This window comes from Neoarius graeffei, chromosome 1 (assembly GCF_027579695.1).
Source record: "Neoarius graeffei isolate fNeoGra1 chromosome 1, fNeoGra1.pri, whole genome shotgun sequence".
Taxonomy (NCBI): Eukaryota; Metazoa; Chordata; class Actinopteri; order Siluriformes; family Ariidae; genus Neoarius; species Neoarius graeffei.
In genome coordinates, this window is record NC_083569.1 from 42,081,000 (window position 1) to 42,153,088 (window position 72,089).

Consider the following 72,089-nt stretch of genomic DNA (forward strand, 5'->3'; position numbering starts at 1 on the left):
TTTACTCCTCTTTCTAGCCACCGGTCTTCTCTGACTAGAATGCATACATTGCAGTCCTGAAACGGGCGTCCTTTGTTATTGAGATGAAGATGCACTGCAGAGTCCTGGCCTGAGGAACTGGCTCTCCTGTGTTGAGTCATGTGCTTCTGAAGCGGTTGGTTCATTTCCCCAATGTACAGGTCTGCGCATTCCTTACTGCATTGAATTGCGTACACTGTTGTCCTGTTTGTGTCTGGGTATCCTGTCCTTAGGGTGGACCAGTTTCTGCCTCAGTGTGTTACTGGGTCTGAAGTGTACAGGGATGCTGTGTTTCGTAGAAGATCCTCCTGAGTTTCTCAGAAATGTAGGGAATGACGATGACCAGAATGTAGGAGGAGGACTGAAAGGGTCAACGACCCATACGACCTCAACAACTGCTTTTGGTCCACTAGAGGATAAATACTTGGAACCCCCCACTAGTCAGACAGAACTGAAGAAGCCTTTTGGATTAGAGGTGAAACGTCTTCAAGAATTTCAAGCGAGTCCAGTTGCTTTCTTTAGCACCTACGGATTCCATGTTATTGTTTCTATAGTAACAACTCGCACAAGGACTGGTGCCACATAAATTGATTTTAAAAAATAAAAAAAGCATATTATTGTTGATCTGGTAAGATTTTCAGTGAGGAGACATTTATTTAACATTTCTGGAAGGAGTTTCCAGAGGTAAAGTTGTAGCTACATTTTCTGAGATGGGAGTATCTTTGCAGTCTCTTGGTAACATGACAAGCTGCATTATTTTCTTCAGGAGAGAGAGGGGGGTGGAAAAAAAAAAAGACACTGGTGAGGAAAAGACTGTTATACGTGGAGTGTTAACAGGATCTAACGTGTTTGGTAGACATTGCATAACATTAATGGTAATGAGAAATTGTTGAATGCATGGCATTTTCATTAATAAATAAAAATTGCAATCTTTGGTTAATTTCTGTGGTATAAAAGGAATAAAACACTTTGGTAGGTGCTGTCTTCAGGACAGTAATAACATCATGGCACCTAGTCATTTATTATTGCCCTGTAACACACCCTGTTTTATTCATTATACATAGCAAAATGAAGGCATTTATAATACTGCTTAATAATTTGTAATAAAATGATTGTATACAATCGGGTCAGTAGATTAAAGTCGCTCATGATAAACCACCATTTTATATTAAATGGTGAAATGCAAGTAGATACATTAGGCAATGAAAATATGTGGAGTATGAGTAAATATCTCTGTGCACTGCTTTCCATGGTACAACCATTCCCCCCCGTAGTTTCTTAAGTTAAAGCCAAAGCCAAGCAGTGATTTCCTTGCAGTGTTGTCTGGCTCGCCACAGGCTGCCATGTAATTGTTGAGAGCTGCACAGTCAGGCAGTCCTCTGCAGGGTGTCGTTTTTTTTTTTTTGCTGGATGTTATCTGTGAACCTGAGTGGAGTAGAGGAAGACACCACTAAAAGTGGAGAGAATCTCTTTGGCCTCGGAGATGGCAAGCGTGCCAGCTGTGCGCACTAATGCAACTCGATCTCCTGCGTGCAGTGAGAGGACGAGGCTGAATGAGACAGAACTTCCACACTGACAAGGCCTTGATGCGAGCTGCCCGTTGTTTCCTTCATAACCTGCTGAATCTAGCTTCTGCACACTGCGCTCCGAGACGGAGAGTACAGCTTCGAGACGCTCGTGCCGAGGAGCTGTCAGCACGGCTGAGATTAAATAACGACCGTTCACAGGCACAGTGAAGATTCCTGCAGAGTAAGCAAGGAGAGATTACTTTCTTGCCAACTAGGACATGTACTGGCTGCTTTGTCCTTTGTCTTAAGTGTGTCATCTTTACTAATTGGGTAAAACATGGCTTTTAAATTACAGCTATGGATAGACTTTATAGAAAAAGTGGCGTCATGGAAAAAGCAGATTTTTTTTATTTTTACCTGTTTGGGGATTGTAGTGTCCTCCATCATTAACTAGCACTTTATTAAAATGAATGATGCCAAAGTCTCCCAAAAATGCCTGATGCGTGAGACCAGCTGAAAACGAGAGAGGCTCTGCAAACACGTTTCTCTCAGAGGACACTGTGAGGGGGGGGGAGAAAGGGTGGTAATATTTTCATATGCTGCTTTTTTAAAAATGCAAATAATGAGGGATTTGCATATATTCCATTTCTACTAAATTTACCTGGTGTTGCAATAACCCGTTGTGCAGGATTCCATAACACTTGGGAAGCTAAAGAAAATTGCACAAAACAAAATCATCATACTGATTGATGACAAAGTAAACAGTGAAAGTAGAGGCTAATATTTAGTGCGCATACAGAGACCAAAGCTTTTTACCTGCAATCGGATGGGGTTTATATGCCACTGGATTTACTGGAGGATGGCCTGAAGTAGAGGTGCAGGACAAGGGTGTAAGTATTTTTAGGTTAAACATAGAACATGGAGCAGAAACTGATAACCTGTGTGGTCTCTGACCTGGTGCACCTGCGAATCCATTAATGGATTTGCCTAACTCCTGGGATCCACGCTCCTGTCGAGTAGGGACTCTCTGTGCGTATCCAGGTGGTCCAGCCACTCCAGTCAACACAACTGGTTGATTAGGCTGTTGGTATGACCTTGAAGGCTTCAGAGGGGCATAAGGCTGGCGCGGGTTTGAGGGCTTGGCATACGGCGGGCGTACAAATGGACGGGAAGTAACAGGCACTGTCCTATGGGGTATCAGCACAGGAATGTGGATCTGGGGAATGTATGTCCTTAGTGGGAATAAAGTCCTAGAATCAGGGAAAGTACTGGGTTTCTCCTGCTTCACTGGCATGCCTGAGAAAGAGAAGATTGAGAGAGATGACTCATCTTGTGCGGTGGGGGCTGGCAAATAAAACACTGGCACAGAATGTATGAAATTTCAAATGGATAAATCAGTCATCACAAATTACAAATATAAAAGGAGTGGACTAGATGACTAATCTCATAAGGATATGCATTAGGGATGTAACACAATATGAACACGTAATTTGGATTGAACAGATAATGTGTACCAAGCAGATGCAAATACAGAAAATGATAGGAATTTTTTTTTTTAAACTAAGGTTCATGGAGCATCTGGTTAAAACAAGGGGTGTACTTCAGGATTAGGGTCCCAGAGGATGCAACAAAGATGTTTTCACTTTCGTGCAGGTGTGAGAAAGCAATCAGATTTGAAGCTCATGGGGGGCAACAGCAAAAAACAGACTATATAGTGGTGCTTGAAAGTTTGTGAACCTTTTAGAATTTTCTATATTTCTGCATAAATATGACCTAAAACATCAGATTTTCACACAAGTCCTAAAAGTAGATAAAGAGAACCCAGTTAAACAAACGAGACAAAAATATTATGCTTGGTAATTTATTTATTGAGGAAAATGATCCAATAATTACATATGTGAGTGGCAGAAGTATGTGAACCTCTAGGATTAGCAGTTAATTTGAAGGTGAAATTAGAGTCAGGTGTTTTCAATCAACGGGATGACGATCAGGTGTGAGTGGGCACCCTGTTTTATTTAAAGAACAGGGATCTATCAAAGTCTGATCTTCACAACACACGTTTGTGGAAGTGTATCATGGCACTAACAAAGGAGATTTCTGAGGAGCTCAGAAAAAGCATTGTTGATGCTCATCAGGCTGGAAAAGGTTATAAAACCATCTCTAAAGAGTCTGGACTCCACCAATCCACAGTCAGACAGATTGTGTACAAATGGAGGAAATTCAAGACCATTGTTACCCTCCCCAGGAGTGGTAGACCAACAAAGATCACTCCAAGAGCAAGGCGTGTAATAGTCGGCGAGGTCACAAAGGACCCCAGGGTAACTTCTAAGCAACTGAAGGCCTCTCTCACATTGGCTAATGTTCATGAGTCCACCATCAGGAGAACACTGAATAACAATGGTGTGCATGGCAGGGTTGCAAGGAGAAAGCCACTGCTCTCCAAAAAGAATATTAGCAAACTGCAGACAAACAGCAAAGATCACATGGACAAGCCAGAAGGGTGTTGGAAAAATGTTTTGTGGACAGATAAGACCAAAATAGAACTTTTTGGTTTAAATGAGAAGCGTTATGTTTGGAGAAAGGAAAACACTGCATTCCAGCATAAGAATCTTATCCCATCTGTGAAACGTGGTGGTAGCATCATGGTTTGGGTCTGTTTTGCTGCATCTGGGCTAGGACGGCTTGCCATCATTGATGGAACAATGAATTCTGAATTATACCAGTGAATTCTAAAGGAAAACGTCAGGACATCTGTCCATGAACTGGATCTCAAGGGAAGGTGGGTCATGCAGCAAGACAACGACCCTAAGCACACAAGTCATTCTACCAAATAATGGTTAAAGAAGAATAAAGTTAATGTTTTGGAATGGCCAAGTCAAAGTCCTGACCTTAATCCAATGGAAATGTTGTGGAAGGACCTGAAGTGAGCAGTTCATGTGAGGAAACCCACCAACATCCCAGAGTTGAAGCTGTTCTGTATGGAGGAACGGGCTAAAATTCCTCCAAGCCGGTGTGCAGGACTGATCAACAGTTACCGCAAATGTTTAGTTGCAGTTATTGCTGCACAAGGGGGTCACACCAGATACTGAAAGCAAAGGTTCACATACTTTTACCACTCACCGATATGTAATATTGGATCATTTTCCTCAATAAATAAATACAGTGGTGCTTGAAAGTTTGTGAACCCTTTAGAATTTTCTATATTTCTGCATAAATATGACCTAAAACAACAACAGATTTTCACCCAAGTCCTAAAAGTAGATAAAGAGAACCCAGTTAAACAAATGAGACAAAAATATTATACTTGGTCATTTATTTCTTGAGGAAAATGATCCAATATTATATATCTGTGAGTGGCAAAAGTATGTGAACCTTTGCTTTCAGTATCTGGTGTGACCCCCTTGTGCAGCAATAACTGCAACTAAACATTTCCAGTAACTGTTGTTCAGTCCTGCACACCGGCTTGGAGGAATTTTAGCCCGTTCCTCCGTACAGAACTGCTTCAACTCTGGGATGTTGGTGGGTTGCCTCACATGAACTGCTCGCTTCAGGTCCTTCCACAACATTTTGATTGGATTAAGGTCAGGACTTTGACTTGGCCATGCAAGAACATTAACTTTATTCTTCTTTAACCATTCTTTGGTAGAACGACTTGTGTGCTTAGGGTCGTTGTCTTGCTGCATGACCCACCTTCTCTTGAGATTCAGTTCATGGACAGATGTCCTGACATTTTCCTTTAGAATTCGCTGGTATAATTCAGAATTCATTGTTCCATCAATGATGGCAAGCCATCCTGGCCCAGATGCAGCGAAACAGGCCCAAACCATGATACTACCACCACCATGTTTCACAGATGGGATAAGGTTCTTATGCTGGAATGCAGTGTTTTCCTTTCTCCAAACATAACGCTTCTCATTTAAAGCAAAAAGTTCTATTTTGGTCTCATCTGTCCACAAAACATTTTTCCAATAGCCTTCTGGCTTATCCATATGATCTTTAGTAAACTGCAGATGAGCAGCAGTGTTGTTTTTGGAGAGCAGTGGCTTCCTCCTTGCAACCCTGCCATGCACACCATTGTTGTTCAGTGTTCTCCTGATAGTGGACTCATGACCATTAACATTAGCCAATGTGAGGGAGGCCTTCAGTTGCTTAGAAGTTACCCTGGGGTCCTTTGTGACCTTGCCAACTATTACACGCCTTGCTCTTGGAATGATCTTTGTTGGTCGACCACTCCTGGGAGGGTAATAATGGTCTTGAATTTCCTCCATTTGTACACAATCTGTCTGACTGTGGATTGGTGGAGTCCAAAGTCTTTAGAGATGGTTTTGTAACCTTTTCCAGCCTGATGAGCATCAACAACGCTGATGGTCACAATTTTTGAGGTCCTCAGAAATCTCCTTTGTTGATGCCATGATGCACTTCCACAAACATGTGTTGTGAAGATCAGACTTTGATAGATCCCTGTTCTTTAAATAAAGCAGGGTGCCCACTCACACCTGATTGTCATCCCATTGATTGAGAACACTTGACTCTAATTTCACCTTCAAATTAACTGCTAATCCTAGAGGTTCACATACTTTTGCCACTCACAGATATGTAATATTGGATAATTTCCCTCAATAAATAAATGACCAAGTATAATATTTTTGTCTCATTTGTTTAACTGGGTTCTCTTTAACTACTTTTAGGACTTGTGTGAAAATCTGATGTTGTTTTAGGTCATATTTATGCAGAAATATAGAAAATTCTAAAGGGTTCACAAACTTTCCAGCACCACTGTAAATGGCCAAGTATAATATTTTTGTCTCATTTGTTTAACTGGGTTCTCTTTATCTACAGTGGGGCAAAAAAGTATTTAGTCAGCCACCAATTGTGCAAGTTCTCTCACTTAAAAAGATGAGAGAGGCCTGTAATTTTCATCATAGGTACACTTCAACTATGAGAGACAAAATGAGGAAAAAAAAAAAAAATCCAGAAAATCACATTGTCTGATTTTTAAAGAATTTATTTGCAAATTATGGTGGAAAATAAGTATTTGGTCAATAACAAAAGTTCATCTCAATACTTTGTTATATACCCTTTGTTGGCAATGACAGAGGTCAAACGTTTTCTGTAAGTCTTCACAAGGTTTTCACACACTGTTGCTGGTATTTTGGCCCATTCCTCCATGCAGATCTCCTCTAGAGCAGTGATGTTTTGGGGCTGTCACTGGGCAACACGGACTTTCAATTCCCTCCAAAGATTTTCTATGGGGTTGAGATCCGGAGACTGGCGAGGCCACTCCAGGACCTTGAAATGCTTCTTACGAAGCCACTCCTTCGTTGCCCAGGCGGTGTGTTTGGGATCATTATCATGCTGAAAGACCCAGCCATGTTTCATCTTCAATGCCCTTGCTGATGGAAGGAGGTTTTCACTCAAAATCTCACGATACATGGCCCCATTCATTCTTTCCTTTACACGGATCAGTCGTCTTGGTCCCTTTGCAGAAAAACAGCCCCAAAGCATGATGTTTCCACCCCCATGCTTCACAGTAGGTATGGTGTTCTTTGGATGCAACTCAGCATTCTTTCTCCTCCAAACACGACAAGTTGAGTTTTTACCAAAAAGTTCTATTTTGGTTTCATCTGAGCATATGACATTCTCCCAATCCTCTTCTGGATCATCCAAATGCTCTCTAGCAAACTTCAGACGGGCCTGGACATGTACTGGCTTAAGCAGGGGGACACGTCTGGCACTGCAGGATTTGAGTCCCTGGTGGCGTAGTGTGTTACTGATGGTAGCCTTTGTTACTTTGGTCCCAGCTCTCTGCAGGTCATTCACTAGGTCCCCCGTGTGGTTCTGGGATTTTTGCTCACCGTTCTTGTGATCATTTTGACCCCACGGGGTGAGATCTTGCATGGAGCCCCAGATCGAGGGAGATTATCAGTGGTCTTGTATGTCTTCCATTTTCTAATAATTGCTCCCACAGTTGATTTCTTCACACCAAGCTGCTTACCTATTGCAGATTCAGTCTTCCCAGCCTGGTGCAGGTCTACAATTTTGTTTCTGATGTCCTTTGACAGCTCTTTGGTCTTGGCCATAGTGGAGTTTGGAGTGTGACTGTTTGAGGTTGTGGACAGGTGTCTTTTATACTGATGAGTTCAAACAGGTGCCATTAATACAGGTAACGAGTGGAGGACAGAGGAGCCTCTTAAAGAAGTTGTTACAGGTCTGTGAGAGCCAGAAATCTTGCTTGTTTGTAGGTGATCAAATACTTATTTTACCGAGGAATTTACCAATTAATTCATTAAAAATCCTACAGTGTGATTTCCTGGATTCTTTCCCCCCATTCTGTCTCTCATAGTTGAGGTATACCTATGATGAAAATTGCAGGCCTCTCTCATCTTTTTAAGTAGGAGAACTTGCACAATTGGTGGCTGACGAAATACTTTTTTGTCCCACTGTACTTTTAGGACTTGTGTGAAAATCCGATGATGTTTTAAGTCATATTTATGCAGAAATAGAGAAACTTTTAAAGGGTTCACAAACTTTCAAGCACCACTGTAGGTAGTGGTAAATGCATTGCATTACACTCCTTCATTCTGAAATGTATGGCCATGGCTGTACTGTTATAAACTACCAACCAATCTAATTTAAATTTTGGGATGTACAGTAGAACTCAAATATTACACACGGGTATAAACTATGTACATCTCAATTATGCACTGGATTCATGTAGCTGAGGTTGAGGAACTGTTAAGACCAGAATTCATGCACCATGCTGACACTTCTTTTTCAGTCTGTCTGGGAACAGAGTGATGGGGTTCATCATAATAATTATACAAACCCCCTCCTCCATTTTTGGAGGGTATCCAAGTATGTGGTTTCATGATAAACTCACAATAAGTGGGAACCCTCCTAATAGAAGAGCCTTATGGCTTCATTCTCCTAGATTCTTCTATTAGGAGTTTTACCATGTACTCTGACTTAACTTATCCAGGTTTGTCACTAAACCACGTACTTGGAATACCCCTAAAAGGTAGTGACGAACCTTATTTAGGTACAACCCCAATTCTAAAAAAGTTGGGACACTGTGTAAACTGTAAATAAAAACAATGATAATTTGCAAATCATGGAAACCCTATATTTCATTGAAAATAATACAGACATCATGTTCAAATGGAGAAATTTGTTTTTTGAAAAATATATGCTTATTTTTAATTTGATGTCCACAAAATGTTCCAGAAGAGTTTGTACAGGGGCAACAAAAGATTGAAAAATTTGTCTAATGTTAAAACAAAAACCAATTAACCTAAATTGGCAACAGATTAGTAACGTGATTGGGTATAAAAAGAGCATCCCAGAGAGGCAGAGTCTCTCAGAGGTAAAGATGGGGAGGGGTTCACTGCTCTGTGAAAGACTGCGTGGGCAAACGGTGCAACAATTTTTCAGAATAACGTTCTTTCAATATAAAATTGCAAAGAATTTGGGGATCACGTCATCATTTATCATTTAAATATTCAAGAGAATCTGGAGAGATCTCTGTATGTGAGGGATAAGGCCAAAAACCAACATTAGATGCCTGTGATCTTCAGGCGCTCAGGCGACACTGCATTAAAAGCAGACACGTGTCTGTAGTGGAAATCACTGGATGGGCTCAGTAACACTTCACAAAACCATCGTCTGTGAAAACAGTTCATTACTGCATCCACAAATGCAAGTTAAAACCAGATATAAACAATAACCAGAAACACCGCAACTACCTCTGGGCCCAAGCTCTTTTACAATGGACTGAGGCAAAGTGGAAAATTGTCCTGTGGTCTGATGACTCAAAAGTAGAAATTATTTTTAGAAAATCATGGACACCACGTCCTCCAGACTAAAGAGGAGAAGGACCATCTGGCTTATCAGTGCACAGCTCCAAAGCCAGCATTTGTGATGGTATGAGGGTGCATTAGTGCACATGACATGGGTAGCTTGTACATCTGGGAAGGCATCATTAATGCTGAATGATATATACACGTTCCAGAGCAATATGCTGCTATCCAGACAAAATCCTTTTCAGGGAAGGCCTTCCTTCTTTCAGCAAGATAATACCAAACTGCTTTCTGCACACATTAAAACTGCATGGTTCCGTAGTAAGAGAGTCCGGGTGCTAAACTGGCCTGCCTGCAGTCCAGACCTGTCTCCCATTTAAAACATTTGGTGCATTATGAAGTGCAAAATACAACAAAGGAGACCCCGAACTGTTGAGCAACTGAAACTGTATATCAGGCAAGAATGGGACAACATTTTTCTTTCAAAACTAGAGCAACTGGTGTCCTCAGTTGCTGGACGTTTACAGGGTGTTGTTAAAAGTTGAGCTGATGCAACACCATGGTAAACATGCCTCGTCCCGTCTTTTCTGAAATGTGTTACGGACATCAAATTCAAAATGAGCATATATTTTTCAAAAAAACAAAATTTCTCAGTTTCAACATTTGATATGTTGTCTTTGTGCTATTTTCAATGAAATAGTGGGTTTCCATGATTTGAAAATTATCGCATTGTTTGTTTATACAGTGTCCCAATTTTTTTTGGAATTGGGGTCATATTTAGTACAACCTTATAATTCTCTTGATGCTATTGAGATTTTTTTTGTTGTTGTACAGTAATACCTTGGTGTGGGGACACTAAAAATGAAGAACTACTATGATGTCCATTATAAAGGGCAAAAATCCTTTGCCTGAGTATTTTGCCAAAAGCAAACAATTTCCATTAGTGGCTAAATTTTAACTACTGTCAGCAGCCCCACACTGTGATGTTTCCTCAACCTAGCATGTGTTGTTCATCACACAAGGGTTTAGTCAACACTATAATTGCATCTTTTTCTTCCTGCTTATAACCAGCATGAGTAAAACAAAGCAACAGCTAAAATCCCATGAGTGCTCTTCAAGCAGGTTACACCCAACCGCTTTCCTGCGTCATCACCATTTGTAACACCAGGTATCTCAGAAACACACGCGTAAAGCTCATTTCCCATGAGATAATTGCGATCTAACTGTTTCCCGTGGGGTCTGCTTGGGACGCAGAGGAAATCACAGGCTACTTTGTGCAATGGCTTAATATGCTACACACAGATGTGGCAGTTCAACCATCGGTGACTCACTAAGATACCTATAAGCCAAAATCAGTCCTGTTTCTGGAAATCTATCTTCCTGGCTGATTCAGGTTTGCTAATCCAACACATCCTGTTGAAGATGATCCGCTGTACTGGATTATGAACTGAGTTCTCTAGAAAGGTCTCTGGGAATAGGGTTGGTGATCGGTGCTGTAAAAGTATGCTTTAGACAATAGTGTTGACTCAGATATCATGCTTGTTTATGGAGAAGGAACTTGGGGTTTGCATCTGCTTGGTCTAGAGAGGCTATGTTTATAAATTACCAAGATGGGAAGACCAGATTGAAATGGGATAATTGAAATTACCCGAAAATGCTGGGTCCCATTTCATCCATTAGTTTGGAAGGCACGAGCAGTTTGTTTTTCTCTCTCTCTCTCTCTCTCTCTCACACACACACACACACACACACGCACGCACAGAGGGTTATTAATGTCCACAGTTCTGCCCTAATGGCCCGACCCCAGTGAAGTAATCTCACTCTTGGCCTGATCCAATCTGAAAACATCCAGATGGGTCTCTGAACCCCAACTCAGAACTTTGACCCAGCTCTTATTCTCCATTTATTGATTTCTCCACAGAAGAATCAGTTATAGTAACACTAAAAATAGCCACACATCCTAAAGCTGGACAGTTCACCTTTGTAGAATGCGCACACAGTGGGAGAAAGGGAGACATGGTCCGGCATTCTATCCTAGTAAGATATCAATCAGCAGGAAGAGAAAGAGGGTAGATAAGCTGAAATATGCAGTATGGCTGACAAATTTGGGCTATATTTTCAAGGCCGTCTATTCCAGAATTCAGTAAATGGTTGCCTCTGGTATGAGCCATGAGCCGATGAGTCTGTCACACTGGCTGATGAACAGAATCTTCTGTTGTGGTGAGAGTTATTAATTCATGAAAAAAACAACTCGTGATTCATTTCCCTAAAAACACTGTAGAAATAATTGAAGATCATTGGATTTGAGAAATCAAACTTCCCAGCAGATTGTGTTGTCACGGACAGAGCAACTGTATGAATCGGTTCCAGAATTGCACAATGGTGTACCCCAGCCCCAGACTGCTTGCCAGAAGGAATGAGTAATGCTTAAGACTTTGCAACAGCAAGCTGAGTTGTCTTGTTGGCTACGGTACTTCATTCTTTCCACCTTTTTGGGCCCTTTTAGAACTACAAAATGGCTGGAGTGTTCTCTTTCCCACTCTGTTGGAATAAAAGATATTAAAACTATTTTGTCTGCAAAACCCAAATAGTTGAAACTTCAGTGTGGGATAATAACTCTCCATCTTATCTTATTAGTGCACGTCTGATTTTTTTAATTATACTACTGCAAAAAAAAAAAAAAGCAAGAATGTTAAATTCTGGGATACAGAAGTTATAGAATTCATCATGTTCTTCAGTCTAATTCTTTGGGGGGTGGGGGGGATTGGCCCATTGCTGGTGACTCCAAAATGGTCACTGTACAGTCCTATACAAGCTTCGAGTTTATATAACCCCGATTCCAAAAAAGTTGGGACAAAGTACAAATTGTAAATAAAAACGGAATGCAGTAATTTACAAATCTCAAAAACTGATATTGTATTCACAATAGAACATAGACAACATATCAAATGCCGAAAGTGAGACATTTTGAAATTTCATGCCAAATATTGGCTCATTTGAAATTTCATGACAGCAACACATCTCAAAAAAGTTGGGACAGGGGCAATAAGAGGCTGGAAAAGTTAAAGATACAAAAAAGGAACAGCTGGAGGACCAAATTGCAACTCATTAGGTCAATTGGCAATAGGTCATTAACATGACTGGGTATAAAAAGAGCATCTTGGAGTGGCAGTGGCTCTCAGAAGTAAAGATGGGAAGAGGATCACCAATCCCCCTAATTCTGCGCCGACAAATAGTGGAGCAATATCAGAAAGGAGTTCGACAGTGTAAAATTGCAAAGAGTTTGAACATATCATCATCTACAGTGCATAATATCATCAAAAGATTCAGAGAATCTGGAAGAATCTCTGTGCGTAAGGGTCAAGGCCGGAAAACCATACTGGGTGCCCGTGATCTTCGGGCCCTTAGACGGCACTGCATCACATACAGGCATGCTTCTGTATTGGAAATCACAAAATAGGCTCAGGAATATTTCCAGAGAACATTATCTGTGAGCACGATTCACCGTGCCATCCGCCATTGCCAGCTAAAACTCTATAGTTCAAAGAAGAAGCCGTATCTAAACATGATCCAGAAGCGCAGACGTCTTCTCTGAGCCAAGGCTCATTTAAAATGGACTGTGGCAAAGCGGAAAACTGTTCTGTGGTCAGACGAATCAAAATTCGAAGTTCTTTATGGAAATCAGGGACGCCGTGTCATTCGGACTAAAGAGGAGAAGGACGACCCAAGTTGTTATCGGCGCTCAGTTCAGAAGCCTGCATCTGTGATGGTATGGGGTTGCATTAGTGCGTGTGGCATGGGCAGCTTACACATCTGGAAAGACACCATCAATGCTGAAAGGTATATCCAGGTTCTAGAGCAACATATGCTCCCATCCAGATGACGTCTCTTTCAGGGAAGACCTTGCATTTTCCAACATGACAATGCCAAACCACATACTGCATCAATTACAGCATCATGGCTGCGTAGAAGAAGGGTCCGGGTACTGAACTGGCCAGCCTGCAGTCCAGATCTTTCACCCATAGAAAACATTTGGCGCATCATAAAACGGAAGATACGACAAAAAAAAGACCTAAGACAGTTGAGCAACTAGAATCCTACATTAGACAAGAATGGGTTAACATTCCTATCCCTAAACTTGAGCAACTTGTCTCCTCAGTCCCCAGATGTTTACAGACTGTTGTAAAGAGAAAAGGGGATGTCTCACAGTGGTAAACATGGCCTTGTCCCAACTTTTTTGAGATGTGTTGTTGTCATGAAATTTAAAATCACCTAATTTTTCTCTTTAAATGATACATTTTCTCAGTTTAAACATTTGATATGTCATCTATGTTCTATTCTGAATAAAATATGGAATTTTGAAACTTCCACATCATTGCATTCCGTTTTTATTTACAATTTGTACTTTGTCCCAACTTTTTTGGAATCGGGGTTGTATAATAGAAATATACTAGTATATTACTTAGGCATGTTGCAGAGTTAATTTTTTTTTATTTTATTTTTGTGGCTACTGCCTCATAGAGGCAAAGTGAGGCAACAGCCACTATGTCATTGTATTGTAAGAATGAATATAACAATAGCGCACTGCACATAAGCATTACAATCACCAGAACGACGACTTGTGATCTCACGATACGAACAGTTGATCTCGCGTTATCAAAGGTACACAAGAGCGAGTGACGAAGCCATTATGTCATCGTGTTGTAAGACTGTATTATGACGTGACATGGTCGTCAATTCAGACAGAGACACCAGAAATGAAATAAGGGAAACCTCATTATAACTTCGTAGCATCGGAAGATAATCAGCAGATAAAAAGATAAATGAAATTCACCTCGTGGTTCACCAAGGCTACTGATTCAATGTCAAGTAAGTGGTGTTTACTTTAAGATTATCACAGCTTTTGTTTGGTCCTTCTGAAAGGTCAAATGAAAGGTTTTGTAAGGTTTTTTTTTTTTAGCTTTTTGGCAGATATATTGAGAAGCCGATATTAAACTTCTGCTATTTGCTTTAATTTAATTTTTTTATTTTAGAGTCTTTACACTGCACTTGTGAAACAAAATGTGCTCATTAGTACTAAATGATACTTCAAAGACTATTCATGAACAAGTGCTTTCCTACTATTTTGAAAATAGATATAATTCATAGCACTGTATTTTGAACAAAACACAGTAAACAAAATTGGTAACCAAAATACTACGAGCCCTGATGCTGCTCACAGCTTGGTGATGCTTGCAAGAGATGAGGCGAGTAGAATTGATATGTATATATGCTATATTTACTGTATGGACATGGTATCAGAAAACAATTTTATTTATAAGCAGTAGCCACATGTACCCATAGGCAGATGTGGACAGTAACGAAGTACATTTACTTGAGTCCTGTACTTAAGTACACTTTTTGAGTATCTGTACTTTACTTGAGTTTTTTTTTTTTGAAAACTTATGACTTTCACTTCACTACATTTGAAAGACAAACATTGTACTTTTCACTCCACTACATTTCTATCAAGGTCCTTGTTACTATGAAGCAAGGAGACAGCCTATCAGTAATCACTAGGGTCACGTCACATCCATAGACTGTATAAAATCAAGTTCAATGATTTCTCCACAGTGTTATTTAACACGATCAGTTGATGGCAGAATGGAAGGAGGCGGTTCTTCTGGGGAATGCTCTGGGGAAAGGAATAAAGATTCATTTCGTTTTAAATGTTTGCTTTGTTTGCCTAAAATGAACCACATTATGGCCTCCAAAAACTCACCGTCCGACCTGCAGAAGCATATGTAAACATTTTATTCCAAAAGAAAGCTTGTAGTGAAGTTGTCTGTGCTTTTAGAGCTAGTGATAACGTTGCAATAGAGATGCAGTCTGGTTAGTCAAATTACTTTCTATGGATTTCCCGCCAAGTTGCCGTCGCCTTGTCCACGGCTAACGTTAACACATAGCTTGTTAACTTGCACATTGTTAGTTAGCATGTAAAATCGGAATTACACTAACATGAATAACGTTAACTTATCTGAAGTCCTTTCAGAAATATCTCATCTCATTATCTGTAGCCGCTTTATCCTGTTCTACAGGGTCGCAGGCAAGCTGGAGCCTATCCCAGCTGACTACGGGCGAAAGGCGGGGTACACCCTGGACAAGTCGCCAGGTCATCACAGGGCTGACACATAGACAACCATTCACACTCACATTCACACCTACGGTCAGTTTAGAGTCACCAGTTAACCGAACCTGCATGTCTTTGGACTGTGGGGGAAACCCACACAGACACGGGGAGAACATGCAAACTCCACACAGAAAGGCCCTCGCCGGCCACGGGGCTCGAACCCAGACCTTCTTGCTGTGAGGCGACAGCGCTAACCACTACACCACCATGCCGCCCCCCATTTCAGAAATGTGTTTTAGCATAATCTTGCCAAATAAACAATGTAGAAATCTTTCTTTACTAGTAACATTAGCTACCCAGTATGATTTTGAGTTTGCAAAGAGTTTGCTAGCATGTCAGGTGGAGCTTCACTGACTAGCTAGCTTAACGTTAAACCACCATGATGGCACAGCATGCGTTCATTTTGTGAATTCACATTTCTGTCTTTGGTAACGTTAAGATTGTAGCTTTTGTGACCTTGCATTATTAATATAGCTACTACGTATTTTTTACCAGTAGCCAAAGAGAAAAACTAGCTAGCATCGTATTGATGATTCTGCTTGGTTGTAAGTTGTGTTTCATTTTGTAACATTCTACCAGGTGTTTATTCTACAGGTTCTACAAGTTAGTCAGTAAATCCATTTGGTTTTAGAGGCATTAGGTTTTGTAAGCGTTGTGGCAGTAATACCACAATGCGTTGACAGAAAATGTACTTTTAATACTTAAGTATTTTTAAAAGCAAATACTTCAGTACTTTAACTCAGGGCTTTTCAAAGTGTGGGGCGCGCCAGAGTTCTTCAGGGGGGCGCAATGTGAGAGACAAAATGGATCGATTTTTAGTACCTAAAGCTACAGTGAGTGAGGAGACGGCCAAGCAAAAAAAACAGAGCCTCCAGGATGTTGCGATTTGCAACTTCAGCGCAAATTCAACCAATCCCCGCGAATTCAGGGCGGTGCTGCAATTATATCCAATCACCGCAACTTTCCCGCAAATTTGACCAATCGTTGGCGTCGTCTTGAGGTGACATCGACAAACTACCTTCCGCCTTACTTCCGGATGTCTATGTTCAAGAGAAGCAGCATGCGCGCAGTGTTGCCAGATTGGAGGTTTCAAGTGCATTTTGGCGGGTTTTGAACATATTTTGGACTGGAAAACGTCAGCAGTATCTGGCAACATTGCATGATGTGCGAGTCAGTGTTTCTGTAGGCTTAAATTCTGTTACTGAAAGTGTGTTATGTTTACAGTGAAGGACTGTGTGCACTTTATTTTTTTCCTTAATACAAGAAATTAATGGATGCCAACATTTTTGCCAAAATGGTATTTTATTTTCCATTGTTTAGGCAGCTTCAGCATCATACTGTGAGATTCTGTTCAAATTGTTTTTTTTTTCCTTCTATGAAGCCTGAGCCATTTATTTTATTAGTTTATAATTATTGTTTAATTTAGTCTTCAGGAGCGACTGCCTGCACACGGTACTAGTATTAATAGTTTTTTTTTTCTTACATGAAAGCTGAGGCATTTATATTATATTTTAAGGTAACTTCATGTTGTGCTGTGAGGTTCTCTGCACTTTAACTTTTGAACCAACAGGAGCATTTGGATAAGTAAAGCCATTTTTTCTGCATTTTTGTAGTCCTGGTAATCTTTTATATTAGTAAAGTTGTTTATAGGACCATTTCTCAGTGTCTTTGTTTTTTAATCAATAGTTTTTCAGTAATAACTTAATATTTAACATATCACTCAATTTTAATCACAAAAAGAGAAAATCGCAACAATTTCTCGCAACTTTCACTTCCTCCCGCAATGTAATCGCAACAAAAACCTAAACACCGCAACTTTCATCGCAATTTTTTTGGAAACCCCCGCAACAGCAGACATTTTAGCCCGCAACAATCACAAAAAAGGCCCGCGGAATCCTGGGGGACTGGAAAAAGAAGGAAGTATGACCACAATTATTTAAAGTTTGGATTTTCATGGACTGGATCTGAAGATGCTCCACTGCTACAGTGTGTTGTCTGCCAAGAGGTGCTAGCTAACTATGCTATAAGATGTTTAAAATGTGTAAAACAAGATGTTTTAAAAAGCACAGATGTTTAAAATGTGAAAAAGAAAAAAATAATGTGTAAAACAACCTTTTTTTTTAAAATACGAATGGAACATTAAGTATAGCAACAACAAAAATTGTAGGGGGGGGGGGGCGCTGTTGTTTATTTGCTCTCCGAGGGGGGGGCTGACTCTCCCACACTTTGAAAACCCCTGGTTTAACTAAAGTAAAAAATTTGACTGGACAACTTTCACTTGTATCGGAGAAACATTTGACCAGTGGGATCTGTACTTTGACTTAAGTAATGAAGTTGGGTACTTTGTCCACTTCTGCCCATAGGGTACCTATTTTTTTAGTTTCAGGGTATCTGATTAAGATGTAAGGTACTGGGATCCCATGAAACACAATAAACAAGTTGTGACACACAAAAGTACTGCACACTACGTCTATAGCCTCCTTAGGGTTGCAGTGGTTTAAATTAGCCTACTAGTTTGGTAACTGTGTGGGTGGGATTTTAAAAAAACTAGACCATTCATAGACCAGTTATTACTTACAAAGAGCATGGTGGCAGTGCATTTCTACTTCTGAGGTTTTTTTTTTTCCAGTGTTTTGCAATGTTTCCTGAGAAACAGTGATAGGGTTCATGTTTAAACAACGCCACCACATTCTGGTTTAGGCCAATCCTACTTCAGGTTTAAATCTGAAGACAGATACAGATAGTATAATTGCACTATACTAATCCTAATATCATCATTTGTCTGTAAGTAAACTGGATTTGTACCTGAACATAACCTTCATGCATATTTAGAAATTAAGAGTACTTTATGTCCACCCTGGAATGATGACACGAAACTTTACAGGGAGGCTCCCAGGAATCAGCATGAAGGCGTTACATCACAGACGGCTCATAGCCCAACATCTGCACTAGGGTGGGGTAGTGAGCCTGGTTTACAGCACTGCACATCCAGAGGCCCAGTCCCAGGCTCTGCTAGTTAATGAAGACCAGACCCACACAAAGCATACACATACTGAACTCCCTACTCATTCTGTGCAGGAAAAAAAATAGGGCATGACCAGCAAAGGACAGTTGGAGGACTATACAACTCATGCACTCAAGGCTCAGGAAAGGAAGGGGAGGATAGTCACTCATTCATCATCCTACAGAGATTAGTTCTGCAATATGTGTCAGGGAGCTTAAATACTAAAATAGGAAAAAAATTAAGTTATAGCCGATTAAACCCTACACTATGACTTATGGGTTTAACAAGTCTGTCCATTTCCATTACAGTGCTGATGCTACACTGTAAGATTGTTTTCTATAAACATTACATTAAAGCTAAATCTTTTAGGCTAATAACCAAAACATAACATAGTTAGCATCGTAATATCACATGGCTATTATCCACCACTTGTTTATGAGAAAGGCTTGATTGCATTTGGCTCCATGCCAATGCTCATAACTCTCATTTTGTCATATGTAGGAGGCTCCTTGTCTTTCTCCAGCCCCTGTATCTCATAGCTCATGCACCATCAACACTATGACCTTATTTACCTTGAGAATTAACTTCAGGATACAAAACAAAAAACATGTGGATGGATATGAGTCATACAGATAAGTCCCTAGAACTGAAAAGGGAACCATTATTTTTGTGTGGCTGCAATCCAGTTTCCATTGAGAGGCTTTTCCAAGCCAGACAAGTCATGCAGGATTTTTCAGTCCATATCTCAACTTTTGAACTGTATAAAATAGTTTCACATCAAGTGGTGTTGTAACATACATGGAGAAGTGGAACATTTTATCTCCTCTCATCTCATTATCTGTAGCTGCTTTATCCTGTCCTACAGGGTCGCAGGCAAGCTGGAGCCTATCCCAGCTGACTACGGGCGAAAGGCGGGGTACACCCTGGACAAGTCGCCAGGTCATCACAGGGCTGACACATAGACACAGACAACCATTCACATTCACACCTACGGTCAATTTAGAGTCACCAGTTAACCTAACCTGCATGTCTTTGGACTGTGGGGGAAACCGGAGCACCCGGAGGAAACCCACGCGGACACGGGGAGAACATGCAAACTCCACACAGAAAGGCCCTCGCCGGCCACGGGGCTCGAACCTGGACCTTCTTGCTGTGAGGCGACAGCGCTAACCACTACACCACCGTGCCGCCCAGAATCTCATCTCATCTCATTATCTCTAGCCGCTTTATCCTTCTACAGGGTCGCAGGCAAGCTGGAGCCTATCCCAGCTGACTACGGGCGAAAGGCGGGGTACACCCTGGACAAATCGCCAGGTCATCACAGGGCTGACACATAGACACAGACAACCATTCACATTCACACCTACGGTCAATTTAGAGTCACCAGTTAACCTAACCTGCATGTCTTTGGACCGTGGGGGAAACCGGAGCACCCGGAGGAAACCCACGCGGACACGGGGAGAACATGCAAACTCCGCACAGAAAGGCCCTCGCCGGCCACGGGGCTCGAACCTGGACCTTCTTGCTGTGAGGCGACAGTGCTAACCACTACACCACCGTGCCGCCCGCCGCCCAGAATATATAATATAAAAATATATTTTCCATGAAATCATGTTGTACATGAGCTGATAACCGACGAGGTGCATAGCGATGAATCGGCTATAAGCCATGCACGATGAGATTGAGTAGAATAACTTTTATTCTATCCACATTCACTGGATTTTGAGAAACAGCATTTTTATTTTTTGCAAATTCGCTAAATAAAAACTGTATAGAAAATCTCATCTCATCTCATAATCTCTAGCTGCTTTATCCTGTTCTACAGGGTCGCAGAAAATGTCCAAAATAATTTCCGCTTAGAATGTAAACAAACCAGCGAAATGACAGTAGCAATTTGTGAAAAAATGCTACAATAATAATTCTTGAAAAATAAACAAAAAGATACGTTCTTACCATCAAATACTTTTATTCCATATTTTATTTTTTGGGGTTTTGTTTGCGTGTAGAGTTTTTATTACATCCTCGGTTGGCTCAGCAACACGCTCTGCCATTTTGCTTTTCTCTACTCACAGTATATGAGCTGTGATAGCCTAGTCATAGAGTAGCCAATCAGAGCATACGATTGCTCATATCCAGTGAATGTGGATGGAATATTTTATATCTGTGTGTGTGTGTATTACACACACATTAGTGCAAAACATTATACCTGGTGGAGGAAGGAATAGTACACAGAAGTAAATCCTGACATATTTAATATAAGGCCTATATCTGAGGTGTATTCTCTTTCCACAAAATGAAAATGTCGATTCCATGAGTAGATTGGCATTGAAGAGCAACTGAAAATACTCCATTTAGTATCACAAAAGTTATGGTGATTGCAACACAGAGAATTATTATTATTATTATTTATTATTTTTTTGCTTATGGTTTTTGCATCACTTACCTTGCTGTTTTGTGGTCTGAACATTTTGCAGGGTTGTCTGAAGATTGCTGATCCCCCTGGAGTGTTTCTGTAGTGTGGAGTTCATTTGAGCCAAGTTTCTCTCCAGACCCTCTTTCATAGCCTGAACTTGATTTCTCTCATCATTTACCTTCCCACACAACTCTTCTAGTGTAGTGATCCTGCTGCCTACTGCAGAGACGCCTTCAGCAATACCTGCTGCCCTCTCCTTACAAAGGGTCAACTCTGCAGTCACCTGGGATCTCAGATTATCTAGTCTGTTGCTGAGCTCCTCCACCTGACTGTGGCTTGGTTTGCTTGCCTCATGGGACAGAGGTGGTACTGTTGATGGTATATGAATCTGTTCTATCTGCGCTTTTCGGCAACAACTAGAGTTCAGGGTCTGAAGATCTTGGCTAAACTTGCTCATGACATCTCCTAACCCTGTCACAGCTCCAGTCAGACCGCTCACATTATCCATTAGAGGCTTCAGCTTGTCATGAACATCCTGCGTGCTAAGACGGTTCAGCTGATTCTCAAGCTGCAGACGATCAACTACGTTCCCTAATTCTACAAGCTTCACAGCATTGTTTTCAGCATTGGTGCTCAGGACATCCAGTTGATTTCTACAGTGCCTCATGTCCTTTGTAATACTCTCCAGACTGCCTAGGTGCTGAGAATCAGTGGATGGGCTTGACTTGCATTCAGTGGCACATATGCGCTCAATAGCATTCAATTTGTCTTCCAGTCCCTGAATTGCATAATTGTTTGCATTAACCTGAATTTGCAGAGCATCAACAGACTCGCTGAACATCCCTGGGAAGGAGGCGTTACTCATCTCAATCAGCATGGTTGTAAACTGGTCCTCCATAGAATTCAGTCTGTTATCCAAGAGCTCCCTCATCTTTGCTATCTGTTTGTCTAGAGCCTTGGTTAACTTGTCATCCACATAGAAGCAGTAGGTTTCTGCATTCTTCTCGGTCACATTCATCCTGGCTTCAAGCTCATCCATGCGAGGGCCAAATACATCTTCCAGCTGTAGCATGGACAGATGTCCCAGTTCGTTGTCCATACGGGCATTTAAGACATTATGAGCATCCACCAGACGCTGAAGAGTATTTCGTAGATCACGGTCATCCTCTTGAAATGGAGCTGTTTGCCTGTGAGTGCGCACCAGCCCATCAGACATAGCCATATCCAGACGTAGTTCACGTATCTCCTTCCTGAGCTCAGCCTCTTGGCTGTCCAGTAGATTTGTCAGGTTGTCATAACTTCTCTTCCATCCTTCTTTATAGGTCTTCTGAAAAGATAATATCCTATCATCACATGCACTCTTCAGTTTTGCTATCTCATCCTTCATGTCCACAACCAGCTCCTTCTTTAATTTCTCAAACTTCGTATCGATGTAGGACTGAAGGATATCGATGTCCGAGGAGGCACCAGCAGTAACTGTTGGTCCCTGAGAAGCATCCATTAGCATTCTGATCTGGCCACTGTGTTCAGTCACAGCTTCCCGCAGCTCCTCAATTGCCTCATCCTTGCTTTTCAGAGCATCTGTCACATCATTAAGCCTGGCCAGCACTTTTTCCATGCCCCTCTCCTCCAGTCCCCTTGTGGCCTGGTGTCCATCCAGATGCACCAAGCTTTCCTCTGTGCCTCCTGTTTTTGCGCTGTCTTGCACATGCATGTTGCTGAGGAGAGTAATGAGCATTTTGCTGGTGTCCTCTTGTAAATCAGTACGTAGGTTTGCACTCATGCTAGTCATAGCTGCCTGGAGGTCCAACACAGTCTGAGAGAGACGCTGCACTTCTTCCTCCAGTTGACGAGTTTTCTCAACCTCATAGCTGTTGTACTGCACTGTCTCCAGTCTCTCTGGCCCTATCACAGGAGAAAAGATAACAAATGGATCCTTCTAAAAGGAACATACTGTATGTATGTACTGTATAATAAACTGTATATCAGATATTGGATAATAGATACACTTGCTGTTCAAATGTGGCAAGGATTATTAAACATAATTATTAATTATCAATTTTGTAACCAAGAAAGAAAACAGAAGTTCTTGACTATCTTACTTCGTGAATTTTGCGTGTATCCAGTATAGGACTGAGGATGTGGCTTTGGTTGAGGTTTAAGTAATGTCTGTCGATTTAGGGAGCCTTTTAGTTCTTTGCAGTCTGGACCTTGATACCCTGGACAGCACCTCCACTCCAGTTCAGTAATGGTCTTATAGGAAATCCTGTAACTGGGTTGAAAATGCGTCTGATACCTGGAAAACAAAATTTAATGCACACAAATTGAAACCTACCTAAATACGTAAGGAATAACCCATGACCGTACTGTTATACAAAAATAAATAAATAAATAAAATTAAAAAAGCATACCGGGGGTTTGCCAACAATCACAATGTTTATTAATGAACATGTTGCACATTTGAGTGGTTTAAAGTTAGATTGAAAGTCATTGTTGTTGGCTACCATCGCTAGTGATGATTGCTTCATTAGGATGCGCAGAAACCTAGATGGGCTGTGAGGCCCGCAACAGAGCGACAGAGTCTCCCGTAGCGGCGGCCTGAATGGCCCAGGCCAAGCCGCCATGGGATTTCTGGTCTTGTGAGCTCTTGCATACTATTCTCCTCTCCTAACAAAGCGCCTTGCACAGTAAGGTAAGTCAAACGATGTCGTGCCCCCATTGTGTTGTCTCTCTGGACCTCCAGACCTGATGCCGAGTGGTCCACTAAAGTGGCACAGACCTGACGGGTATGGAAGTTGCCCCACAGTGACAACTGACTTGCCGAGTGATGCCATCCATTGGCCATTTGAGTGGCTCTTTCACATGCCATCTGGTGATGTGCCATTGACCCTGTTGCCACATTGCACCAAAAAGCGCCCTGCTGCCAGAACCTTATTGGTGATGTACTATTTAACCCATAACTGGAACCCAGGCAGGTTACCACTCTGGGTCAGAGCGGACCTGGGAGCAATGGTGATTAAGGGGTAACGCCACTTTCCCAAATACTCAAGTCCTCCCGGATCTGAGACTCTCCACCAGTTGCAGTTTAAAGCCATACCCAGGACTAAAAGAATGGAACAATCTAGAGACAAGTGACTTCCTGTGCTCACCTATGTTATATGAATTGATGTATAAGTCTTGTTAACAGCCTATTTAAAGTGTGTTTGGTTGTCAACTTCTCCTGGCTGAAAAGCAGGAGAAAGCAGTCATGTACCTCACTGCACAGGCGTAGTTCCTGGCATAAATATATGAAACCGGAGCACTCTTCCAGGCATTCAGAATGTAATTAATTAATGCAATTTGCAATTAAGCTAATTTTCTACAATGGAACCACGTGAACCATGTTAAAGTAAAAAACAAGCCAATGGCCCTTCAACGAGTCTAAAAACAAAGTATTTCCCTAAAACCAATTGACTGAACGCTTTCAGAAAAAAAAAAAGATGATTTCCTCCAGCTCTGTAAAAAAGATTCTTTGCTTTCTACCTCTGAGAGACAACTGTTATAGATTCTGTGGAGAGAACTCTACAACTCCCTTTCCAAAAAGTTCCAAGTAGACCCTGCTTAGGCTGCTAGAACCATTAACAATCCTTTGATATGTGTTTAGTAATTATTTGAAACCTGATGTTACTTTTGGAAATCTGCATAAATGCAGTTGGTTCTCCACATACACAATTAACTGGAGAGTAACACAAAACACCAGCGACACAGTAGATGCCTATCAGCAATAACAAAAAGAGGCGGAATGACATCATTTCCTGTGAAGAGGATGGGATTGGGTCAGTTTTCACATCTGTGAGTGCAATTATGGATGAAAATAATGCACATTTCCACAAAAATCTCCTCGATAACAAGCCATGTTCTCTTCCTGGTAGCTTTTCGTGGCAACACATTTTTAAGAAACTGGGGAAGAAACCTCATTATGAAATCTGATTTGGAACGCTCAGACCTGCATGAACCTTTGTGGTATTGCTCCTCCTTTGTAAGGGAAAACAAACTAATGCATCTTTACAATTCTTCCAAAACATGCCCTGTCAATCAAAATAACACGATACATTTTAGTGTTTCTGTTTAAATGAACTCACTTTAAATACCCTAAAATATGAAAATCTAACCAAGCAATACAGTGGTGCTTCAAAGTTTGTGAACCCTTTAGAATTTTCTATATTTCTGCATAAATATGACCTAAAACGTCATCAGATTTTCACACAAGTCTTAAAAGTAGATAAAGAGAACCCAGTAAAACAAATTAAACCAAATATAATATTTTTGTCATATATTTATTGAGGAAAATGATCCATTATTACATATCTGTGAGTGGCAAAAGTATGTGAACCTCTAGGATAAGCAGTTAATTTGAAGGTGAAATGAGAGTCAGGTGTTTTCAATCAATGGGATGACAATCAGGTGTGAGTGGGCACCCTGTTTTATTTAAAGAACAGGGATCTATCAAAGTCTGATCTTCACAACACATGTTTGTGGAAGTGTATCATGGCACAAACAAAGGAGATTTCTGAGAACCTAAGAAAAAGCGTTGTTGATGCTCATCAGGCTGGAAAAGGTTACAAAACCATCTCTAAAGAGTTTGGACTCCACCAATCCACAGTCAGACAGATTGTGTACAAATGGAGGAAATTCAAGACCATTGTTTCTCTCCCCAGGAGTGGTCGACCAACAAAGATCACTCCAAGAGCAAGGCGTGTAATAGTCGGCAAGGTCACACAGGACCCCAGGGTAACTTCTAAGCAACTGAAGGCCTCTCTCACATTGGCTAATGTTAATGTTCATGAGTCCACCATCAGGAGAACTCTGAACAACAATGGTGTGCGTGGCAGGGTTGCAAGGAGAAAGCCACTGCTCTCCAAAAAGAACATTGCTGCTCGTCTGCAGTTTGCTAAATATCATGTGGACAAGCCAGAAGACTATTGGAAAAATGTTTTGTGGATGGATGAGACCAAAATAGAACTTTTTGGTTTAAATGAGAAGCGTTACGTTTGGAGAAAGGAAAACACTGCATTCCAGCATAAGAACCTTATCCCATCTGTGAAACATGGTGGTGGTAGTATCATGGTTTGGGCCTGTTTTGCTGCATCTGGGCCAGGACTGCTTGCCATCATTAATGGAACAATGAATTCTGAAATATACCAGTGAATTCTAAAGGAAAATGTCAGGACATCTGTCCATGAACTGAGGCTATATCCACACGACAACGGCAACGAGATTTTATTTTAAAAAATATTGCGTCCACATGGGCAACGGATCAGTAAAATATCAGGTACATATGGCAACGCAACGCTTGCTGAAAACGATGCAATTCATATGCCACACCTCTACGTGCGCTGTAAGACGGTCCCATCGGAGACACCAGAACAATAGAAGAAGTAGGACGCATGCGCATAAACCCCTTCCTCTACCCGGCGTGAAGCACTCACAGGAACAAACACACAACAACAAGAAGATGGCTGCGACTACGCAAGGAAATCGTGCCTTCTGTGTCTACAAATTAGTTTTATTAGTGTGCATAGTTTTATATAACTTAATTTTCTTATTGTGTGTGAACATTTTGAAAAGCAGTCTTATCCAATAAAAAAAAGAAATTCAAAAAATGGTTCAGTTACTTGTTTATTTAAAAGAAAAGCTGTATGCAAAAGTGAATGCAATGCAGTGGTTCATACAAAACAGCGAGAGTGCTGCTTGTTCTAGTCATGTGGTTGTGATGTCATCGTAAACAAATCCGTTCTACTCATCCAGACGACTTCGCAACGGCGCCATTGCCAGATTTTTCCACTCTGGAACCCGTTCTCAAAAAATATCGTTTTGGGGCACCCAAAACGCCAGTGCCGTGTGGATGCCAGGCTGAAACGATAAACAATTTTATCAGATTCACCTGAATTCGTTGCCGTGTGGACAGCCTCTCAGCAGGTCACAAGCCTAAACTGCCAGCAAGTGCCACTTACAAGCACATCATTCACTAGACATACCACAGTGGCAATGGATCACACTGAAGAAAATTTTGGGGTATAAATTTTCTACTTTTCAGAAAGAAATGCTGCTTTCATGCCAATTGCTTTTCATTCTTGTCTCAATATAGATGATGGCTATACACACTGAAAATGAGATGCCATGACTTACAAGGTTATATGCTTCTTAGCCCCATTCAAAATGATTCAATAGCTTGAATACTGATGTACACCTACAGATGGGACCTGTTAGCTTGTTCAGTTTGGAAGATTGTGCAGTCGTGCAAGAAAAGCAATCAGCGATTCAATGCTTAAACAGAGAGAAGGCGGCATTGTACTTGTTGATTAAGAGAAAGAGAAAAAAAGTGTTCCCAGGGCAACGCAGAGGAAACAATGAATTCTGAATTATACCAGCGAATTCTAAAGGAAAATGTCAGGACACCTGTCCATGAACTGAATCTCAAGAGAAGGTGGGCCATGCAGCAAGACAACGACCCTAAGCACACAAGTCGTTCTACCAAAGAATGGTTAAAGAAGAATAAAGTTAATGTTTTGGAATGGCCAAGTCAAAGTCCTGACCTTAATCCAATGGAAATGTTGTGGAAGGACCTGAAGTGAGCAGTTCATGTGAGGAAACCCACCAACATCCCAGAGTTGAAGCTGTTCTGTATGGAGGAATGGGCTAAAATTCCTCCAAGCCGGTGTGCAGGACTGATCAACAGTTACCGCAAACGTTTAGTTGCAGTTATTGCTGCACAAGGAGCTCACACCAGATACTGAAAGCAAAGGGTCACATACTTTTGCCACTCACAGATATTTAATATTAGATCATTTTCCTCAATAAATAGATGATCGAGTATAATATTTTTGTCTCATTTGTTTAACTGGGTTCTCTTTATCTATTTTTAGGACTTGTGTGAAAATCTGATGATGTTTTAGGTCATATTTATGCAGAAATATAGAAAATTCTAAAGGGTTCACAAACTTTCAAGCACCACTGTACAGTAGCTTGATAATGCAGTACAAGAATAAAGGTAACAGTTCTATAATTTGAATAGTACACAGAGTTTCTTCAAGCACATTGGTGTGTAAAATAACTCAGATGGACAAATTATTATTTCCTTCTGCAGTTCTGGCAGGTACTAGGAATTCTCTTAGAAACAGAGATAAACACAGCAACTGATGTAACTAGGGTGCGTCACAAATACTAATATATTAGGTATGTTAGCCGTATCAGTTATTGCATCAGAGCAAGCAGGTTATGTCTGCACAACACTGAAAACATATCTGCCATTTCATTCTGTAAAAAATGCAGCTGCCTCACGGGCCTTTAAATTATGAGTCTTGTGAATTGTAAAAGCAATGTCTTTAGGCTGAGATGATACGAATGTTAGTGTGAACTAACCAAGAACACCTAAAATGTGATTGGTTTAAGAGATTAACCTTGCAGACAGTGACAATAATTCAGATTTAGGGCCGACACAGGTGTGTAATTTTCCTTTCCATAATAAAGCAGAAGCAGCCCAGGGAAGCCATAATCAGCTAATGCTTGATTTGGGTGAAATGAGTGCTGTTCAGTGCTCTTAAGACTGGATATTGGTATTCCTTCTCTGATGTCTTCGAGCTGTTTTCAAGTTGAGGACATTGGTGCAATTAAAGCTGCAACGAATGTCTAATTAGCCTACACTCCACCACCATCCTTGAAAACACACACACACACACACACACTATTACTAAACCGTGCTCTAAATAACCATAAAATAAATGCTACAGGTGGCACGGTGGTGTAGTGGTTAGCGCTGTCGCCTCACAGCAAGAAGGTTCTAGGTTCGATCCCAGCGGCTGGCGAGGGCCTTTCTGTGTGGAGTTTGCATGTTCTCCCTGTGTCTGCGTGGGTTTCCTCTGGGTGCTCCGGTTTCCCCCACAGTCCAAAGACATGCAGGTTAGATGGCTCTAAATTGACTGTGAGTGTGAATGGTTGTCTGTGTCTATGTATCAGCCCTGCGATGACCTGACGACTTGTCCAGGGTGTACCCCACCTCTGGCCCATAGTCAGCTGGGATAGGCTCCAGCTTGCCTGTGACCCTGTAGCAGACGTGCAGCTTGTGAACAGGCAAGGCAGGGGCCCGAGGGCTTATTTATTTTGTTTTTTATTGTTTTTATTGTTCTTTACCATTGTATTCCCTGGTGAAAAATAAATGTGCTAAGTGTGCTAAAATTTAGCATACTTTTGTGTACTTGAAGCCACACTAATCAATCATCAATATACTTCAAGTGTGTTTATGATTAGTTAACTTGAGGCATGCTATTTTGGAACAACTAATTTTGTACTAAATATATTTTAATTGTAATTAAATTGTAGAAAAGTGCAACTTGAAGTGTATCTAGTGTACTTTTATGTGCTAAAGTGGAACAACTTAAATTATATTTTGTATACTTTAAGTATATGACTTTATATGTAGGGTGGCACGGTGGTGTAGTGGTTAGCGCTGTCGCCTCACAGCAAGAAGGTCCGGGTTCGAGCCCCGTGGCCGGCAAGGGCCTTTCTGTGTGGAGTTTGCATGTTCTCCCCGTGTCCGCGTGGGTTTCCTCCGGGTGCTCCGGTTTCCCCCACAATCCAAAGACATGCAGGTTAGGTTAACTGGTGACTCTAAATTGACCGTAGGTGTGAATGTGAATGGTTGTCTGTGTCTATGTGTCAGCCCTGTGATGACCTGGCGACTTGTCCAGGGTGTACCCCGCCTTTCGCCCATAGTCAGCTGGGATAGGCCCCAGCTTGCCTGCGACCCTGTAGAACAGGATAAAGCGGCTAGAGATAATGAGATGAGATGAGACTTTATATGTACTAATATATGCTTACAGTAATTAGTACTTTGTTTGTGTTATAAGTGCCTTAAAAATTAGTACACTTTAGAAATTACACATAACTTTCACTTAAAGTATATTTTAGTATAATACATTTCTATAAAGTGTAATATAGTATAATTATTTTAAAGTGTGTTAAAAGTGTTAGCGTGAAAGCGTGATGTTGGTATCCTTTTTATATATTTACAAAAAGTACAATTTGTGTAAGTACATTTTCAATATTTCTCATCTCATTATCTGTAGCCGCTTTATCCTGTTCTACAGGGTCGCAGGCAAGCTGGAGCCTATCCCAGCTGACTACGGGCGAAAGGCGCGGTACACCCTGGACAAGTCGCCAGGTCATCACAGGGCTGACACATAGACACAGACAACCATTCACACTCACATTCACACCTACGGTCAATTTAGAGTCACCAGTTAACCTAACCTGCATGCCTTTGGACTGTGGGGGAAACCGGAGCACCCGGAGGAAACCCACGCGGACACGGGGAGAACATGCAAACTCCACACAGAAAGGCCCTCGCCGGCCACGGGGCTCGAACCCGGACCTTCCTGCTGTGAGGCGACAGCGCTAACCACTACACCACCGTGCTGCTGCCTACATTTTCAATATACTATTGAAAATATGAATATACTTTAAATACAATAAAGTACTTTTTTTTTCGCCAGGGTTTTCACATTTGGAATTTAAAAAACTTTGGTTTCATACATTTTTCGTTGGTGTCAGATTATTTATAACATATTGGTGATGACCACTGGTCAGAAGGGCCCCCTGGAAATTTTTGCTTGGGGCCACAACAGACTCTAGAATCGCCTCTGCCCTGTAGGACAGGATAAGCGGCTACAGATAATGGATGGATGGATGGATGGATGGATGGATAAATGCTACAGACATGGATGTCCAGCTGCCTTTTTGGTTGGCCATTCAGCTAAGCCACACCCTCTCCCTATAGTATAAGCGTCATTCATAGCTGTGCGTAAGGATCAGGCCATGCCCCGCCCCATGCTCCGCCCATATGCCCGCCCCTTGCGGCGGTGGTACTCACATCACTGCTGGCTCACAGTCGGGTTGGTGTGGAGGGCAGGGCGCAGCTTCAGCTTGAACCACTGCAGGAATGTCCGCGCGCACTGCGCAGCTCACGTTCTTTTGCACGATAAATGCACACCAGTTTCTGCCAAACCGAAAAACAATGGCGATTTAATTCATCCAACAGAGCATACTGTTCTGTATGAAATTCATCCAGTCTGAATAGTAATCTGAAATCAGAGAACCCAAAGCGAGCAAACTTATGCAATGATTGTAGCCAATTAAAGTGTGACGTCATAGCGTGCAAACACATCTGGCACATCTGGTCTCATACCAATGAATGTAACCAAGACTGTAAGGTTTTATTGCTTTTTTTTTGTTACTTTGAGAAAAAATATGAAAAAGGGAGACTTTTCTGGCAAAAAATAATTTTGTAATGATTAACTGTTTTACCAAGGCACTTTATCATTCTGTATCCACATGCCAGCATTGGAGTTTTGGAGTTTTATATATATATATATATATATATATATATATATATATATATATATAAGTCCAACATGAACATTTTCTCATATAAATGATTAAAATATCAGCACACACAACCTCAGATCTCTTGAAATCTACAAGTTAAGCAAACTGGTAAGGAAGAAACAAGCCATTTATCCTTTTCAAAGCATCATGTGAATGATAAATCCCGTGCAATTTTCACTTTCACCCCTCCAGTATCTGGAAGTTGATACTCACTTGTTTCTGAGCCTGTGCGCGTTGTACTGGAGACTCAAAGACATGCTTCCCAAAAGCAGCCCAGCCAACCACAAACTACTCAGAGGAGACTTAATAACACTCATTGTAAGTCCTGACAATTAAAAGAGTGACTAGGGTCTGGCTGAATCTAGCCTTCCCAAAGCCTACAGACAGAAAGAAGGAGAGTCCAAGCAACTTCACAAGTTTGAGAGGAAAAGTTCTTCTTAACTCTACAGGGGTCCGAAAACAAGGTTGCCAGATTGAACCGAGAGTCGCTTGCGTTTAAAATTCATTCTCAAGACTATTTATTGGACACCACCAAATTGCTAGCTGCTACATTATCAAAAATAATGTTAGACCACGTCAAAAACTAAAGAACCCCAAACATAATTAACAGACTACATCTCATACTCCAACAACCCTGACTCTATTTGGATCCACACTGATTTATTTTTACCAATCTGGCAACATTCTACACAAGAATTAGTATGGGCGGGACAAGTGGCCAAAAACACAACAGGGTCGGCAACTTAAATGCCCTTTTAAACGAACACCATAAACTAGATGTGGCTTGGGCTATGTGTGTGTGTTTAGATTTCTGTGCTATACTGTTTCACAGTTATGTCCATTATTTGTGGCTGGGTTGCTATCACTGTTATTCTCCTAATAGGTCGAGCTTAAACACATCACCAAACTGGCAAATTAGACTAAACACCTTCATATTTTTTTTCTCAAATAATGGTATAAACATTCGGATTTGATCTGATATTCAATTTTACACATACAGGTTGTAGGCAGCATAAGGTCAGTTAAAGGTAGTCAGGTAAAGAGTGTGTAGTGACCCCAGGCCTGTTCTCTCCCTCTCTTTCCCTCACACACACATATACAGGGGGCTGCAAAAGTAGGGATACAGTTATTCCAATATTCATCTCATCTCATCTCATTATCTCTAGCCGCTTTATCCTGTTCTACAGGGTCGCAGGCAAGCTGGAGCCTATCCCAGCTGACTACGGGCGAAAGGCGGGGTACACCCTGGACAAGTCGCCAGGTCATCACAGGGCTGACACACAGACACAGACAACCATTCACACTCACATTCACACCTACGGTCAATTTAGGCCCTGTCCACACGGCAACGGATTCAGGTGAATCCGATACAATTGTTTATCGTTTCGGCCTGGCATCCACACGGCACCGGCGTTTTGGGTGCCCCAAAACGCAATCTTTTGAGAACGGGTTCCAGAGTGGAAAGATCTGGCAATGTTGCCGTTGCGAAGTCATCTGGATGAGTAGAACGGATTTGTTTATGATGACGTCACAACCACATGACTGTGAGTGCTTCACGCCGGGTAGAAGTGTAACGAACTCAATGCGAGTTGTCAACAAATCCTATAACTTGGTTCATGAAACGCGCTTACAAAATATTTTCACTGTGAATATTTATTGTGTAATGGTGCAAAGTGAGAGAGAGAGAGAGAGAGAGAGAGAGAGAGAGTCAATCCTGCCAGCAAAAATAGGGAAAAAAAGGAGCGATCTCACCTCTTCAGATGTTGGTTTAAGTCCTACAATACATTCCTCAAAAAGGGCATAGAAGAACAAATTAATCCATCAACGTGTAGCATTCAATTTATTCCAGACCATTAAAGACGCCGCCTTCCGCGTAGAATCATACGTCATCCTCGCCGCCATATTGGATGGGTCAAAGCGTAGAATAAAGATGCCTCATTCATGTGCTGCGTTTAACTGTACCAACAGGTTTACCGTCCAAATGAGATCACATGGGATTACCTTTCACAGGTGAGACTGGAAAAATACTTTTCATTGTATTTGGTCATTATAATGTAATTTTACGAACAGATTTTTCTGACTTTGTGGCTAATATGAAGTCTCGCGCATAATAGTTTATGCGCATGCGTCCTTATTTCTTCTATTGTTCTGGTGTCTCCGAAGGGACCGTCTTACAGCGCCCCTAGAGGTGTGGCATGTGTATTGCATCGTTTTCAGCAAGCGTTGCGTTGCCATATGGACCTGATATTTTACTGATCGTTGCCCATATGGACACGATATTTTTTTAAATAACATCTCGTTGCCGTTGTCGTGTGGATGTAGCCTTAGAGTCACCAGTTAACCTAACCTGCATGTCTTTGGACTGTGGGGGAAACCGGAGCACCCGAAGGAAACCCACGGGGAGAACATGCAAACTCCGCACAGAAAGGCCCTCGCCGGCCACGGGGCTCGAACCCGGACCTTCTTGCTGTGAGGCGACAGTGCTAACCACTACACCACCGTGCCGCCCATTTATTATTGATATGTTTGTATAATCAATAAAATAACGTTTTGTGTGAACGTTTTGTTTTTCATTACTGCATACCTACTTTTGCAGCCCCCTGTATATGTTTGCCTTACTATCATTTCGAGAGCCATCTTGTGATTCGACATAATCATTAATGCAGCTAATCCTAATCAACCACAGAAACAAAATTATTGTTATTATTATCCATCCATTATCTGTAGCCACTATCCCAGCTGACTATGGGTGAGAGGCGGGGTACACCCTAGAGAAGTCGCCAGGTTATCGCAGGGCTGACACATCGAGACAAACACCCATTCACACTCTCATTCACTGTCAATTTAGAGCCACCAGTTAACCTAACCTGCATGTCTTTGGACTGTAAACTTTGACAGTCACATGAAAGCAATCACTAAAACGGCATTTTATCACCTAAAAAACATTTCCAAACTAAGAGGACTTATGTCAAAAAATGATCTGGAAAAACTAATACATGCCTTCATCTCTAGTAGGGTTGATTACTGCAATGGCCTTTTCACAGGCCTGCCAAAAAAGACCATCAAACGACTTCAGCTGGTTCAAAATGCAGCGGCTAGGGTTCTCACACGAACAAAAAGAACAGAGCACATTACTCCAATTCTAAGGCTACATCCACACGGCAACGGCAACGAGATGTTATTTAAAAATATATCGCGTCCAAATGGGCAACGATCAGTAAAATATCAGGTCCATATGGCAACGCAACGCTTGCTGAAAGCGATGCAATACACATGCCACACCTCTAGGGGCGCTGTAAGACGGTCCCTTCGGAGACACCAGAACAATAGAAGAAGTAAGGACGCATGCGCATAAACTATTATGCGCGAGACTTCATATTAGCCACAAAGTCAGGAAAATCTGTTCGTAAAATTACATTATAATGACCAAATACAACGAAAAGTATTTTTCCAGTCTCACCTGTGAAAGGTAATCCCATGTGATCTCGTTTGTACGGCAAACCTGTTGGTACAGTTAAACGCAGCTAATCTTTATTCTCCGCTTTGACCTATCCAATATGGCGGCAAGGATAACGTATGATTCTATGCGGAAGGCGGCGTCTTTAATGGTCCGGAATAAATTGAATGCTACACGTTGATGGATTAATTTGTTGTTTCTCACCTGTGAAAGGTAATCCCATGTGATCTCATTTGGACGGTAAACCTGTTGGTACAGTTAAACGCAGCACATGAATATTTATTCTCCGCTTTGACCTATCCAATATGGCGGCGAGGATGACGTATGATTCTACGCGGAAGGCGGCGTCTTTAATGGTCCGGAATAAATTGAATGCTACACGTTGATGGATTAATTTGCTCTTCTACGCCCTTTTTGAGGAATGTATTGTAGGACTTAAACCATCATCTGAAGAGGTGAGATCACTCCTTTTTTTCCCTATTTTTGCTGGCGGGATTGACTCTGCCCTAAGGGCAGAGTCTCTCTCTCTCTCTCTCTCTCTCTCTCTCTCACTTTGCACCATTACACAATAAATATTCACAGTGAAAATATTTTGTAAGCGCGTTTCATGAACCAAGTTATAGGATTTGTTGACAACTCGCATCGAGTTCGTTACACTTCTACCCGGCGTGAAGCACTCACAGTCATGTGGTTGTGACATCATCGTAAACAAATCCACTCTACTCATCCAGACGACTTCACAACGGCAATGTTGCCAGATCTTTCCACTCTGGAACCCGTTCTCAAAAAGATTGCGTTTTGGGCACCCAAAACGCCGGTGCCGTGTGGACGCCAGGCCTAAACGAAAAGCAATTGTATCGGAGTCACCTGAATCCGTTGCCGTGTGGACAGGGCCTAAGGTCCCTTCACTGGCTTCCAGTAAGCTACAGAATTGACTTTAAAGTATTGCTGCTGGTATACAAATCTCTAAATGGTACAGGGCCCAATTACCTCTCTGATATGTTGCAGCGGCCTAACCCAATCAGATCTACCAGATCAAAACAGAAAAATTTACTATTAAAACCAGTTGTTAAAACAAAGTATGGTGAAGCAGCTTTTAGCTACTATGCAGTACAGCTATGGAACCAACTGCCAGAGGACATTAAAAATGCTCCTGCTGTTGGCAGCTTCAAATCTAGGTTAAAGACCAAGCTGTTTTCAGATGCTTTCTGTTAAATAATTAATATTGTCTTCTTTACATTTTTTATAATCTTTACTTTCTCTACATGTTTTAAATTTACTTTAACTTTAACTTTATTCTATTTTATTCTTTATTCTATTCTGCTGGTTTCTTTTTTCTCCTCCTATTTGAACTACTACTTCATTTTATTATTTTATTTCTACTATTGTTTAATTCTTATTATTTTCTTTTAATTCTTTTAATTCTTTTAATTAATTGTTTTAGAATAAAAATAAAATTATTTTATGTAATTTTATTTCTCTATTGTTTACTGTTTTTGTTTTTACTTCTGTAAAGCACATTGAACTGCCATTGTGTATGAAATGTGCTATATAAATAAACTTGCCTTGTAGGGGAAACCGGAGCACCTGGAGGAAACCCATGCAGACACGGGGAGAACATGCAAACTCCACACAGAAAGGCCCTCACCAGCTGCAGGGCTTGAACCCAGGACCTTCTTGCTGTGAGGCGACAGTGCTAACCACTGCACCACCATGCCACCCCAGAAACAAAATTATTATTATTATTATTATTGCACATTCACTTGCAATTTTTGTGAAAAAGATGAGCCAAATGTTCCCTTAAGGCCCAATCTATCAGGTATTCCTATCCTTGTGGGATCCCACCACCTCCACCCCCAACACACACAGTTGCATTTTAGATGACACATTGGCTTTTATGACTGTGGTAAAAGCACAGACAACATTGTGATACATGGTTTTTCTGTGGTTCTTTAAGGGATAATTAAGAGTTCTGGATATTATACAGGTTCCTCAACACATTCAGAACCCTTAATGGTTTTATATTTTCTAAGTGCATAAAGGAAACAGTAGATTATAGCTTAATGGTAGACACAGGTCTAATATTTTAAAACTAGAATGTGATAGTAGCATTCATTCATTCATTCATTCATTCGTCCATTCGTTCATTCAATGGTTCATTATCTACACTGATTATCCATTGTGGGAGAGACAGACAGGCATTCACAATCACATTCACACCTATGGGCAATTTAGAGTGGAGTGCTGATCTAATCTGCATGCGTTTGATCTGTGGGAGGAAACCCACACAGGCACAAGGAGAACATGCTAACTCCACACAGAAAGGCCCAAACCCAGAACCTGTACACCAAGACTAGAAATTACTAGTGAGCCTTTTGAAGAGAGAAAATGAAAATCTATGGTGCATCATGAAGCACAAAATATGACACTGGAGACTTTGTACTGTTCAGCAACTCAAGTCATATCTCAAGCCAGACTGGGAAAGAATTTCACATTCAAAACTTCAACAGGCGGCATGGTGGTGTAGTGGTTAGCGCTGTCGCCTCACAGCAAGAAGGTCCGGGTTTGAGCCCCGTGGCCGGCGAAGGCCTTTCTGTGTGGAGTTTGCATGTTCTCCCTGTGGGTTTCCTCTGGGTGCTCCGGTTTCCCCCACAGTCCAAACACATGCAGGTTAGGTTAACTGGTGACTTTAAATTGACCGTAGGTGTGAATGTGAGCGACTTGTCCAGGGTGTACCCCGCCTTTCGCCCATAGTCAGCTGGGATAGGCTCCAGCTTGCCTGCGACCCTGTAGAACAGGATAAAGCGGCTAGAGATAATGAGATGAGATGAGGAAACTTCAACAATTAGCGTCCTCGGTTCTTAAATGCTTAGTGAGTGTTGTTAAAAGAAAAAGTAATGTAACACTTAAAGGGTAAACATGCCCCTGTCCCAACTTTTTTGGAAAGTGTTGCAGACACTAAATTCAGAATGAGTGTATATTTACAAAAACAACAACAATATTTTATATTTTATCAGTTTGAACATTAAATATGTTGTCTTTGCATTGTATTCAATAGGTCGAAATCCATCTATCCATTATCCGTAGACGCTTATCCTGTTCGACAGGGTCGCAGGCAAGCTGGAGCCTATCCCAGCTGACTATGGGCGAAAGGCGGGGTACACCCTGGACAAGTCGCCAGGTCATCACAGGGCTGACACATAGACACAGACAACCATTCACATTCATACCTATGGTCAATTTAGAGTCACCAGTTAACCTAACCTGCATGTCTTTGGACTGTGTGGGTGTGTGCGTGTGTTCACTGTGCTTGAAGTGTGTATGTGACGAATAAACGTTTCTTAAATTGACCATAGGTGTGAATCTCATCTCATTATCTGTAGCCACTTTATCCTTCTACAGGGTCGCAGGCAAACTGGAGCCTATCCCAGCTGACTACAGGCGAAAGGCGGGGTACACCCTGGACAAGTTTCCAGGTCATCACAGGGCTGACACATAGACACAAATAACCATTCACACTCACATTCACACCTATGGGCGGCACGGTGGTGTAGTGGTTAGCGCTGTTGCCTCACAGCAAGAAGGTCCGGGTTCGAGCCCCGTGGCCGATGAGGGCCTTTCTGTGTGGAGTTTGCATGTTCTCCCCGTGTCCGCGTGGGTTTCCTCTGGGTGCTCCGGTTTCCCCCACAGTCCTCCAAAGACATGCAGGTTAGGTTAACTGGTGACTCTAAATTGACCGTAGGTGTGAATGTGAGTGTGAATGGTTGTCTGTGTCTATGTGTCGGCCCTGTGATGACCTGGCGACTTGTCCAGGGTGTACCCCGCCTTTCGCCTGTAGTCAGCTGGGATAGGCTCCAGCTTGCCTGCGACCCTGTAGAACAGGATAAAGCGGCTAGAGATAATGAGATGAGATTCACACCTATGGTCAATTTAAGAAACTTTTATTCGTCACATGCACACTTCAAGCACAGTGAACACACGCACACACCCAGAGCAGTGGGCAGCCACACCAGAGCACCCGGGGAGCAGTCAGGGGGTCGGTACCTTGCCCAAGGCTGCCCCACGTCAACCTAACTGCATGTCTTTGGATTGTGGGGGAAACCGGAGTACCCAGAGGAAACCCACACAGACACGGGGAGAACATGCAAACTCCACACAGAAAGGCCCTCGCCGGCCACTGGGTTCGAACCCGGAACCTTCTTGCTGTGAGGTGACCGTGCTAACCACTACACCACCGTGCCGCCCTAGAGTCATTTAGAGTCACCAGTTAGCCTAACCTGCATGTCTTTGGACTGCGGGAGAAACCGGAGCACCCGGAGGAAACCCACGCTGAGAACATGCAAACTCCACACAGAAAGGCCATCGTTGGCCACTGGGCTTGAACCCAGGACTTTCTTGCTGTAAGGTGACAGTGCTAACCACTACACCACCTATAGGTTGAAAAGGATTTGCAAATCATTGCTTTATGTTTTACACAAAATAACATTGCTATTTTGGGGGACGGGGACTTCAGTGGAAACCCGGCTAATTTTACCTCACTAGTAACTGGTTAAAGTTGTGGAAATAGACCTTTGAGACTACATGCAAAGATGTTCTAAGATCAATAGCCTATTTATTTCATGAGAAAACGAAGAATAGAATGCAGAACAGTTTAATCTTTCCATCTATAAAGTATATAACTCTCGCCACAGAATTCAGCTCATATGGCTCCTGAGTGAGTAACACTTGAAGCGTCGTGAGAGTTGCCTACGTGCGAGCGACGTGACGTCACAATCACAGACACGCCCCCGCGCGGCTGTCAATCATAATCACTTGTCATGCGCGTGAATTTTTTTTTTTAATTTTACTATTTATTTATTTATTGCTCTGAAAATGACTCAAGACTGCAAAGCCAATCTGTTGACATCTGTATGGCTCCAGAAATGTCCCCATCCCATGGTTAATTGATGGGGATCTGCCTTCTCTCCCTGTCTACACCTTAGTTCCAGTTCTTTAAGCAACAGGTCATCACTACTATTTTCTTTTCATAATAACTTTCATTCTTTTACCCGTCCTTGCATACAGTGCCTCAAAAAGTTTCAAAGTGAGTAAAATGCATTTTAATCGCAAGGATATTTGCAATTCCAGTGACCCATGATGAGGAAGGCATAAATCAGTCTTCATGCAACTCTATTTATGGACTGTCAATAGCGCCATTCCGCCAGCAGAGGGCAGTGATGTTGCACAAATCACAGCATGCAGATTCGCTAATTGCTTCATTATTGAAGCTTCGTACGGTAAGTGCAACTTACACAGATACTACTGAAGGTTCTGTTTCCACTGTGTAAAACTGGCAAGTGAGACAGATGGGGACAGATGCTCTACCACTACGTATTCGTTTGGCTTTCTTGATCATAATTACGTTATAATTTTGTGTAATTCCACAAAGTGTAGTTAATTGCAATTTACAGCAGAGCATTTTTTAAGGATTTTCCAGTAGGAGACCAACTGGTCTGGGCAATACAATCACAGACCCCAGAGTCCATGCGGCTGCACCGCTGCGGCATATTCTGTGATGCAAATTGCCGCATTACGAATCCTCGTTTCAGCCAGCATAATATCAACATAGTTAATGCAGTGCCAAGTTTTCCTTGTTAAATGTATACTTACATGGTACTTGGTTAATTAATTGCAACTGATTGAACCAAATGATAAGACATAACTTGGTTTAAAATTTGGTCTCCCAGTGAAGCTGGTTTGGCATTGACTAGGAGACCAAATCTGGCCACTGGGAGACCATTTAATCTCCCAGTAACTATGTTAAAAAATGCTCTGAGAAAAATATGCTATGTGAAATTTACTTGAGGCTTATAGATACACATGCTGTCACCAAAGGCAGCACGTAATTGTACTTTATTTCATAATAAGTCCTTCACTGGAAGAATTCCTAGGGATTTTTCCCTCTGAAATGGTCCTATTACTTTGTTGTCATTCCCCACCCACATTGTGTTTGTGTTCATTTATATGGACATATTGACGGAACCAAACTACTGTTTGTACTGTCTAAGAAAGCAACAGATCATGAAAGTAATGAGAAAATGTATCACACGGTCTTAACCTCTGACCTAATGAAGAAACAAGGTTTGTTGCCTAAACAACAGTCTACATTTGGCTGATGATCATGGCCCTGGATGACACAGGCTCTATAGACCTTGTTCACATGCACAAGATATTCTAGTTTTTGCCCTTATGCTGAAAAAGCTGTTTATATGGCCCACTCACTTCTTCCAGCTTGTCCCACTTATGCATGTGAGGTCGCTGCCATGTGGACCCTATTGATCCACATGTCATATTAATTGGAACATAGTTTTATGCCAGATGCCCTTCCTGCCACAATCGTCCCATTTCCAGGCTTGGGAAACAAGCATTCACACACATTCACACCTATGGATCATTTAGAGTAGCCAGTTAACCTATCTGTGCGTCTTTGGACTGTGGGGGAAACTGGAGCACCCAGAGGAAACCCACACAGACATGGGGAGAACATGCAAACTCCACACAGAAAGGCCCCCATCAACCACTGGGCTCAAACCCAGAACCTTCTTGCTGTGAGGTAGCAGTGTTAACCACTGCACCACTGTACCGCCTAAACTGTTTACATGGCTAATGAAAAGAAATATTCCACTCATATTCCTGTTTACATGCAGCCATGTATACTCTGATTAATGTAAAATGCCCCCATGTTAGTTTGTGTACAACCATAAACAGGAAAGAAGCCGTGTCTTGCAAACTGCTGTGAAAACCCCAACTGAGACGCATATTTAAAATGCGCTGTATACATGTCCAAAGAATACTTCTAAAAACCTGAATAATATCAGCATATCCTACATCTTATGGATAATCCATCCATTATCTGTAGCTGCTTATCCTGTGCAGCGTCGCGGGCAAGCTGGAGCCTATCCTAGCTGACTATAGGTGAGAGGCGGGGTACACCCTCTCGCCAGGTCATCACAGGGCTAACACATAGAGACAAACAACTATTCACACTCACACCTACGGTCAATTTAGAGCCACCAATTATCCTAACCTGCATGTCTTTGGACTGTGGGGGAAACCAGAGCACCCGGAGGAAACCCATGCAGACATGGGGAGAACATGCAAACTCCACACAGAAAGGCCCTCGCCGGCCGCTGGGCTCGAACCCAGGACCTTCTTGCTGTGAGGCGACAGTGCCACTACACTACCGTGCTGCCCCGAAAATCCTAAATTAGGAATGAGGCCAAATTTGGAATGTTCAAATAGAATATGCTGTTTACATGTCAAAAAGTCAAAGTACCTCTTGTGCCAGAATCTGGTCTTCCCAGGCAGTCTCCTGTTCCAGTACTAACCAGGCCTTTAAGGTGCTGTTTACATGACCTGTATCAAATTCCAGTTATTGTCATATCTGGAATAAGAGTAGAATATTAGTGTGCATGTAAATGTACTAATTGGGATGCACAGCTGAGACTAATGAAGAGAAAAGGGACTTTTGTTTGTCTCGTGCATAGGTTCCTAACCCTGGTCCTGGTGCGTCCACTGTCCTGTACACTGTGATGTGAGTCCCATCACATCCTACGCGACTAATTAGCTATTAAACAGTTCTTCATGATTTGAAGTGGGTACAAGGGAAAACAATAAAATATACATAGCAAGGAATCTCCAGGTCCATGGCTGGGAATCTGTTGCCTATTCTTGAAAATGATGGCTTTTGCTATGAAGCAAATAGTTTATTCCATTCATAATTTAATGTTTGGTTGGACATATGACACATTTTAAATCAAGCTGAAATACAGGGGAAACTGATATGTGAATAAAAGGGTGGAGAAAAATGCCAAAATGAAGACCAAATAGTAGCCTCAATCTACAGTGCATGGCTGAAAGTATGTGGACACCTGAGCATCACGTCGCATTCCAGATTTAGTCCCCCTTTGATGTTATAATAACCTCCACTCTTCTGGGAAGGCATTTTTCTTGATTCTACAGCATGGCTGTGTGCTTAATCATCCAGAAGAACATAAGTGAGTTCAGGCACTGATGTTGGCTGAGGAGGCCTGGTTTGCACCCGAGTTCTTCGACTCCAAACTTGGCAAATCAAGTCTTCATGGAGCTTGATTTGTGTACAGGGACATTGTCATGCTGGTACATGTTTAGGCTCTTTAATTCCATGAAAGACATTCTGTACAATTGTGAGCTTCCAACTTTGTGGCAACAGTTTGGAGAAAGCCCACATATAGGTGGGATGGTCAGGTGTTTACAAACGTTTGGCTATATAGTGTGTGTCAAAATCGCATTCATCCATTATCCATAACTGCTTATCCTCTGCAGGGTTGCGGGCAGCTGACTATGGGCGAGAGGCGGGGTACACCCTGGACAAGTCACCAGGCCATCGCAGGGCTAACAGATAGAGATAAACAACCATTCACACTCACATTCACACCTATGGTCAATTTAGAGCCACCAATTCACCTAACCTGCATGTCTTTGGACTACAGGGGAAACCGGAGCACCCGGAGGAAACCCACGCAGACACAGGGAGAACATGCAAACTCCATACAGAAAGGCCCCCACTGGCCACTCGGCTCGAACCCAGAACCTTCTTGCTGTGAGGCGACAGTGCTAACCACTACACCACCATGCTGCCCAAAATAGCATACAACAAATCTGAATAACTAGGTCTAACAGAGTAACAGCGTATGTACAAATAGTGCATCATATGGCATACTGTTAACTACTAGTATGCAGTTTATATTATATATGAAATAGGTCTATAATAGCCTACTTACAGTAGGCCATAAAAGTAGTATGCTTTTGAATAGCATGCTCAGTATGTAATTATAACTGTGTATAGTTGTGTTGAATTGTATGGAAATCATAGGAAACTCATTGAGATGATGAAGAACTGGAGGGCAGGTGCGCATGTGTGAGCTTGCAGCTCCCCAGGCGCGCGCTCTGGTCGTGGCACATCGCCGGCACGCTGACGCGCTTCTGAGTCACCGTCATCTCAGCGTGTGTGCTGCTGCTCGCGCCCTGCCGACAGCGTGTCGCCTCTTGGCCATGACTCGGCGCCACAGATCGGCTCGCAGACTGAAAGAGCTCACGTGCTTCTGCGGCACCACCAGCACAAACGTGTTTCATTGTTCTGTTGTTTGTGTGAAATCCTCCTCCTCCTCCTTCTCCTCCTCCTCCTAGCGGCGCCTCGCCCCCACTTCACCGGACACTTTGTGCTTTTCACAGAGAACTGATGGACAGTTCTACTCTCTCCCAAAGGCCACAATGTATCCCATTGTAGGGTTTTTGGGCGTCATGCAGATATTAAGAGCTAGGTCTTAAGAAAAAAGAAAGAAAGCCAGTGTTAGCCCACAGTGCTTTAAAAACATGAAAATGTTTTATCATGCCTGCTAAATACAGTCTAAACTTACTTCCACAGACTTCCATAGGACACTGAGAATAGTCTCATAGCCAACTGTCTGTGGAGAGTTCTCCTTATGACCTCTGGGTTCTCCAGTTTCTGCCATCTAGCCTACCAAAAACATACCAGGAAATGGACTGGCAATGTTAAATTGCCCCTAGGTGTGAATAAGTGTGTCAATGTGTATGCCTGGTGCCCTGTAGTGGACAACAGCCCATTTAAGATGTGTCCCTACCTCATGACCAGTGTTAGATGATAGGAACGAGATTGTTGGGTTATGTGAATTATGAATGACTATTCTAATACTTTTACGCAATAGATATTAGCACAATAGCTAGTATTCAGGCAAGAATACTGGCAAGAATAATTTTTGTTCTCGCACCACAGAGGCATGATTTACAACCCCATTTCCAGAAAAGTTGGGATAATTTTCAAAATGCAACAAAAACAAAAATATGTGATTTGTTAATTTATGTGAACCTTTATTTAACTGACAAAAGTACAAAGAAAAGATTTTCAATAGTTTTACTGACCAACTTAATTGTATTTTGTAAATATAAATGAAGTTAGAATTTGATGACTGCAACACACTCAAAAAAAGATGGTGCAGAGGCATTATTACCATTGTGTTACATCACCTTTCGTTTTAATAACACTTGTTTCAGTCTTGCAATTGGAATTTTTGTCCATTCTTGCTTGATATAAGGCTAAAGTTGGTCAACAGTTCATGGTTGCCATTGTCTGATTCTCTTCTTCATGATGCCACATACATTCTCAATAGGAGACAGATCTGGACTGGCAGCAGGCCAGCCAAGCACATGCACTCTGTGTCTATGAAGCCACATTGTTGTAGTCCATGCAGAATGAGGCCTGGCATTGTCCTGCTCAAATAAGCATGGACTTCCTGGGAAGAGACGTTGCCTTGATGTCTCTCTAAAATCCCAATATATGCCCCAATATATCAATGGGACATTCACACACATGCAACTCACCCATGCCGTGGGCATTGATGCCCCCTATACCATCACAGATGCTGGCTTTTGCACCTTTCTCAGATAACAAACTGGATGGTTGTGTTCACCTTTGGCACTGCAAACTCTGTGTCTGGTTTTCCTGAAAACAAGCTGAAATGTGGACTCATCTGACCACAGCACAAGTTTCCACTGTCTTTCAGTCCATCTGAGATGAGTTCATGCCCAGAGAAATTGGTGTTGTTTCTGCATAGAATTGTTGAATGGTTTCCTGATTGCATAATACAGTTTCAGGTTGCATTTCTGGGTGCAGCGGACTGTGTTAAGTGACAACAGTTTTCCGAAGTACCCCCGAGCCCATGTGGCTATATTTGTCACATTAGCATGATGGTTCCTCAAGCAGTGCCACCTGAAGGCTCAAAGGTCACACACATTCAACAGTGGCCTACGAGATGTCTCCAAATTCCCTGAATCCTTTCACAATATTGTGTACTGTAGATTTTGAAAGACCAGAAATCTTGCATTGAGAAATGTTCTTTTTGAATTGACTAACAATTCTCTCACAAATTTTTGGCAGAAAGGAGTGAGCCACAACCCACCTTTGCTTGCAAAGACTGAGCCTTTGGTGCTGCTCCTTTTATACCCAATCATGATAGCAATTAGCCTGCTTATTGTGGAATCTTCCAAAATGGTGTTACTTGAATATCCTATAAACTTTTCAGTCTGATTTTGCCTCTGTCCCAACTTTTTTTGAGTGTGTTGCAGGCATCAAATTCTAACTTCATTTATGTTTACAAAATACAATTAAGTTGGTCAGTAAAACTATTGAAAATCTTTTCTTTGTACTTTTGTCAGTTAAATCAAGGTTCACATGAATTATTGTCATATGCACAGTAAGGAACATGTCCTCCTGCACAATGAAATTCTGAGTTTGCTGTCCACCATGAATGCCAAATTACAACAATAACTAGGTGGAAGAAATAATACAAAGTAAAAGCAATATAGTGCAAAATAAAAGCAGTATAATACAAAATAAAAGTAATATAGTAGTTGTAATATAGTAGTAATAAAAGTAATACAGTAGTAGTAAAAGTAGTATAGTAGAATGGTGTTGTAGAAGTCGATCATGAGGAAGTCTATCACGTGGAAGGACCCTGAAGAAGGTGCACACAACTAGTGATCTAATGGATATCAATGCATTAGTGATATACTAGATTGTCTGAAATCATTATTGTAGTCCTTCAAAGGTAACATTTGCATTTTATTTTACTTTAGAAACTTGAATTTAGTGCAAAAAAGCAAAGTTATTTTTACACTGTGAACCATGCATAAAATGTTTTCAGACAAAAATGCAATTATCCTTTAATTGGACTTAAATGCAAAAATTTTAAGCAGCGTTCACATCAACACGAACTGGAACTAATTAGTCGTACACTTTATATAAAAGAAAATTTATAGTGTGTAATTGTCAGTTAAATATAATAATGAATTGCTTCTCCTAACAGCACCAAGTCTGGCTTTACACTCTGATAAATAACACATTCACCTACACAAAAAGGCAGAGTGTACTTACTGTACTGTCTTGTTTTGATACTGTTCTTTTGAACAAACCGAGAAACACACACACACACACACACACACACACACACACACACACACACACACAAAAGCAAGCAGTCATTTGGAGTATTGCAGCTTAATGACTCTAAAATGTTAATATGGTCATAAGCCTTACTCCAGAATATTTGATTAGGGTCATGACAGATGCATCACCTAAAACGTTAATGAGCTGAAATTGTGCACAGGAGGGACTGTCCATGCCACACACTGGACAAATAGTATGGATCAGCTGAATCTATAAGATCCCTTGATTCTAACAAGACCAGCAAAGGGCACAGACTTCTACTCAGGCTGTGCCACAGAGCCAGACAAAAGAGATAATGACTTGTACTGAGCAGATTAGCAACTAGATGAAGCATAATGAATCATTTGTTTAGTGTGCTGTTTTTTGTTTTTCTGTCATTTGCTGCATGTGTCATAGATGTTACACAGCTACAGTTCATTAAAACCTCGGTGTCACATTCAGTAAGTGTGCTGAAGAGATGTGATGAAACTTGAAATTATGTTCCGAAAGCTTTATTGAACCAGTGTTTGTTAAACAAATACCTAAATGATGAATTGTATGCTTTTGTATATTACTTGTGCTATAGTATTTTATAGTATTGTCAGCAAAATTCTTTATTTATAATATTTCTTATTGCGTCAATATTTCACATTGCAGAAGGTATCAACAGAAAGTATTCCTGTTATTACTTCGTCCGCTACGGAGTAAGCAGGGGAAGGTATTGTTTTCAGTCGGGTTTCCACACAGAAAGGTCAACAAGGGCCTTTCTGTGTGGAGTTTGCATGTTCTCCCCGTGTCTGCGTGGGTTTCCTCTGGGTGCTCCGGTTTCCCCCACAGTCCAAAGACATGCAGTTAAGTTAACGTGGGGCGGCCTTGGGCTGAAGTGCCCTTGAGCAAGGTACCTAACCCCTGACTGCTCCCTGGGTGCTGTAGTGTGGCTACCCACTGCTCTGAGTGTGTGTTTGTGTTCACTGCTTCAGATGGGTTAAATGCAGAGGATGAATTTGACTGTGCTTGAAGTGTGCATGTGACAAATAAAGGTTTCTTCTTTATTGTAAACGATATTACAGGAAAATGGCTGCATCAATCTTCATGAAACTTTCAGGATAGATGGGCATTGGTCTCAAATAGAACCTCCAACATTTTGAGGGTCATCCGGTCAAGGTCACCAAAAAGGTCAAAATAATTTTTGTTGTGTCTACTGCCTCATGTAGAGGTGCTAGCCACTACCTCATTGTGCTGTAAGAATGTAAGTGTAACGATCGTGCACTGTGCATGCGCATACACATGTTCCGATTAAAATGGCCAGTGAGTGTATACAATTCGGTTCACCATTCGAAATAAATGGACTAGACTAAAGAATTCGCTTTCAGACATGTTTATGCCATTTCCGGGGAATAAGAGTTTGGGTCATGGTGACAGCGTGTGCATGTCAGCCTCGGTTTGGAGGTTTCAGTTTCGAAAACTGTAAGAGGTAAAAGTAGAATAATATAAAGTACAGACACTTGGTATATTTTACTTCTGTGATTTTTAAATTGTTCATTTTTGGATTACGCTTCATTTTTGTGGCTGCTGCCTCATAGAGTAAATATATATATGCTATATTTACTGTATGGACATGGGATCAGAAAACAATTTTATTTATAAGCAGTAACCACATGGACCCATAGGGTACCTATTTTTATTTCGTGATATCTTCCTTCATATTCATCATAAGTGCTACTGGATGAGGTTTGTTTTACCTGGCAACACTTGTTTTCATTGTAGTGACTGAAGGATTCCTAGCAATTTCTGTGTAATTTGCTTTAATATGAATACATGAAGAATAATATGCTGTGGAAGGGTCAGAGGTTACATTTTTCAATTTCATTGACAATGCTATTTTGTTGCAACAAAACATGTTTTGTTCTTACTACTGCTTTTTCTGCTACACTTTTTCTCCACATGTTGTCTACATGCACTGCCTGATGGTATAGAGTCAATAGTTTGCAGCAATTTATTTGCTCTGGTTTCTTCCATCCGATGTTTTATTAATAACTATCACGTGTATTCATTTTCCTGTGTATTTATTGTCTTGTGTATTTATTATAGATTTTGCATTGTCTCGCATTGGTCTTGTTTTTGTACTTTATCTAGTCATGTGTACAGTATTATATTATCTGTTGCAGCATAGTCCTGAAAAATAAAACAACAACTATATTTCACTCTAAGATATTTTGTCACATGGAGGATTTGCAATAAAACTGACTTGTTTTGAGTTAACTGTACTAAATTACTGCTGAAATGATCATTTTGGAGAAGGCTGATGTTTCTTTGCATATTTTGGCAGTATTTACCAAGGTGACTATTAGCTGATTAATCTCATCTCATCTCATTATCTCTAGCCGCTTTATCCTTCTACAGGGTCGCAGGCAAGCTGGAGCCTATCCCAGCTGACTACGGGTGAAAGGCGGGGTACACCCTGGACAAGTCGCCAGGTCATCACAGGGCTGACACATAGACACAGACAACCATTCACACTCACATTCACACCTACGGTCAATTTAGAGCCACCAGTTAACCTAACCTGCATGCCTTTGGACTGTGGGGGAAACCGGAGCACCCGGAGGAAACCCACGCGGACACGGGGAGAACATGCAAACTCCACACAGAAAGGCCCTCGCCGGCCACGGGGCTCGAACCCGGACCTTCTTGCTGTGAGGCGACAGCGCTAACCACTACACCACCGTGCCACCCCTAGCTGATTAATTTCTTTTTTTATTATAAAATTTAGTTGTAATATTTCTATACCGTATAAATACATTGATAGCATGATTCTGAATTTTGTTTTCCACAAGTACTTGGCTGTCTTCACTCATGGTGTATTTTCTGCCTCCCCCCTTTTACTTATTTGCTGTTTTCCCCCTCAGTTGACCCGCCATGTCTCATACACTACAGTGCTTTTAAAACTCATTATGCCTTGTCAAACATGCCAAGACTTCTCTCTGCTTTCAAACCTCAGATAAAAGGATAACCTTGAGCGTTGGCATGATGTGACTGTGCTCGCCTCCATTGATTTAATTAAGTGGTTGTTTGCAAGAGACTGAGATCATTCCTCCTCAAATCCTACCTAAATATCTGTTTAATGCGTATGTGGATGATTCATGCTTTGACAGAGAAATGTCACTTGAAGAGAAAATGTTCAATGAATGTCACATCCTCCTGGATGGACAAACTACTTGGAGTTGTTATTTCTATTATTAATCATTTTTACTTCAATGTTATTTTATTTTATTGCAATGATTAGCTTTTAAAATCTCAGTATTCTTTATGCATTAATCTACCTCTGTACAGCACTCCAGCCCATATAAGTTTTTTTTCAAGTGCATGATATTAATAAATTGGACTTTACTTGGAGTTGGACTATCTTGCAATTATAACATTTTTACCGTTACTGTCAGAAATATTAAGACATTTTTAGATATTAAGATTCTGATAATTTGATCTCTGTGTCACAGTTCTTTTTAGTTTAAAATCTAGCTTGCCTGTGACCCTGTAGAACAGGATAAAGCAGCTAGAGATAATGAGATGAGATAATCTTAATGGCTAGTGCTGTATTTCTACAACATTGTCAAGTATTATCAGTGTATCATAAAGTGCTTTACTTTATGACTTTACTGTATGATGATACATATCGGTACATCACTCTGTCAGTCAACCGATCATCAAACATAATTACTGTAATTGGAAGTGTCATAAATATTTGCTCCATCAGCATACATTCATCCATCCCCTTTTAGATTCAGATGTAATGCCATCCAGCAATTGATCTTTTGTCCCATGACTCAACTACATGAGTAGATGACTCAGTGGGATCTACATATCCAAACAGATTGCGGAGGTGATGTCATAAGTTCTGACATCACTATGGAGCATATGGCCTCGCCTTTCTTCTCTTGGAGGATCAGCCTTATATGGTATTGAAATTACTTCGAACATTGCTCATTTTTTTTTAAAGCAAACAATTCTTTAACTTTCCTTATTTCATTTGCAAATAATGTTTTATCTTTTACCTGTAAACCATGTCAAAGAAAGCACAGACACTGAAAGATAATCTAAGCTGTATTTATATCTATCTCTCCACATCAAATACAAAGGGCAAGTATCAAGTTATGTAATAAATGAAATGGTACTAAAAGCATCATACAAATACATCAGCCTGTAAAGCTGTCCTACAGTGAAAATGTACAAAAATTGTTCTTTGGATTAATATTGCAAAAGAGATAATGGCAAAGTTTTACATCATCATCCTTCTCAGTCAGGCTGTGGTTTGAAAACTCAAACAAGCACTTTGCCCGTAGTGCTATGAGGCCAGGAGCTGTGGACTTGGTGATCAGTAAAGCCAAATCAATAATTCATGTTAAAGACCAGCTAATGCACATGGAGACAGAGAGCTTTCGCCGTATGTCTGCCACATAAAAGGAGCACTGGAACAGAAAAAAAGAATAAAAAACATGAAAATAATAAACAGACAAATGAATGACATCAGGATTGACAGGGTGGCTCTGTGGTATATGCGGTGCTTGACTTGTAACAGGTTAAAGCTGTCCACACTCTGCCAGGATCCAAGATGAACAGGATTGCAGCATCTGATTGAAATGAGATTGCCTTTATTTGATTAATGTTCTATTCCTCTATCTAAGTCTGAAGAGGATGCTGTGTGACAAGGCAATATTTCAGAGACAATCACGAAGGAATTTATTTTTATCGACCAGAGGAACACAAAGTCAACAAAGCCATGAGAAGTGGGAAGAAGGGACAAAACAAGCTTATTGGAGCCTTCACTCAGAAAAGTCTCCCACCTTATCCTAATATTGCTGTAATGCTTCAAAATCAATAGTGGGCCAAAAAACAGGTCAAGTGTGCAATCTGTCCAGGAAATAATGCAGTCGGAGAGGAGTGGTCATCCTGTGGGAATGAATTCTTGCTCGGTCAGAGAACACAGGGTTAATGCATTCCCCTCAACTCCATCCCCTAGCCCATTTGTAGTAGTGCTTCCTTGGCCTATATCAAATGCTAGAAAAAGACAATAGGCTAATTATCTAATTAAAGGTGACTGAACCAACTGTCGGTTTCCTTTTCTTAGTTCGCTCGTCCCTAATCCTCCCTCTTGTCCAGGACAAAGCAGGGAAGTACAGTGCTCTATTGGCCATTAGCTCATAATGACAACTGAGTAGCAGAGGAAGTGTGTTTTACAGTGACTGTGTCTCAGGCTACATCCACACGACAACGGCAACGAGATTTTATTTTAAAAAATATCGCGTCCACATGGGCAACGGATCAGTAAAATATCAGGTACATATGGCAACGCAACGCTTGCTGAAAACGATGCAATACACATGCCACACCTCTACGTGCGCTGTAAGACGGTCCCATCGGAGACACCAGAACAATAGAAGAAGTAGGATGCATGCGCATAAACCCCTTCTTCTACCCGGCGTGAAGCACTCACAGGAACAAACACACAACAACAAGAAGAAGATGGCTGCGACTACGCGAGGAAATCGTGCCTTCTGTGTCTACAAATTAGTTTTATTAGTGTGCATAGTTTTATATAACTTAATTTTCTTATTGTGTGTGAACATTTTGAAAAGCATTTTTATATAATTTATATAACTTTTTATATTGTGTGTGAACATTTTGAAAAGCAGTCTTATCCAATAAAAAAAAGAAATTCAAGAAGTGGTTCAGTTACGTGTTTATTTAAAAGAAAAGCTGTATGCAAAAGTGAATGCAATGCAGTGGTTCATACAAAACAGCGAGAGTGCTGCTTGTTCTAGTCATGTGGTTGTGACATCATCGTAAACAAATCCGTTCTACTCATCAAGACAACTTCGCAACGGCGCCGTTGCCAGATTTTTCCACTCTGGAACCCGTTCTCAAAAAATATCGTTTTGGGGCACCCAAAACGCCGGTGCCGTGTGGATGCCAGGCTGAAACGATAAACAATTTTATCAGATTCACCTGAATTCGTTGCCGTGTGGACAGCCTCTCAGCAGGTCACAAGCCTAAACTGCCAGCAAGTGCCACTTACAAGCACATCATTCACTAGACATACCACAGTGGCAATGGATCACACTGAAGAAAATTTTGGGGTATAAATTTTCTACTTTTCAGAAAGAAATGCTGCTTTCATGCCAATTGCTTTTCATTCTTGTCTCAATATAGATGATGGCTATACACACTGAAAATGAGATGCCATGACTGACAAGGCTATATGCTTCTTAGCCCCATTCAAAATGATTCAATAGCTTGAATACTGATGTACACCTACAGATGGGACCTGTTAGCTTGTTCAGTTTGGAAGATTGTGCAGTCGTGCAAGAAAAGCAATCAGCGATTCAATGCTTAAGCAGAGAGAGGAAGGCATTGTACTTGTTGATTAAGAGAAAGAGAAAAAAAAAAAGTGTTCCCAGGGCAACGCAGAGGAAACTATTGAAATGGTTCTGCTTGAGACCTTGGTCACTGTGAGGCTGCAGTGTAACACAATGTGCTTTTTGCCTCTTTGCAGCGATAAAGATGCCATGATTCAAGTACTCACACAGTATTTAGTTGAAACACTCACATAAATATAGACCCATGACAAGAGACATGCAAAACAAATGTGGATGACATCTCATTTATGACTTTGAAAAGTCAGTGAATAGTACATTAGTCATTGTAGAACCTGAATATGTTCACTATATGACTAAAGGAATATAAATAATACCTTGCTTAGACTTAGACAACCTTTATTATCATTCAGCATGCAACAAGTGTACACCGAATGAAATTTTATGTTTGCTGAAAGTAAACATAAAACTTGTATTGTATCAAGGTCGAATAATATACTTTATTAACTTATATTCACATATTTGATTATAGTTCATGTTGGAAACCACAGTGTAGGAATATTTGTTTATGCATTTTACATTTAAAGTGTAGAGATTTATTATAGTCTTTATCACATACATGCATTACTTACATTACAATGTTCATAAAGGTGTGTTTACAAGCAAATTTCGCTTTATATGTAATCATAATTTAATTTTCCATATATTGTGCTACAATAGGTTATTGTGAATTATAGTAGCTGCCAACTTGGTTCTTAAAATGTTCACTTGAATGTCAAATATTTTTGATGCTTCTTCCATACCTTGGCCAGGAATATACAGTACCATTCAAAAGTTTGGACACACCTTCGAATTTAATGTTTTTTTTCTTTATTTTTATTGATTAAGTTATGGAATAGGGCTATTTACTGTATTTTTATTATTTACTATTTATTACACTAATTAACTTTGGATGAGGCACAGCTATTAATTGAAAAGCATTCCAGGTAACTACCTCATGAAGCTGGTTAAGATAATGCCAATAGTGTGTAAAGCACCATTTGATTTACATAACATGCCTACCACTTTAAAAGTGAAAATTGTTGTTTTATTGTGACACAAACAATAATTAAGATGAAAAAAAAGAAATCTGGAGTGTGCATAGGTATTCATCCCCCCCCCCCAAAAAAAAAAAAAAGTCAATACTTTGTAGAGCCACCTTTTGCTGTAATTATGGCTGCTAGCTTAGAAGATCTAGCCACTGGGATTTTTGCCCATTCCTCAAGGCAAAGCTGCTCCAACTCCAAGTTAGATGGATTGCGTTGGTGTACAGTAATCTTCAAGTTATGCCACAGATTCTCATTTGGATTGAGGTCTGGGCTTTGATTAGGCCATTCCAAGACATTTTAATGTTTCCCTTTAAACCACTCCAATGTAGCTTTAGCAGTATGCTTAGGGTCATTGTCCTGCTGAAATGTGAATGTTCGTCCCAGTCTCAAACCTCTGGCTGACTCAAACAGGTTTTCCTCCAGAATTGCCCTGTATTTAGTGCCATCCATCTTTCCTTCAATCCTGACCAGCTTTCCTGTCCCTGCAGATGAAAAACATCTCCACAGCATGATGCTGCCACCACCATGCTTCACTGTAGGAATGGTGTTGTCAGGGTGTTGGATTTGCGCCACACATGACATTTCCCATGATGGACAAAAAGACCAATTTTAGTCTCATTTGACCAGAGAATCTTCTTCCATGTGTTTGAGGAGTCTGCCACATGCTGTTGGGCAAACTCCAAATATGTTTTCTTCAGCAATAGCTTTTTTCTGGCCACTCTTCCATAAAGCCCCGCTCTGTGGAGTGTATGGCTTAAAGTGGTCCGATGGACAGATACGCCCATCTCCACTGTGGATCTTTGCAGCTCCTTCAGTGTTATCTTTGGTGTCTTTATTGCATCTCTGATTAATGCCCTCCTTGCCCGGTCTGTGAGTTTTGGTGGGCAGCCTTCTCTTGTCAGGCTTGTAGTGGTGCCATATTCTTTCCATTTTGTTATAATGGATTTAATGGTGCTCCCTGGGATATTCAAAGTTTGGGATATTTTTTTAATAACCCAACCCTGATCTATACTTCTCCACAACTTTGTCTCTGACCTGTTTGGAGGCTCCTTGGTTTTCATGTTGCTTGCTTAGTAGTGTAGCAGAGTCAGGGTCCTTCCAGAACAGGTTGATTTATACAGACATCATGTGACAGATCATGTGACACTTTGATTGCCCACAGATGGATTTTAATTGACTAATTATGTGACTTATGAAGTGAATTAGTTGGAGCAGCTCTTATTTAGGGGTTTCATACGAAAGAGGGTGAATACCTATGCACACTCCAGATTTCTGTTTTTTTTTATCTTAATTATTGTTTGTGTCACAATAAAACAACAATTTTCACCTTTAAAGTGGTAGGCATGTTGTGTAAATAAAATGGTGCTAACTCTCCAAAAATCCATTTTAATTCTAGCTCATAATGCGACAAAACAGGACAAACACCAAGGGGGATGAATACTTTTGCAAGACACTGTAGCTACACTCTCTTTAAAATAAATCTCACTTTAAAATTTTTTTTCTCACCTCCCCTAGATGTTTACTTTCCATTTACTACACAACAAAGACAAGCAATGTTGTTTCCGTGCCATCATAGAAAAGGCTGAGGATAAACTACAAGAGTATATTTCACCTTATATGAACTGGCTTCAAGCATTTTAGCAGACTGCCTTGCAGAAATTGGCATGACATTTTCATTTCACCTCAGGGTGACATCGACGTAATGGGAAACCATCATAGTGCTATTGAGGAAACGGAATGGATTTCAATCTCAGATGCATGCATTGATATGTATGATACACATCTGTGAAATGATCAGCCAGACAGATACTTCTGTTCAATGAATGACACTGTTGCCTCAGAATAGCTCAATTTCTACAAGTGAAAACAAAACAAAACAAATGATTTTCAAGGAGGGATCTATTTTGGACCTGAAGGGCTTATTTGGCTAAAATTTAAACACTCAGGCTACATCCACACGACAACGGCAATGAGATGTTATTTAAAAATATATCGCGTCCAAATGGGCAACAATCAGTAAAATATCAGGTCCATATGGCAACGCAACGCTTGCTGAAAACGATGCAATACACATGCCACACCTCTAGGGGCACTGTAAGACGGTCCCTTTGGAGACACCAGAACAATAGAAGAAGTAAGGACGCATGCACATAAACTATTATGCGCGAGACTTCATATTAGCCACAAAGTCAGGAAAATCTGTTCATAAAATTACATTATAATGACCAAATACAATGAAAAGTATTTTTCCAGTCTCACCTGTGAAAGATAATCCCATGTGATCTCGTTTGGACGGCAAACCTGTTGGTACAGTTAAACGCAGCTAATCTTTATTCTCCGCTTTGACCTATCCAATATGGTGGCAAGGATGACGTATGATTCTACGCGGAAGGCGGCGTCTTTAATGGTCCGGAATAAATTGAATGCTACATGTTGATGGATTAATTTGCTGTTTCTCACCTGTGAAAGGTAATCCCATGTGATCTCGTTTGGACGGTAACCTGTTGGTACAGTTAAACGCAGCACATGAATCTTTATTCTCCGCTTTGACCTATCCAATATGGCGGCGAGGATGACGTATGATTCTACGCAGAAGGCAGCGTCTTTAATGGTCCGGAATAAATTGAATGCTACATGTTCTCATCTCATCTCATTATCTCTAGCCGCTTTATCCTTCTACAGGGTCGCAGGCAAGCTGGAGCCTATCCCAGCTGACTACGGGCGAAAGGCAGGGTACACCCTGGACAAGTCGCCAGGTCATCACAGGGCTGACACATAGACACAGACAACCATTCACACTCACATTCACACCTACGGTCAATTTAGAGTCACCAGTTAACCTAACCTGCATGTCTTTGGACTGTGGGGGAAACCGGAGCACCCGGAGGAAACCCACGTGGACACGGGGAGAACATGCAAACTCCGCACAGAAAGGCCCTCGCCGACCCCAGGGCTCGAACCCAGGACCTTCTTGCTGTGAGGTGACAGCGCTAACCACTACACCACCGTGCCGCCGAATGCTATATGTTGATGGATTAATTTGCTCTTCTACGCCCTTTTTGAGGAATGTATTGTCGGACTTAAACCAACATCTGAAGAGGTGAGATCGCTCCCTTTTTCCCTATTTTTGCTGGCGGGATTGACTCTGCCCTAAGGGCAGAGTCTCTCTCTCTCTCTCTCTCTCTCTCTCTCTCACTTTGCACCATTACACAATAAATATTCACAGTGAAAATATTTTGTAAGCGCATTTCATGAACCAAGTTATAGGATTTATTGACAACTCTCATCGAGTTCGTTACACTTCTACCCGGCGTGAAGCACTCACAGTCATGTGGTTGTGACATCATCGTAAACAAATCCGTTCTACTCATCCAGACGACTTCACAATGGCAACGTTGCCAGATCTTTCCACTCTGGAACCCGTTCTCAAAAAGATTGCGTTTTGGGCACCCAAAATGCCGGTGCCGTGTGGACGCCAGGCCTAAACGATAAGCAATTGTATCGGAGTCACCTGAATCCGTTGCCATGTGGACAGGGCCTCAGTTTAAACATTGCGGCTCTGTAGCCTACACAGTTCTAGCTTGCCTATACAACATTTCTGAAGTAATAAATGATTATAATCTCAGACAAGTGCTAATTTTTCACTTTGATAGATGGGCTTTATATAACAACTCCAAAACAAATTACAGTCTACTGAAATCAGATTCTTCTGAATTTTTGATGCTTCTAGATGATGGCATGTCAGGCATTTTCACTCTGTGTAAAGGAAGTTACAGGTTAATGTCTGTTGCTTGTGCTCATGTTTTTCTCACCTGGTACTGGCTAGTTACCAAAACAGTTGCAGAAGACAAACATTTTGATAATTACTTTCAGACAGTAATCAACAATAGCATGATTGTTTTAACTATATGAACTTTGTCCTAATTTTCTGCATATGGTTCTCAGAGGATGAGACAGCACAAGTCAGTTTGATGCAATTAAAAATACAGATGTGATTAAAATGTTGAGCGTCACCTAGAGGTTTTCATTTTCTCTGTATGGCTTGGATAAAATCTCTCTTATTGCTATTTCCGTTTTGCTGGTGCAGACTGTCACAGTAAAATATTTCCCTGGAGTGAGTGAATCCAGGCTTTCAGTAAATTTATTTAAACAAATAAGATAGCTGCCTCTAAATGCCTCATATTCAGATGATTATAAGGTATAGGAATGAAGCCAAAAGACAGCATTTCTGGGAAATTAGAGACATTTTTATTGTACTGAGTACTCTTTTTCCTTGCAATATTAAAAATCAGTCTGAAAACTTTCACTCTGTGAATACAATCCAAAATATAGTGCTAAGGTAAGATTCATGTCTAAAGCATTTATTTGTCATTAGCAGGTAATTACATATAGTATGAGAGAAGGTTTACTGTCCATGTTATTTATCTTTTTGAGATCAGTTTCAGTGTGGTATTAAATAAGCTTTCATCAAGTATGATAAATGCCTTGTCAGAAGAAGTTATGAGAAAGTCTGGCCACAGGAGATCACATTCGCCTCGGGTTCTTTCACAAGTTGATTAACCACCTTCAGTCATGTATTATCCACAGGAGGCATGAAGGAGTAACTCATTAGGAAGGAGTGCAGCATGTCTGAAGGATTGTCTGTCTGTTGACAACTAACAAGATACAACATCAAGGGAGTGTTTGCCACAAAACCTGTTGATGCAAAAAGAGATCTATTTGTTGTCATTTTGCTTATGGTGCCATTATTTCTGCAGTAGTCCTAAAGAGACAATTACAAAGTGTGATCTAAGAAGGGTCACTTGCTTACCATTATATAGCATCATTATATTTACAGAAACTGAAGCATATTAAGAAATTAGATTTGATTAGATTAGATTTAACTTTGTCATTGCACATGTCACAGGTACAAGGCAACGAAATGCAGATTGCATCGAACTAGAAGTGCATAGCAGTAAATAACATAAGTGTAATATACAAATATAAATGTGCAGGAATTACAGGGTATGGAATGGTATAATGATATGATAGATATTTACAGTATGTACAAAATGTGCAATATGAATGAACTATAGTGCAATGGTATGATTGTATATAGATATTTGCAGTATATACAACACACAGTATGAATAAACAGTAATGCAAATAGTGATAGTGCAGTGAAATCAGTTCAAGTCAATTCAGTTTGTTGGGGGGGGGGGGGGGGGGTGTTGGTGAGTGTGTGTGTGTGTCTGAAGGGGGGGGGGATTCAGCAGTGAGACAGCTGAAGGAAAAAAAAACTGTTCCTGAACCTGGTGGTTTTGGCCCGAAGGCTCCTGTAGCACCTTCGGACCAAAAAATCTAGCCTGCATTCACATTTAATTTGTGAGCTGTTTTAAAAGTGAAACAGTGCATGATATCTAAACATCTAGTTGTTGAAGAGCAGAAATGTTGCAGGTGCAAGACACAAGGTTGTAGAAAAAAACCCCCAAAGAACCAACTAAACACAATGATAAGAATAAGTGATAGTACACAAAATTACTAGACTAGTAAGAGGCGGGGTACACCCTGGGCAGGTCATCAGTCTGTCACAGGGCTAACACAGAGAGACAGACAGCCATTCACACTCACATTCACACCTATGGGCAATTTAGAGTAGCCAGTTGACCTAATCCACATCTTTTTGGACTGTGGGAGGAAACCCACACAGGCACAGGGAGAACATGCAAGCTCCACACAGAAAGGCCCCAGTTGGCTGCAAGGTTTGAACACAGAGCCTTCTTGCTGTAAGTCAACAGTGATAACCACTGCACCACCATGCCGCCCTTGCTGTTAATAAAATAACATTATTTTGTACTTTTGTGGAACTATAGTGAACAGCAGCAGTGCTTGCATAAAAATACACAGAATGAACCAAGGCTCAAGCTCATTTCTTTCTAGCCCAGACTGTAGATTCATGTAGCCATTTGGGCTGATATTTTCCCCCAGCATCCCAAACACATTCATTAGCAGTAATTACTTGGTATAATGCATTGCTCAAGCCTAATAGTTCCATTATATGACATTTCATATCACAATCAGCCATCAATAGAGAAATATGAAACTGTACAACATCCTGATTTCTATTTAAAAAGGACATGGCAAAAGAGAACACATACACAGAAATACATGCACATACTTTACATATTTAAAAATCTTCTGTGGTTCTGAGGAACTCCGCAGTGGGTGCAAAATTAGGCAGTTCATTTTATCTTTACAGGAGAAAACAATGTAGTGGTGGTATGACCAGGTGTGCAGGTCAGATACCTGTGTCTGAGCTTTGCAGAAAGTAACAAGCTTTTCTTTAGGGAATAAAAAAGTGCCTCTGAAACAGTTTAGAACACAAAATATGAAAGAGTTGCTAGGTTTCAGCCTGGCAGAGCTTGTAATTTACAGAGTGTGAAACGGTCCTTTGGCAACTCTTCAAACAAACAGTTAATAATTCCACACGTTGTAGACAGTATTAAATTAATTATGTGAACATTGCCAAGAACTACTCAGTGAGACCACAATGCACATATAAGTACCCTGGCTATATTGCACCACTCTCCATAGAATAACACAGACATAGAGAATATTTGGAAAGGGTTCAAGTGGTATAAATCCCTGTAATGAAAGTTTAAAGGCTATGTTTATGTGTGGAGCTACAGAATTGTGTGGTACCAAGATCATTGTATATGGGTATTTATTATTATTATTATTATTATTATTTTATTTTTTTTTTATTTAATGCCATACCTCAGTATAGCATTTTCATATGGGATGAGAGCCGAGTAGTAAAATGTCTCTTAGCATTATTTTCATAATTATATTTTGCATTCTTCTTCTTCTTCTTTTGGCTGCTCCCGATTAGGGGTCACCACAGCAGATCTTTCATCTCCATTGCTCCCTGTTTTCTGCATCCTTCTCTACCACACCTGCCACTTTCATGTCCTCCTCTCACCACATCCATGTATCTCCTCTTTGGCCTTCCTATATTTTGCATTGCAATCCTATATTTTTATTAAGTAAATAAAGTTCACTTTTCCCTCCACACATTTTTCAAAGCAATGTTCATAGCAGTATGGTATGTTTACTTTGGTATTAAAATGAGGTAAACACAGAACACATTTACATCCTTTTTTTTAACGTTAGACATTAATAAATTGCAATAGATAATACTGAATACAATGACAATCATTCTATCGATTTCTCATCCTTGCTTTGTATTAAAACAAACAAACAAAGAAACAAAAACACCGAATAATACTTCATGGTGGTTTACTATGTGCAGCCACTTTACCATGCTTCAAATGCTCATAACTTTCCATCTTCTGTCATGGTACAGTTGCCAAGGAAACAGAAGGAAACTTCACGACACAGTAATCGTCTCGTTCAAACCTGACATTAAAACATTGAAATACAGAGTGTTAAATATGAGCAGAGACATATAGATCAGTTGAAATCTTGCCACAAGGATGATACATGAGCATATGGTGAGGATGGGGGTAGCTGAGGGACCCCAAAATATCACAGGATTACAAAGATCAGTTGATTGATGTGACAACTGGCATATCTTGCCAAAAAAGTTGACTATATACAGATTTAAACACCTGACACACTTTAAAATATGTCAGAGGATCATTTGTGATTGGTTTGCAGCTGATTGTGCAGGGGCTATTTGGAAGATCATAAATACTGCTCTGATGGTATCATAGCTCAAAACCTAGTTACCTCTGCCAGGAGGTTATGTCTTGACAATATAAGTAAGTAAACTAAATGAACACTGAAGTTACAAAAAGCTAATTAATACAGCAGAACTGGTTGCAATGTCCTAAAATCAATGTTTTGCAAAGGTCACGACAGTCTCTGCATTTTAATCCATCTGAAAATGTCAGAATTGAAGTGGGCAGGACACATATTCAGACCTAAGGATATTCTACTTTGTTAGACTTTTACACAGTATGATCTCTCTCTCTCTCTCTATCTATCTACGGTATCTATCTATATACATATGGGTGGCACGGTGGTGTAGTGGTTAGCGATGACGCCTCACAGCAAGAAGGTCCGGGTTCGAGCCCCGTGGCCGGTGAGTGCCTTTCTGTGCAGAGTTTGCATGTTCTCCCCGTGTCCGCTTGGGTTTCCTCTGGGTGCTCCGGTTTCCCCCACAGTCCAAAGACATGCAGGTTAGGTTGACTGGTGACTCTAAATTGACCGTAGGTGTGAATGGTTGTCTGTGTCTATGTGTCAGCCCTGTGATGACCTGGTGACTTGTCCAGGGTGTACCCTGCCTTTCACTCATAGTCACCTGGGATAGGCTCCAGCTTGCCTGCGACCCTGTGGAACAGGATAAAGCGGCTTAATATATAATATATAATATATATATTAAGTCTACAGTGTATATATATATATATATATATATATATATATATATATATATTACTGTAGACTTACTATATATATATATATATATATATATATATATATATATAGTGGCAGCAGGGGCATGGTCAAGCGTCGGCCTGTGACCGGAGGGCGGAGTCAGGGAAGGTAAGTGGCAGAATCACTACACCTGATGTCAGTTAATGTGTGTTTGTGTGTCTTCCCCAGTGACCGCGCCCTATATAAGGAGAGAGAGAGCAGAGGAAGGGAGCTCTCTCCCCAACCAGACGACCTGTGTGTGTGCGCGTGCGTGTGTGGTTGGGAGAGTGTAAAAATTACTGAAAAGTGACAATAAAGAGGTTTTGTTGAAATCAGTTCTGGCCTGCCGTCCTTCTGTGCTCCACCCACCCATCCAAATTTCTACAGTGGTGCTGAAACCCGGGAGTCGGAGCACGGAGAAGAACAGCCCCATGGAGTCCTCCCCCTTCTCAGACCTGGTCCATGCCCTTGCCACGGCCCAGCAGAGCCAGCACCAGGTGCTAGTCACCCTCTGGAAGGAGCAGGAGCAAAGGTTCGAGGCCCTGGTGCTGGCGCAGCAGGAAGATCGTCAGGCGTTCCGGCACCTCCTTGTGTCAGCGGGGTCCACCACCTCCACCGCCGGGGGCCCTCCCCACCTCACCCTAATGAAGATGGGCCTGCACGACGACCCAGAGGCCTTCCTCATGCTCTTTGAACAAGCAGCAGAGGCCTCGGGCTGGCCAGTGGCACGTCTCATCCCCCTGCTAACGGGCGAGGCGCAGCTGGCCGCGCTACAGCTCCCAGCCAACAGCCGGCTGGTCTACGCAGATGTCCACCGGGCTGTCCTCCAGCGTGTGGGGCGCACCCCAGAACAACATCGACAGCGCTTCCGCGCTCTGCGCCTGGAGGAGGTCGGCCGGCCATTTGCGTTTGGCCAGCAACTCCGGGACGCCTGCCAGCGGTGGCTGAGGACTGACAACTGCGACGCCGAGGGAATCATCGATCCGGTGGTATTGGAACAGTTCATCGCCTGACTACCCGAAGGGACCGTGGAGTGGGTCCAGTGCCATTGTCTGGCGTCGCTGGATCAAGCCATCGAGTTGGCGGAGGACCATTTGGCGGCTGTTCCGACGGCAGGACAGCAGATCTCCTCTTCTCCCCTCTCCTCTCTCTCTCCCCCTCCCCTTCTGTGTCTCATCCTCGCCCCGTTCCCCCACCGCGGAGGTGGGGGCCGGTTCCACCCCAGCCGGCCCGCCGCACCTGCGGTGCCCTCCCATTTTTCACTTCCGTGTCTGTCTCTTCCCCCCCTCAGGTGAGTGAGCCCTAGAGTGCCGGTGCAGAGAGAAAGCCCAGGCTGGTTTGCTGGTGCTGTGAGGAGCTGGGCCACCTCCAGCAGCAGTGCTTGGCAATGGAGGTGGGCATGGTGGTCCGGATCCCCGACGCGCCAGGAACCGCCCTCGATCGGGCCGGAGTGTATCGCATACCGGTGAGTGTCCAAGGGGATATCTATCAGGCTCTGGTGGACTCTGGCTGTAATCAGACCTCAATCCACCAAAGCCTGGTGCAAGACAAGGCATTGGGGGGAGCACAATTGGTGGTGTTGTGTGTGCACAGGGATGTTCACAAATACCCTTTAGTGTCAGTCCACATTCTTTTTCGAGGGGAAAAATTTAATGTAAAGGTGGCGGTTAATCCTCGCCTTAATCACTTGCTAATTTTGGGAACTGATTGGCTGGGATTTTGGGAATTAATGACTCATTTAGTGAAGAGTGGGTCCTGCCGTAGTTCAGCAGGGGGAGGTCCCAGTGTGGCATTGGCGGGAGCAGCTGTCACAGAGCCATCTACGTCATCACTGTGTCAGAGCGAGGAGCTGCAGGCTCCTCCTCCCTCTCTCGGGGAATCCCTCACAGATTTCCCGTTAGAACAGTCGCGGGACAAGACTCTGTGGCATGCGTTTGACCAAGTGAGAGTAATCGATGGTCAAACACTCCAGCCAAACGCCACCCTGTCCTTCCCCTATTTCTCCATTATGAGGGATAGGTTATACTGAGTGACGCAGGACACTCAGACTAAGGAGACGATTACACAACTTTTGATTCCAAAGAGCTGCCGGGAATTGGTATTCCAGACGGCTCACTTTAATCCCATGGCTGGACACTTGGGGCAGGATAAGACACTAGTCCGAATAATGGCCCGGTTCTATTGGCCAGGGATTCATGGCGATGTCCGTAGGTGGTGTACGGCATGCCGTGAATGCCAGTTAGTAAATCCAGCAGCCATTCCAAAAGCGCCTTTGTGCCCTCTACCATTAATTGAGACCCCGTTTGAAAGAATTGGGATGGATCTCGTCGGGCCATTAGATTGGTCAACACAAGGGTATTGCTTTATTTTAGTTCTGGTGGACTATGCAACGCGATACCCAGAAGCAGTGCCTCTTCACAATATCTCAGCACGCAGTATTGCGCAAGCGTTCTTCCGCGTCATCTCCCGAGTCGGAATCCCCAAAGAGATTCTGACTGATCAAGGCACCTCATTTATGTCATGCACACTGAGTGAACTGTATGGGTTATTGGGAATTAAGCCGATCCGCACCAGCGTTTATCACCCACAAACGGACGGTTTAGTCGAACGGTTCAATCGCACACTCAAGAATATAATTTAAAAGTTTGTTCGTGAGGATGCACGCAATTGGGATAAATGGCTTGAACCCCTGTTATTTGCAGTGCGAGAGGTCCCACAAGCCTCTACGGGGTTCTCCCCGTTCTAATTATTATATGGGCGTATGCCGCACGGCATCCTAGATGTACTGCGGGAAAATTGGGAGGAGGGACCTTCACAGAGCAAAAATGAAATCCAATACGTTATTGACCTGCGTGCAAAACTTCACACACTCACACACCTAACCCAGGAGAATTTGTGGCAGGCCCAAGAATGGCAAACCCGCCTGTACGACAGGGGTATGCGCCTTCGGGAGTTCGCACCGGGAGATAAAGTACTTGTACTGTCGCCCACGTCGAGCTCCAAATTGGTCGCCAAGTGGCAAGGACCCTTTGAAGTCACACGGCGAGTCGGGGACATTGAATATGAGGTGAGGCGAACAGACAGGGGTGGGGCGCTACAGATTTACCACCTCAATCTGCTCAAACTCTCGAACGAGGAGGTCCCCGTGGCGTTGGTGTCGTTGGTTCCGGAGAAGGCGGAGCTGGGGCCGGAGGTTCAAAAAGGGACATTGACATCGCTTACCTCTCCAGTCCCCCGTGGAGACCACCTCTCCCTGACCCAACTCACGGAGGTTGCCCAGTTGCAGATCAAATTTTTGGACATGTTCTCGCCCCTGCCCAGCTGCACCCGCCTCATTGAACACCACATTGAGACGCCCCCGGGGGTGGTAGTGTGCAGCCGCCCTTACAGGCTACCCGAACACAAGAAAAAAGTGGTTCGGGAAGAACTCAAGGCCATGCTCGAAATGGTTCATCGTCGAGGAGTCCCACAGTGACTGAAGCAGCCCAGTGGTCTTGGTTCCCAAGGCCGACGGGTCGGTCCGGTTCTGTGTGGACTATAGAAAAGTCAACACGGTGTTTAAATTCGATGCGTACCCAATGCCTTGTATTGACGAGTTGCTGGATCGACTAGGCACGGCTCGCTTTTATTCGACACTGGATTTAACAAAGGGATATTGGCAGATCCCCTTGACTCCACTATCCTGGGAAAAAAATGGCCTTTTCCACACCGTTTGGCTTACACCAATTTGTCACACTTCCTGTTTGGGGCGCCTGCTACGTTCCAGCGGCTTATGGACAGGGTCTTCCGCCCCCATGCCACCTATGCGGCCACATACTTAGACGATATTATAATCTATAGTAACAACTGGCTGGGGCATCCACAACACCTGAGGGCCGTCCTTGGGTCGCTGAGGCGAGTGGGTCTCATGGCCAACCCGAAGAAGTGTGCGATTGGGTGGGTGGAAGTACGGTATCTGGGCTTCCACTTGGGCAATGGGCAGGTGCGTCCCCAAATTAATAAGACAGCAGCGATTGCAGCCTGCCTGAGGCCCAAGACCAAAAAGGGGGTGAGACAGTTCCTGGGGCTGGCTGGCTACTATCGTAGGTTCATACCTAATTTTTCGGATGTCACCAGCCCGCTGACTGATCTCACTAAAAAGGGGGCACCAGATCCGGTCCAGTGGACGGAGCAATGCCAGCGGGCTTTCTCTGAGGTGAAGGCTGCACTGTGTGGGGGGCCACTATTACACTCCCCTGACTTTTCTCTCCCCTTTATGTTGCAGACGGACGCGTCGGACAGAGGGCTGGGGGCTGTTCCCCAGGAGGTGGAGGGGGAGGATCGCCCCGTGCTGTACATCAGCAGAAAGCTGTTGGTGCGTGAGGGGTGCTACAGCACAATAGAGAAAGTGCTTGGCCATCAAGTGGGCGGTCCTTGCCCTCCGCTACTACCTGCTGGGACGCCCTTTCACCCTCTGTTCGGACCACGCGCCCCTCCAGTGGCTCCACCGCATGAAGGATGCCAATGCGCGGATCACCCGTTGGTATCTGGCACTCCAGCCCTTTAACTTCAAGGTGATCCACAGGCTGGGGGCGCAGATGGTCATGGCGGACTTCCTCTGCAGTCAAGGGGAGGAGTTGGCTGCAGGCCGGATGGCTGCCCGGCCTGAGTCGGGCAGTGGGGGTATGTGGCAGCGGGGGCATGGTCAAGCATTGGTCTGTGACCGGAGGGCAGAGTCAGGGAAGGTAAGTGGCAGACTCACTACACCTGATGTCAGTTAACATGTGTTTGTGTCTTCCCCAGTGACTGCGCCCTATATAAGGAGAGAGAGAGAGCAGAGGAAGGGAGCTCTCTCCCCAACCAGACGACCTGTGTGTGTGTGCGCATGTGTGTTTGGCTGGGAGAGTGTAAAAATCGCTGAAAAATGACAATAAAGAGGTTTTTTTTAAAAAACTCAGTTCTGGCCTGTCCTGTTTTGCTGCAATTACAGCTGCAAATCTCTGAAGGCATGTCTCTATTAGCTTAGCACATCTAGCCACTGGGATTTTTGCCTATTCCTCAAGGCAAAACTGCTCCAACTCCTTCAAGTTAGATGGATTGCATTGGTGTACAGCAATCTTCAAGTTATGCCACAGATTCTCAATTGGATTGAGGTCTGGGCTTTGATTAGGCCATTCCAAGACATTTTAATGTTTCCCTTTAAACCACTCCAATGTAGCTTTAGCAGTATGCTTAGGGTCATTGTCCTGCTGGAATGTGAATGTTCGTCCCAGTCTCAAACCTCTGGCTGACTCAAACAGGTTTTCCTCCAGAATTGCCCTGTATTTAGTGCCATCCATCTTTCCTTCAATCCTGACCAGCTTTCCTGTCCCTGCAGATGAAAAACATCTCCACAGCATGATGCTGCCACCACCATGCTTCACTGTAGGAATGGTGTTCTCAGGGTGATGAGAAGTGTTGAGTTTGCGCCACACATGGCATTTTCCATGATGGCCAAAAAGTTAAATTTTAGTCTCATCTGACCAGAGAATCTTCTTCCATGTGTTTGGGGAGTCTGCCACATGCTGTCGGGCAAACTCCAAATGTGTTTTCTGATTTTTTTTTCTTGAAGCAATGGCTTTTTTCTGGCCACTCTTCCATAAAGCCCCACTCTGTGGAGTGTACAGCTTAAAGTGGTCCGATAGACAGAAACTGTTATATAACTGTTTTATATATATATATATATATATATATATATATATATATATATATGGTAGAGGACCCGAGCTTGAGGATGACATGGATACCACACCCCCGCCGGGGGTGAGAAGGAGATTTATATATATATATATATATATATATATATATATATATATATATATATATATATATATATGCACACACACACACACACACACACACACACACACACACACACACACCAGAGGGCAACAGGTCATATTAGGTGCAGCTGGAAGCACATTTATTTCCCAGAGGAGATGGAATTCAAATGAAGGAGCAGTAATTATTTCCTCTAATCTTCCAGTCGGCTTTGTTCCCCACAATACAGTGGCCCATCTGGGACTGGCCCCAGACACTGTGTGTGTTTCCTGTGTGTTTGTATGAGTGGATGGAAATTATTTATTTAAAATGCTCAGGAAAATTAAGCATTTACGTGCAATTAATGGTGCCACCTATAACATTCTTCCACTGAAAATGAGATGAGATCTTAATTTACCCACACAAACCAGAGATTTGTAAATAATCTATTTCCCCTTTTCCTCTCTCCTCCCCCTTTATCTTCTTATGTATACATTTTTTTTCTATTGCACTGCTGTAGAATACCTGAGCCTCACAACAAGCAATGTACAATTGTTCACTGACATTTTGTGCACATGACAAATAAATTTGAAATTTGAAACCATTAGCAGTTATTCAGTTTAACCCATGCTTGTATCTCATAGTAACCATTATATTTTATAAGTTAAGTGATTTTTGGCAACTTATCGGTGTCTTCTGGGACTAGCTCTAGTTTATTGTGTGGACTATTTTTGTTGGACAGTGTTATTCTTATCACATTTAGAAGCTTTTGTGGTAAACATCTGCTCTCTCATGTAGTTCACTCATCTTATAGAACTGTGGAAGTTGTGTGTGGGAAGCATCTGACCTTGCATTTCCAAACACTAAGCTGAAAACAGAGGAGTTCTTCTGGTGAGGATGATACAAATGGAAGCTTGGTCGTGTGTGTGAGGCACTACAAGGAAAGGACAGGGTCTGTCCATCATGCCTGCAGACAGAATGACAATCAGGCTTACACAGCTCTGAGATATGCTGTCATGCTCATCATCTTTATTGAGCTGCTCAGAGCTGAGATTTAAACAGCTCTCTTCCTCCTGTCCAAAAAAGGACAACTGCAAATAAAGCAAGCAAACTTGGAATGATGTCATATTTGACTAAGTTGGATTTTTAACCTGACAAAAAAGTAAAGCACTTGTCAGAAAAACATATCATGTACACATAAATTAACTATCTATGGACTTCATACATACAGTTGTGGTCAGAAGTTTACATACAGTGACATGAATGTCATCTTGGATATGAATGTCAGGGCAATATTTGGGCTTTCAGTTGTTTCTTTGAACTGTTCTTTTTCTGTGGCAGAATGTACAGCATACATCTTTAATTAAATAAAACACTAGAATTTGGTGCACAAGTTTTAATTTTCTTTGGGTTTTCTGAAATCAACACAGGGACAAAGTTATACATACAGGGTCAAAAATATACATACAACACACCTAATATTTGGGCAAAATGTCTCTTCTCAAGATTCACCTTGACCAAACATTTTTGTTTACCATGAACAAGCTTCTGACAGAATTCTGGTTGGATATTTTATGGCTCTTCATGGTAGAATTGGTAGAGTTCAATCAATTTTTTCCCCTTGGCATGGACTCGACTTATAAGCACGGCCCATATATTTTCAATAGGGTTGAAGTTAAGACTTGTTTTAAACTTAATGTTAGCCTGCTTTATCCTCCACAACCAGCTCTGATGTGTGCTTGGGTTCATTGTCCTGTCGTAACTCCCAAGTCCCAAGTTGTGTTCAAGTTTCTGAAGGTTTATGCTGAAGAATTCTGAGGTAGTCCTCCTTCTTCATTATTCCATCCACTTTGTGCAATGAACCAGTTCCACTGGCAGCAAAACAGCCCCAGAGCATGATGATCCTACCACCACCACCACCAGCTGGTACAGTGTCCCTCTGTACATGTTGGTCATTGTGGCCAAACAACTCAATCTTTGTCTCATCTGACCATACAGCTGTCCTCCAGAAGGCTTTTTCTTTGTCCGTGTGGTTAGCTTCAAACTTTAGTTAAGCTTGAAGGTGTCAATTTTGGAGCATGGGGTTATTTCTTGGATAGCAGCCTCTTAGTCCATGGGGATCTGAACTGCAGACAGTGATCCATCAGCTTCTGGTTCATGGCAGGGCTGTGCCATGGTGGTTCCCAGGTTGTTCCTGACCATCCGAACCAATTTTCTTTCAGTTGAAGGTGACAGTTTGGGTTTTCTTTAAGCAAAGCAAAGCTTCTTCAATCGGTTCAACCAGCCCACGTCCCCCCCACCCTCTCACTCACTGCAGCCATCTCTCCTTCTTCCCTCAACACACCTCCCCCCAGTCATCACAGCAGCCCCCTCCTCCCCCTCCTCCCCCACCTCAACACAGACTCCTCTATGCATTACTGCAGACTAGGTCAGAGCTCAACTGAGGAAGCTTCACCCCAGGAAAGCAGCAGGCCCAGACAAGGTGTGTCCACGACTACTGAAGACCTGCACTGCTGAACTGGGTGAACCACTCCAACGCATCTTCAACCTCAGCCTGCAGCTGGGGGGAGTGCCCACCCTCTGGAAGACATCATGTACCGTTCCAGTTCCCAAAAAGAATCGGCCCAGCGAGCTGAATGACTTCCGACCGGTGGTACTCACTTCACATCTGATGAAGACATTGGAGCAGCTCTTCCTCAGCCTCCTCAGACCCCAGGTACAACATGCCCAGGACTGTCTGCAGTTTGCGTACTGTGCAGGTGTTGGTGTGGAAGACGCTATCCTCTACCTGCTACACCAAGCCCACTCACATCTGGATAAGGGAAATGGCACAGTGAGGATCCTCTTCTTGGACTTCTTGAGTGCCTTCAACACCATCCAGCCCCTACTGCTTCAGGACAAACTGAACAGGATGCGAGTGGACCCCTGCCTGATCACCTGGATTTCCAGCTACCTCACTGACAGGCTGCAGTATGTGAGGCTGAAGGACATCATGTCTGACACTGTAATTAGCAGCAGCGGAGCACCCCAGGGCATGGTGCTAGCCCTTCTTCTCTTCACCCTGTACACTGCAGACTTCTGCTACAACTCAGAGCTGTGTCACATTCAGAAGTTTGCCGATGACACAGCCATCGTTAGGTGTATCAGTGATGACAGAGAGGAGGAGTATAGGAGCCTGGTGAGGGACTTTGCTGTGTGGTGCAACAGGAACCATCTGCAGCTCAACACCTCGAAGACCAAGGAGCTGGTCATTGACCTTGGGAGGTCCAGACCAAGGTCACAACCAGTTCTGATCGAGGAAGTCGAGGTGGAGGCTGTGGATTCCTACAAGTACCTCAGGCTGTGGCTGGACAGCAAGCTGGACTGGACTTGCAACACCAATCACTTATACAGGAAGGGACAGAGCAGGCTATACTTCCTTAGGAGGCTGCAGTCCTTTAACATCTGCAGGAAACTCCTGTGGATGTTCTATCAGTCTGTGGTCGCCAGTGTCCTGTTTTACACCGTGGTGTGCTGGGGGGGGCAGCACATCCAAGGAGGACACATCCAGGCTGGACAAACTGATCAGGCGGGCCGGCTCTGTGGTCGGCATGAAGCTGGACTCTCTGGTGACGGTGGCAAAGAG

General features: G+C 42.2%; 1 protein-coding gene across 1 annotated transcript; it reads right to left on the minus strand.

The window, feature by feature from the left end:
* Positions 1-647: 647 nt before the first annotated feature.
* emilin2a (elastin microfibril interfacer 2a) lies at positions 648-31,759 on the minus strand. Its single transcript, XM_060932120.1, has 9 exons — positions 31,544-31,759; positions 30,816-30,941; positions 23,011-23,204; positions 20,939-22,813; positions 2,481-2,822; positions 2,343-2,390; positions 2,188-2,235; positions 1,944-2,084; positions 648-1,760 (listed from the first exon to the last, which is right to left on the minus strand). The coding sequence occupies exons 1-9, from the start codon at positions 31,645-31,647 to the stop codon at positions 1,432-1,434; spliced, it is 3,207 nt and encodes a 1,068-aa protein (XP_060788103.1). The 5' UTR covers positions 31,648-31,759; the 3' UTR covers positions 648-1,431.
* Positions 31,760-72,089: the final 40,330 nt, after the last annotated feature.

Bases quoted from the DNA above. Each gene is read 5' to 3' on its own strand.
- emilin2a (XM_060932120.1), bottom strand. From the start codon at position 31,647: ATGAGTGTTATTAAGTCTCCTCTGAGTAGTTTGTGGTTGGCTGGGCTG. The intron at 30,942-31,543 runs GTGAGTATCAAC...TCGGTTTGGCAG, and splicing joins GCGCACAGGCTCAGAAACAA to AAACTGGTGTGCATTTATCG. The intron at 2,391-2,480 runs GTCAGAGACCAC...CCTCTACTTCAG, and splicing joins TGGATTCGCAGGTGCACCAG to GCCATCCTCCAGTAAATCCA.